Source organism: Physella acuta, unplaced genomic scaffold (genome assembly GCF_028476545.2).
Source record: "Physella acuta isolate Inbredline_101_S28 unplaced genomic scaffold, ASM2847654v3 ptg000129l, whole genome shotgun sequence".
Taxonomy (NCBI): domain Eukaryota; kingdom Metazoa; phylum Mollusca; class Gastropoda; family Physidae; genus Physella; species Physella acuta.
The window spans coordinates 148,629-200,439 of NW_026731648.1; the positions used below are offsets into that span (position 1 = coordinate 148,629).

The following is a 51,811-nucleotide window of genomic DNA, read 5'->3' on the forward strand; positions in this document are numbered from 1 at the left end:
TTTTTAGTTGATTTTTATGAGTCATTGTTTTAGAGCGGAGTCGGCGTGGTTGAGTTGGTAAAGCTCATGGTTGCTAAACCGAAAAAGTCTTGAGTTCGAACCCTCTGGCAGATGAGGCTCGTTAGCTGGGGACATCCACTCTTCTAGGAGAGACAACTCCAAAATTAAACAACTGCTGCCTTTTAGTTTGTTCTTGGTTGGACAAAGGCTATGGAAGCAAATCCAAAAAGAAAAGCAGGCTGAAATCGGAGTCAATGGCGCATAACCAGTTGACAAGTATCCTTAATTGGGATGGAGGCATGGTCGAGTTGGTAAAAGCTCATGGTTGATAAATTCAAAAAGTCAAGAGTTCAGATAAGGCTCTATCCCTTCCAACACTAAAAATTAAGAACGAAGAAGAAGAGCAGAGTTGATGGTCAATACATTTCTCTGGTGTAACATATGGTTGTTAAAAATTCTTGTTATGAACGATGGAACAAGACACTAGGTGACAATATATCAACTTTATTTACATCTGTATTATCAAAATGAAATGCAAAATAGAAGTTATAAAAATTCTACGAACTACATGGTGAACAAGATAAAATGGTTTGATAGAAATGACAAGGAATTGGATGATGTAACTTCTGAGTTCTTGTGTTGGTTGGTCTGCTGCCATACAGTTAATGAAGGTACGTCAGCAACGGTTCTTGAAAATATCACCACTACAGGAGTATTTGATATCAATATAAACTGTCACATACTGAATCTACAACTCTAGTGTTCACATTTTTCTGCCTGTCATGATTGGTAATATCTTACCAGTTTGTCACCAGTGGTAACATCTTTCCTGTCTCATGGCATGTCGCAGAGGCGGAGCGACCCTTCCCGGCGCCCTCGAACTTTTCATTTGCACCCCCCCCCCCCTCAAACTTTCGATTTGCACCCCCCTCGAACTTTCAATTTGGCGCCCCCCCCCTAAGGTCGGCGCCCGGGGACATGTCACCGCCGCCCCCCCCCCCTCGCTACGCCTCTGGCATGTCGCCAATGGTAAACTGAATTTGTGTAGGTATTCAGGGTTTGTTCCATAAATCAATATGGAGGTTTTTTGGTTTTAAACTACATGCACAGAGCCAGTGTGGGTACTGAGCATTTTAGGATAATTATAGGATTGTTTGGAGCCGTCAAAACTAATAAATAGGTCAGACTCGCAACACAATTAAAAATACAATTTCGTTTAATTGTAATCTCGGCTATATTTTAATATAATTGTTCGCGAGACATCTATTAGTTTTAATTCAGGTTGTTGTATAAAAAATTTAATAAGTTAAAATATTTTATACACTTTATACATAGAGATGCTGCTTATACTTCCAATTCCACCGCGTTTACACTTGCGACATGTATACTAAATATGTCTAGAAAAAAAATCGCAGCAAGTAAGTAGACTATACAAATACATGTTCCGTGGGGAAAAAATGTTTTCATATAACATTAGCTCGCTGCTTGTAAACGACGTAAGGGAATTGTTTGATTTGAATCAAAGTCACGCACAGTTCACTTTCAACGTTTAGATTCGCGAGATTTGGCACACAACTTTGAAAGCTGCATTCAAAGTTTTTTCACCAAGCAGCAGTCTGGCTATCACGTGATTAGCTGCACATCGGAAGCGATGTATAAAATTTTGTTACATTTACTGAACTCAAAGAATTCATTGCGTAGACCCACACGAAAATCTCGACGAAATCACCAACCCCCTCTCACACACTATCTGCCGCGCACATTTTGTGCGCATGTCTTTCTTGTCTTCATAGATGCCGTCCGGCCTCTTCAAGCATTCGTTGGTCAGTTCCCCACAGGGGGCGGGCAAGCTTGACCTGTCCGCGTCATTGACGTCACACCTCTGTTTTTCGGTGTTGTAAATCCCCCGCGAGCAGACGTGAAACCCTGTCATCGTTTGGTTCTCACACGAAAAATAGTGCGTGCATCTTCCGAAGACGTCGAGAAAATTTCCGTCTTGTTTTCCCTTGCAGAGCTGCATATCGCCCTCGTTATCCCCGCACGGAAACGGGACTTCCCGCACCGGCTGGCAACTGGACGAGAAAGGGTTAAACTTGAGCCCGTGCTGACAGCTATGAAAACCACGGAACAGCTGCCCCTGGCACGTGTAGTACAAGTCACAGCGGCCCAGCTCGTCGGGGTAGAGCCCGTCCCTCCTGCCGTTACAGCCTGGTTTCCAGCCGCCATGTTTGCTGGGTATGCTCATCGGCGTCTCGCACGCCCGCGTTATGGGGGAAAACACGGCGCTTGAATCGCAGAGTCCCTGAAGTCAGAATATGTTTGTTTGGTTATAATGTTATAAATTTAGATGATTAAAGCAACAACACATTACTGTTAGAAGTACCATGACAGAGCTGTGAACACCTACACTTGCAAGAAATTTTATAGCTATTTGTGTAGTTGACTAAGTTTAAAATGACAAGGAATATGATGTTTTAGGTTTTGGTAAAGAATTAAAAGAAATGATATAAATTATTAAACTGATAATAACAGTAATAATAGTATGGGCATGTCACATGAGCCAACAGTCTAGCAAAAACAGTAACGGTAGGCTCGTTGCCAGGAGGGAGAAGAAGGGGAAGGCAAATAAGACATTTCGATGGAAGATGTCAAGGAAATGGACTTGTTTATCCACAGGACAGTGTTTCTTCCAGACTTTTTTCTCCGGGGGGGGGGGGGGGGGGGGGGGGGTCGGACACTGGTACAAGTATGTTTTCTTTATAAATGGAAATTATATCGAAGAGATGCCTGGAAGAAACTCTGGTTTCTTCTTCTTGTGGGATTAATAAGATCAGCGGAAGACCAAGAAAGATGGTAGAAAATTATAAGAAAATCAATTCATAATTTTTCCTTTGTGGTACCTGGGGGGGGGGGGGGGAGTAAAGGGCTGCAGTTACAACTCTCCAGAGGTTAAGGGGCGATTGATAAAAAAAAAGTCAACAAACCTGGAAGACAGTTCTCTCCCTGTGACACTCAACAAAAAACGGCTCCCACTCCATCCCCTGCCATGGGTTGAGCCCCTCACTGAGACCTCGGCAGCTGGCGTACCTAACCCAGCAGGGTACACAGTGGGACGACTCGTGGCATTTGTTGGATCGGTAGTCACCTGCAACACACAGGGGGGGGGGGGACGTGACATGACATTCTTGTTATGTGTGTATAAAAGATGTCAAATTGTAGTTTATCTGTTTAAAAAAAAAAAGATTTTCCATTACATTATGTAAAGTGGAAGATCTATTTATTGATAGACATTCTTTAAGAATCACACAGCTAAGAAACCAGCGAGCACCTCTGGTAATGACCTTTAAATATTTCTCCTATCAAACATGTACTTGATCCTAACGATCCCATGGTTATCTTAACTGATTGATGAATGCCGAATAGCTATAAGTGTTAGTACTGGTAAGACTCAAATCTATTCTTAGTAACTATGATCAAAGAATGCCGCTTCACTAAGGCTCGAAGTTAAAACCCCAAAAGAGTTGTGTATATGGAACTAACTTTACATGGAGATTGAGGCTGGGACTTCAGTCCCGGTACAAAGTTTAACAAACATAAGATGGCCGTACACTGAACCAACAGACTCGGGGTGTGCGGACCGCATTAGGGGACACCAACCAAGCGGATGACACCCAAAACGAAAAACAAGATGTTTTTTTTTAATATTGAGAAGATCTAATTTTCTGTTATTTTACAATGTATTGAATATATAAATATATTTACGTATAGAGTAACAACCTCCATTATTTGTGTGCGCATGAGAGAATAACACCTAAATAATTAGTTCTAGTCTATCTTATATAAAGAACAGTGACACCCTGAGTTACCGCACGGGGTGTCACCCTACATAAAGACAACACTGCATGGGACCAAACTTACATGGAGATTTGGGTTCGAATCGACCTTGACATTGGACGTCGTTGAAGTCTTCACACTGCAGGGTCGTCTCCGAGAAGAGCTGAGGGTAGGGGCACTCCAAGATGTACCCGTTAAAGTAGGTCAACATGGCGGCGTCCGGCGTGATGGAGCAGTTGATGTACCAGGCGCAGTTGTCGGGATGGGGAGAGACGAGCTTGCTCTGGTTGCTGCACAACTCTATGGCGTCTGGGGGCAGGCAGGATGGAAACAACAAAGTTAGTGGTAGTGTTCATGATAGAACAAAGTTAGTGGTAGTGTTCTGGATATAACAAAATTAACGGTAGTGTTCTTGATAGAACTAGATCCATAGAATGTAAGGTTTGGAAGGGAAGGTTTACTTTTACTTTACTTTGGGGTATTTGTACGAATTAATTGTTAATGATTCTGAACTTACGGGGAGTAGTTTAATACTAAAAGTAAAGATTCCTCTTTAGATCTAGCGATCCATTGGGCAGATGAATTACAGTTCACCTGTTTCTGTGACCGCGACATATAAAGGGATAGTGTGGTCAGAACTATACCCGGCCGCCTTTACTTTCCCTAACGTGGGTGGACTCAGGGACGATCTACTGACTTGAATCCAGATTCGAACTAGAGACTTACGGGTTAGCAACAGTAGCCGCTCTAAAAATCTTAGCTCTAGAAAAACCAAAAACCAAAACAACGACACGATACAACGACACAAAACAACGACATAAAACACTGACAACTCACCAAACGACAGGAGTGAGGTTTGGCTCCAATGCGCCATCTCCTCACCATCCTCACTCCACTGACCACGCCCAAACTTGACCGACCTGTTCAGCTTGTTGGTCGTCTGCTCCTTCTTCCTGGTCGTGTGGGTGTACACTAGGTTCGACGGTGTCGACACCTTGGTCAGACTAGACCCGAACTGCCTAAACTTCGCCGCCCGTTTCGACATTATGTGTTCCATTGGCTGAACTCGAATTATACGGTACGACGGCGTCGCTGGTGGAGGTAAGTTGTCCAGATTTTTTGTCACCCGGCCAATGTGACCACGGTAGATGTATTCCATGTCTTGTATATCGCCAGGTGTGATGGGTGATTCTAATGTATTAGGACTCGATGGTTTTTTGTGTGACGGTGCTAGAGTTATTCCACAATGCGGGTCTAGACAAGGTTGTTCGACGTTTTGTCTTGGAACGAGTTGTGGCAAGGGGAGGGTGGGGTGAGGGACAGGTCCTGTGTCGGTGCTGGTTCGAGCCGAGCTGACCAGAAGATTGACGTGGAGTGACAGCACACCAAGAAGTAGTTGCCTGGTCAACTGTTTGGTAAGTCCAGTTCTGTTTCCCATTGTACAGGACACGTACATAAAACCAACGTGGGTTAAAATTTATAGGAATAATAAAGTCAGTGAAAAAATAAATTGATTTTGTGGTTTTTTAAAACTCCGATAAGGCAATGAATAACTTGCTAAAACGTTGAAGAAAATAATGTTGGTCGTTTCGAATTACTTACAGACAATAAAATCTGGTTCAAGATGTCAAAGAAAATAGCGTTGAAATTCTTTTTAAACTTTGTACAGGCAATGAGAATAAACTTGCTTCCAACTTTGATGAATAAAAATGTATATGTATAAACGTATTCCAGGATCGAAGAAAATGAGGAACAATAGATGGATTAGACGAGTGACTGCTCAACGAAGCGAACTCTCCCGTTTCTACACAAAGAATGATGAGACTTCCCTGACTTGAAGGAGTTTTGTAACTTTTCTGGTCTGACCCCGCCCCGTCACCCTCAACTCAAACACAAACTTTAAAACTGCGACCTTTAACCCTTGCTTTTAACCAACGCGATTTTTTATCCTTATTTTTTTTTTCTTAAATCATGCGATCGCACTCCTCCCCTTTTCAATGGGCAACTGTAAACCAACAAACACCAAGACGGAATGTTTGTGTATTCAGCCTCGCTATGTCCAGCAAGTTTGCTCGTCCAGCCAGCACGCCACTTCTTCGCTCGTGCACATTCTGCAACAGAAAGCCAAACATCCTAACTAAGAGACACACAAAACCGTTACGAAATTCATGTTCCTCAAGTCACGTGCCGCGCGCTAACTTCGGCAGAAAACAAATTTATTTAGGCTATTTATAGCTGTTTGTATTCCCGATCTGGCCGAGCGAACTATTCTGTGTGAAAGCCAATGTCCAGTTCTGCTTGTGCCAGGTCAGCAGACGATAAAAATGTTGGTTGTTTTCATCGCCATTAAATTAAATTAATTAATTAAATACTTGAGGTCAACAGGAACGTTGACTGTAGATTAACCACTGCCGTCGATAAACTTGGCCAGAGAAAAAGGCAATCTGGCAAATGGTCTGTTCTAATTATAATCATAGCATACATAACTAGACAGACATAACTAGACAGACTGTTACACTATAGTTAAACCAAAATAGAATGTGATGATTACAGCTTTTTGTTACATTTTATAGAGAAAATATATATTCAACAACTATCTAATCCTAACCCAGGGGTCGGCAACCTTTTGAGACAGAAGAGCCAAAAGTGACAATTTACAAAATTTCCAAGTTTTTAAAGAGCCGCCAACAATTTTATATTATTATTATTAGTATTATGTTCTTTAATTAGGATTTAGTATAAATATTATATATATATATATATATATATATATATATATATATATATATATATATATATATATATATATATATATATATATATATATATATATATATGTGTGTGTGCAAAAAAAAATAATTTCGCAAGAGCGGGGCCCCAGTGGGGTGGGGGGGGGGGGTAGAGGTGCGATTGTTCTCCATATACGGTAAAAAAAAAAATTCTTATGGGCGGCGCCCGAGTTAGTGCATTTTTTGTCAATACACGTTTTGGCGCCCAGAGTTCCAGAGCGGCTATGTTAGTACTTGGCATCCGTTAATCGGGCGTTCTGCATTGCCAAGTCGAAAGGGTTACTACTATATTCAGCGGCAAAACTGCAACAGACGCAACCGCCGGCACCTCGTCCATTGCGCGACCCGAAGAGCCCCGGGCTCACCTGCGAGCACTATAGCGCCTACTATCTTTTTTTTTTAAAGTCTGTACACTATAGACACGATGAGCAACAATACGTTCATTTTAAACAAGCGCCTACCTTAGTTTTAAGGAGCACACTACAAAACGACATTCCGACATTCGATAAATAAACCGAGCTAGGGGCCGTACGCGGCGCCCCGGCGGTAGTGTTATCGGGTTCACGGGAGCGCCACTTACCGTCGGTAGTGATTAACGGTGATATTACGGTGAGTGATTAACTTACACTCAAGGCTTTCATACAGCACGCCATGGTGGTGGGCGGTAGTGTAGGAAACCAGTGCCCCGATAAATATGATCCAAACACAGGAATTGTTTACATTTAAATAACTCACGTTTTAGGAAACAAGGAAGTAGTTCTACATTGAAATATCGAGTAATTAAATGTAGTAATAGAATAGCGAGTGTTTAATGTTTATATTTATTATTATATCGTTCATTACTGAGTGTTGCAGACTAATACATTTATGAGTTTTAAAAATAAAATAAAATAATTATTTATGTTTGTGCATCGAGCTGAAGAGCCGCATCTTGACACCTAAAGAGCCGCATGCGGCTCGCGAGCCGCAGGTTGCCGACCCCTGTCCTAACCCCACCTCCGAAATTGTTAAACATCTTTTTTTTTAGCGACAATAAATAATTCAAAGCGATAATTGACGGATTCGGAACATTGGTTATCAGTGTGCCTTTTATTTATATAAAATAAAATGATTAAAAAATACAGTTTTTGAAATATACAATAAACCACTCAATCCTAAACTTATTAAATAATAATTGTTTTTATGAAAAACAAAGTATTTTTATTAATTTAATAAAGAAATCTGTTACAAATATTGATAATATATTGTTTATCTGTTTGATAAATTTTAAGTAGATCTATTAAATATATACTACCTCCATTATTGCATCCCTTGCAGAAGGGAAGTAAACAATGCATTTTATAAGCGAATTATGCTGACTAAATAAAAACGGTTTATAAAAACACGCTTTTATTTATGCACTAAAAAAAATCTCATGAAATTATTTACTTTTAGCGACGAATGTTTTTACTAAAGAAAGCAAATTTGTTTATGGTGTTTTTTTTTTATTCAAAACATTTAAAAATGTATCCTAAATATTTTAAAAGATTTATTTTATTATATAATTGTTCATAAGCCCAGTTATATCTAGAGCCGTGACTACCATTTCCAAACTTTTAAAATACTATTTAACGACCCGCGCTTTTCTTTACAATAGGCATGAAAAGTCTATGTAATCATACTAATTTTTTTTTTTTAAATATGGCATGCGATACAATTATATACATTTGTAAAAATTAAAGCTATTTAAAAACAATCGATTACACTCATTTACATAATTTTTATTTTGAAAATTAGCCGTTCAAACGCCGTTAAGAATTATTTTATCAACTCAAATATTTTCATAAACTGCCCTCAACCTCTCCTTGAAGTCAACCGGAATGGCCAGGGAGAGTAAAAAAAAATGAAAGTCAGAACAATTGTTTTCCATACTGAAAATACTGAAAATACACAATAGCGGTCTATGGTGTATAGCGTAGTATTGTATTTATATTAAATAATATAACATATAATGTAAAATAAAAATCAATTGCGGTTTGACACCGTTCATCCGATCGCCACGAATCTTTTGGAATTTGATTAGAACACTCCAGGGAAGGAGTCAGATCTAGCGGCCCTAGGGGGATTTTACGACGGCAGAAAGTTTATTTTTGTCATCGTCCAGGGTTGTTCTACGATGTGGCGGAGCGGCATAGGGGGTCGTCGAGCAAAATTAATTTTCTACATTTATCGCTCATTAAGTTAGAATTTTACTCGCGGTTACTTTTTAGTCCTCATCGAGGGCTTTGAGTCTGACCGTCAGTTTTCCCACACGGCGTAGCAATTTATCGAAAAACATGCAAAAAATTAGCCACATGTACAGAGAGTGAGTACCCTAAAATCTTTTTCAAAGTACTCTTTGTTTTTCACATAAATTACAAAGATTGTATAAAAAAATAAAACAGGTCAGTTTTGACCTTTTTATCGAATTCTTCCAGATATGAAATTAACAGATCAGTACGGTGGTGGTGGTGGTGAGGGGAGGGGGGGGGGGGTTGTTAACTTCATTCAGTACTGTCCGGTCACTGTAGGTGTATTATCTTACCCAGCGTATATCCGGGTGTGACATTAATGCCGCTCTACACAATTTCCGCATGCCACGTCTGCAGTTTCTTCCAGACATCTTTTCGGCCACGAAGAAAGTCAAACCCCCCGCCCCCAAAACGAAGCAGAATGTATATAGAAAACATACTTTTACCAGTGTCCGCCCCCCGGAAAATGTTGTCTCCCCCCCCCCCCCCCCCCCCCGAAAATATCAAGTCCCCACGCCGGAGAACATAGTCTGGAAGAAACATTGCCCGTCTGGTAGTGAGGAGATGGGGGGGGGGGAATAACCAACTCAGAGTGAACATAGCGTCAGTTTATAGAAGGCTGTTCTGAATATACATATGCATGTTACATATATACCGATTCAGAAATAAATTTAAATAAGTTACAGTGGTATTATGACAGTCACATTTTTTACAGAGGGGTCCATGGGGGGGGGGGTTAGATACAGTTCTACACGCTATTGGGACGGAGTGGTCTAGCGGTAGAGTGCTGGACTGCTAACCCGTAAGTTTCGAGTTCGAATCCGGGTTCAAGGCAGTAGAACGTCCTTGAGTCCACCCAACTCTGATGGGTAGGCCCTACCTAACTCACGTTAGGGAAAGTAAAGGCGGCTGGGCATAGTGCTGACCACACTATCTCTTCATATGCCGAGGTCACAGAAACAAGTGAACTGTACTTCACTTGCCCAATAGACCGTCCGGTTTGAAAGGGAAACTTTTTTCTACACGCTATATGTTAGTAGGGTTATCACACATTTTACTAAAAACAAGTAAACTCAAAACACTGAATTTAAAACGTACTTTTATAAGATCAAATACAGTATGCAAGTTATTTAAATTGTTGAATGTGTTTTCCCCAGTCAAAATCAGCAATTTAGTTTATCCCATGGTATGGGGTCAGGCTCCCTGTCCTTTGATATAAATAGCCGTTGGCCAAAGCGAGGCTCCCGTATCACACGTGGTACAGTACACCTAGGTCCTAAAACATAGCACCAGACTTGGGCAACACACACACTCCCGTACGTGTACACACACCCCACAATTCTGCCCGTGCTGTTACACACCCCTCACTCTTGTACGTGTACACACACCCTCACGTTTGTTTGTTTTACACCCCCACACCTCAGTCTGTGTTACACACACTCCTCACTTCTGTACGTGTACACACACCCCTCACGTCTGTGTGTTTTACACACACCCCACACTTTTGTCCGTCTGCTCGAAGAACCATTTTTTGTTCAACGTCTCCTCCACCCTCTCCATGAACGCGCTGTAGGCTTGTCTGTGACGTCGGCGATGACGCTGAAAATATTCATACAATCACGTGGTTAACGACACAGTAGCTCTTACGTGAAAACTGTCACACAACATCAAATTCCGTGAAAACTGTCGCATAATATCAAATATCAACGGCTTGAAAATATTCATACAATCACATGTTTAACGACACAGTAGCTTTTACGTGAAAACTGCAGCATAATATCATTATCAAATATCAACGGCTTAAAACAAATGTATTTTACCAAGCATGCGATAACATGTGGAAAGGTGTTATCCGTAAATGACAGGCTATTTTAAAACACACCATTTATCGCAAATTTCGTTAAAAATCATCCCTTCCATTAAAATAACTTAACAAAGTTCTATCCCCATTGTGATGACGCAAGATTACGTCAGACATGTTTAGCAGATATAGGTTAGCAGAAACAGACTATAGGCCTAGTTGGTTGGTTAGAGAGGCCAATGGGCGCACAGGGCTGACCGGTCACGTGGGACGGTCAGCTGACCACTGAGGCGTGGGGCAGTAGAGCGATAGGCCAGGAGTTGTTAGGTAGCGGTCAGAGACGGCCGAGAATGTAGATAGTTCGGAGATCATGATTAGCTAGCGAAGGGAGAAGGTGTTAGGTTGTAGAATGTAGAGAACAGTTAGTGTTAGGATTGGTCATGGGAGTGCGTAGTAGTAGGTAGCATGTGGTATGAACAGTCAGTAGTAGAAGTAAATAGTACAGTGTAGATCAGTTAGGTAGAAACTTGAACATATATATCATTTTAATAAAGAACAATTATAGTTGAACTTGAACTGTGTGTTATTGGATTCATTCGTTCCGCCATCATAAAATCCACCCTCACAATTGGTGGAGCGCGGGTCGAGTGAGGGAAAGAACGTATATCAGCTATTCATGACGGAGTATGACTGGTGTATTGCTTTCTCTAACTCATCACAACAGCGGGTTTCTTCAGCCGGAGCGAGTTTGGATTACCAACACAAGGGAACAGTCAACGTGTCCAAAAAGATAAGTGCCTTCCAAAATTTTTTTTTTTTAAACGTTTGGGTTTAGAGCCGTGCTGGATAGCCTTTACCAGCGGTTTTTCTGCCTTATACACTCTATTGTTACGCACTGTTGCCTTAGTTTTGTTTACTTTCCTCAACACACACACACACACATACACAACCATGGAGGCAGAGTTTCAATGCTATACACGGTGCATACCATTAGACAAAACAGGAGAAGAAGTTGAAACATTTGTAGAGAATAAGTTAAGAAACAAGATAGTCAAGATAGTAAGACATGTCAAGAACAAAAGCATAGTTAGCGATAGAATTAGTGAAACGGAAAGTACAGCACATAGATAACACGCAACTGCCCAAGAACATCAACCCCATGACCAGGAATTTGACCCGGACCGTCCCCATACATGATTTTGAACAACGGACAAAAGTGAAGTCAAGTCAAGTCGAGTTTTTTTTTTTTTTTTTTTGTTAATCTAAGTCGTCGAGGAAATCGACGTGAAGTCGTACAGTCAGAAGTCAGAGTAGTCAAATCTGATGTCAATCGTGTTATTGAAGTCAGTGAAGTATAAGTCAGAACTGAAGTCAAAGAAGTCATTTGAAGTCAGTTAAGTCAGTCAATAAGTTGATGAAGTCATAGTTGAGGTCATAGTGACGTAGTTGAAGTCATGTTGCAGTCAAAGAAAAGTCTTTGATGTTATATTAAAGTCGTTGAGGTCATAGTGAAGAAGTGAAATCGTCGAAGTTATAGTGAAGTCTTTGAAATCAAAATGATGTCGTTGAAATCTTTGAAGTCAAGGTTAAAGTCCTTGAAGTCGTAGTAAAGTCTTTGAGGTCAAATTGAAGCCTTTGAAGTCATATTGAAGTTGTTGAAGTCAAAGTGAAGTCTTTGAAGTCATATTGAAGTTGTTGAAGTCAAAGTGAAGTCTTTGAAGTCATTTTGAAGTCGTTGAGGTCAAAGAAAAAGTCTTTGAAGTCAAAGTGAAGTCGTTGAAGTCTTTGAGGTCAAAGTGAAGTCGTCTAAGTCGAAGTTTAAGTCAGTCAGTGATGCCGTTAAAGTCGAATCAAAGTCAGTCGGTGAAATCAGTTATTTAAGTCGTTGAAGTCGAAGTTAGGTCAGTTTAAGTCAGTCGAAGTCAGTCAGGTTGCTGAAGTCCTAACAGTGGCGGAACTAGAAAAAAAGGGCTCCCCCGCAAAGAAAAAATTAGGGCCCCCTATATATATATATATATATATATATATATATATATATATATATATATATATATATATATATATATATATATATATATATATATATAATATCTATATCCTGAGTAATTTAGTCTACTTCATTGCAATATAAAACCATTCTGGGAGAACAATCCAGACAAATTTGGTCCAAACTCATCTTAAGCTAGAAATCATCAAAAACACTTCTAAACATGCTGGTCAAAAATATATAAAGACGTAAGCTTGATTCGTGAATGGTTTCTCGCGTTATGTTTATTCTTTTCATTTTTGGCTTTTATAATATCAATTTTGAAAACATTGATTTTTATGGCTATACCATTGTTTATTACGTCTTATTTAAATAATAATTCAGAGAATTTAATTGCTTTTTAATATACATAGCACAAAACTATTTAAATGAGCTTTGTGGGCATCCCTATTTTAAAGAAGGGCAGTAAGTCATGGAAGTAGTGTGAATGTTTGCCTACCTTTCAAACTATAGCTCTTGTAGATTATAAAATATTTTTCTACGCAACAATCTCTGCTATAGTAGACCTTTTTTTTTTTTTTTTTTTTTTACAAAACCACTTTTAAGATGCATGAAAAACATAATTTTTGAAAAACAAATTCATTGTTTTTGGTCGGAACTGGGCCCCTAAACGTCCTGGGCCCCCCCGCATTGCGGGGTCTGGCGGTATGGTAGTTCCGCCCCTGAGTCCTAAGTGAAGTCAGTTGTCAAAGTGAAGTCAGTCAAATTACTGAAGTCTAAAGTGAAGTCAGTCGTTAATTTGAAGTCAGTCGAGTTACTGAAGTCATAAGTGAAGTCAGTCATTAAGTCAAGCCAGCCAGTTTTTTGTCAAAAGTCAGATAGTGAGAGCTGCTCCACTATATGATTACGAGTTCAAACGTTATTTGAAACGGCACGATTATTTATATACACTCACATGTCTATTCTTTTTGTGAAGCTATTTCTAAGCTCTAGTAGTGTTTACGTCTATTGAGTTTATTAGGCTGTACAGATTGTTGTTAGATTAGAGTGTACTGATTTTTATTTGGTTATGTTGTAATGTTATTTTTATATGTTGTTATGCTGCCAGACAAATGTTCAGCACGTATAAATTTGGGATTGAGGTTTTTTTAATGGAAGGTACCTCTGTCTGAATACTTGTCTGCGCGGGCACTAAAATGTTCACGTAAAGCCATTGCTCATGGTCTTGTAATACAATTTTCAGACCCACTACGTTTATTCAGAATGAGACGAGATGAAGCAGACACTTCAAAGAGTGCCGCCACCTGAAGCCCTGATTACGTTGAATTACCTGGACAGCGGACAGACCTGCTGAACAGAGAATTGCCCTGGTCAAGACAGCGGACGCATCGCCACCGCTTCGCCCCACCTTGGGGTTGAATAACAGACCGCCAGCTACGTGCACCTACGTCGGCACATACAAAGGGTAGAAGACCCGTCGTCCAGGTTCCCAGCGTCGGAATGTTACGTCATTGTTCGCCACGCATCAGACAGCTCCAGTTCATCGTATAACCACTCTACGTGGACGTCTCAACCAGCGTTGAGATGAGATTGTTGCGTCATCACATTGACCAACGAAAGTTACGCCTACACCCGCCTCACGGGAACTTACGTAGACCAACGCCACAACCCACCCACCACAGATGAACGCCAATAATTACATAACACTTACACACACACACACTTACACTGCTCGTTGAGCCCGTTCAACCAGTTACACATCGCTACTAAGATTAGCTCAAGGCCAGTACACGACAACCTAGCCAGAACTGAGTTTCACATGATTGAATTCACACATACCATGAAACATAGACATACATTATCAAGCAGAGACACCACAGACGTCAGGATACCGTACAAGAACTAGAACAATGACATTCCTTTCCAAGAACACAGACAGAAGATTTTATGTTTTTGTAAACTGTGCTGTCCCATTTTGTATTTGATTGATATGATTGATGTTAGGGATAGAATATAGTAGTAAGATAGATAGTTGTTGATGTATTAGATTAGTAGTAGACGCTGAAAAATATAATTTGTCAGCTACAGAAAGGGAGGGAGATATGTGATGACGCAAGATTACGTCAGACATGTTTAGCAGATATAGGTTAGCAGAAACAGACTATAGGCCTAGTTGGTTGGTTAGAGAGGCCAATGGGCGCACAGGGCTGACCGGTCACGTGGGACGGTCAGCTGACCACTGAGGCGTGGGGCAGTAGAGCGATAGGCCAGGAGTTGTTAGGTAGCGGTCAGAGACGGCCGAGAATGTAGATAGTTCGGAGATCATGATTAGCTAGCGAAGGGAGAAGGTGTTAGGTTGTAGAATGTAGAGAACAGTTAGTGTTAGGATTGGTCATGGGAGTGCGTAGTAGTAGGTAGCATGTGGTATGAACAGTCAGTAGTAGAAGTAAATAGTACAGTGTAGATCAGTTAGGTAGAAACTTGAACATATATATCATTTTAATAAAGAACAATTATAGTTGAACTTGAACTGTGTGTTATTGGATTCATTCGTGCCGCCTTTCTTAAAACCCCCACCCTCACACCCATTAAATTAACTAACATTTGAACGAAAATAATAGTTTTTCGTTATTTTTGTTTTAAATAATAAATACTGTCAAATCTTTAGCCCTTTATTTACCTACCCTACATCGCACAGCTTCGTGACTGTCTAAGCCCCTCCCAACCATTAGATATGTAAAGTCATTTATAGACAACAACCTATCAATGCAGGTGTCTTAAATTGATACTAACAATATTTAACTCACAGAGAATGCCATATCTATCAATGCAGGTGTCTTAAATTGATATTATCAATATTTAACTCACCGATAATGCCACATATATCAATGCAGGTGTCTTAAATTGATACTATCAATATTTAACTCACCGATAAAGCCACATCTATCAATGCAGGTATCTTAAATTGATGCTATCAATATTTAACTCACCGATAATGCCAAACCTATCAATGCAGGTGTCTTAAATTGATACTATCAGTGCAGGTGTCTTAAATTGATACTATCAATATTTAACTCACCGGTAATGCCACATCTATCAATGCAGGTGTCTTAAATTGATACTATCAGTGCAGGTGTCTTAAATTAATACTATCAATATTTAACTCACCGATAATGCCAAACCTATCAATGCACGTGTCTTAAATTGATACTATCAATATTTAACTCACCGGTAATGCCACATCTATCAATGCAGGTGTCTTAAATTGATACTATCAGTGCAGGTGTCTTAAATTAATACTATCAATATTTAACTCACCGGTAATGCCACATCTATCAATGCAGGTGTCTTAAATTGATACTATCAGTGCAGGTGTCTTAAATTGATACTATCAATATTTAACTCACCGATAAAGCTACATCTACCAATGCAGGTGTCTTAAATTGATACTATCAATATTTAACTCACCGAAAAAGCCACATCTATCAATGCAGGTGTCTTAAATTGATACTATCAATGCAGGTGTCTTAAATTGATACTATCAATGCAGGTGTCTTAAATTGATACTATCAATGCAGGTGTCTTAAATTGAAATTATCAATATTTAACTCACCGAAAAAGCCACATCTATCAATGCAGGTGTCTTAAATTGATACCATCAATATTTAACTCACCGAGAATGCCGCGCTCTTCTGTGGCCAGTTGTCTCTGTCCAGTATCAGACGAGCATCCCATTTTTTCTTGGCTGACTGTGGTGGCGCCATCTGCCTGCCTTCTGCAAGGTCACGCTCTGGCGGTTCTCGGGGTAACCCATGTACTATAGAAGCAGACGACAACACAGTTAGGTTTTGTTACTTTCTACAAAATAAAAAAAATAATCAAACTTCCCATGTAGGCTACTAATTCAAGTTTTTATTTTAGCAATGTTATTATAAGTGTTTATTTTTGCCACTTAGATTTTATGTGTCTAAATTTACTTGTTATCGCTGATTAATTACTTAGAGATTATGCGATCATCTGATGTGGATATATTTTCAGTGTAGCAAACTATTTTAAAATAAAAGTGCGAAAAACTACTGTGATTCAACTATTTAAAATTAGGGTATGACAACGTTCTATTTAAAAGAAAAAAATGGACATTTGAGTACGTTGAAATGTGATGTAATTGTATGATGATAATGAGTAAAGCATGAGGTCCTTAGAATAAAACCTTTTCTGTTTTAACTATCTAAAACGTAAGCCTGTAAACCTACTGAAATCTAACTAACTAAAATGTAATGTAAACCTACCGTGATCTAACTATCTAAGACAGTGGTTCCCAACCTTTTTCGAGTGGCGACCCCCTTTCATAAAACGTAAGTGACCCGCGACCGCCATATAATTAACAAGTCGAAATTAGTAATAAATAATAACCACTAAATTAATATTTTCTAGTAGACTTTCAATATGAATTATTCTTGATAACTGTTTTAATACGATGAGCAAAATTACATGCTATTAACAAGCATTAACTAGCATTAACAATTAAATTTTGCAAATTTAGGAATTCATCTTGTTATTCATCGGCAATGCTGGTAACATCAAGAAAGCAGAGAATGGGTGACAATGCTCGGGGAAAATAACGCCGCAGTTCGTTGTCAAGAGATTCAAGATGCCCATAATCCTTTGAAAATTTTATCTATCACACAACACTGCAGAGTTTCTCAAACATGGCAGTATTTCAAATATTTATTTTTCCTCGCCAATTTTGCAGCTTTGATAAAAATGCCAAGAGATTATCATGAAAAGAGATAATATTCGTTCCTTTATCAGGTTAAGCTTATGTTGATGTTCGAATATATCTGCTAGGTATGATACTCTCTCTAACCACACCATGTCGTTAAAGTATATCAAAAGGTCTTGTTTCCTTGCACTTCCAAGAACATCTTGATTTCATCTTTCAATTCAAAAACACGATTGACATTTCCTATTGACAGTCAGCGTACTGAAACATGACGCACCATCCGTACAAGCCCCACAGCCGTTTTCCCATTTTAATCCTCCAGTTTCAAAAAACGTATTTATTTTCTCCATGATATCTTCACAAAACATCAACTCTTATTTGCTAACATCTGAATGAATATATTTCACAAAGACAAGCAACTGCGAACATTAACTCACGTCAGTCGATTCGTCAACTTGAAAATCAAACAATGGTGAAAGCTTGATTTCATTTTAAATTTGTCTTTTAACATAAGCCGCTGCATAGTATTATTAGAGATATTTGTTGCATCTTTACTGCACTGGAATCCCCAAGAATTAATTTTACCATCTTCAGCATACATGGTTTGATGAGATTTTCTCCTTTGTGTGAGAGGTTTTTTGCTTGGCAATTTCTAATACTACTTCATATGATGCTTGCACTAATGCTGTGTTTTCTTGGTGAAAACGTTCTGTTCGATCAAGTCTCTGACGTTTGCAACTACATATCTTGTATGGTGTGTTCCGAATGACTCGTCTCAAATTGACGTTTGGAAGTTTTCATAGACTCCTGACTAAGAACAACTTTGCACAGTACAAATTGTTTATTCTCTGTTCCATTTCCAGTGATGTTAGTAATATTTTTCTAAATATTTATGTTTTTTATTCATTGCTAGAGTTTAAGTCTACCAGTTGGCGACCCCCCAGAAAGCCCTTCGCGACCCCCAAGGGGGTCACGACCCCCAGGTTGGGAACCCATGATCTAAGACATAAGTGTGAAAACCTACTGTGATTCAAGCGCTGTGATTTAAAGTTCAGACCGTAAGGATCTCTTTCGTAGTCGGTCACAAACTCGTCCAGACCTAGAGACTTGATGGGTGGGTACTGGGGTCCCAGTAAATTAAAACTTTCATTAGCTCAGAATATATTAAACAAATTAATTTTAAACATGTTTAGATGTATTTTAGGCTTTAAGTTACCAAGCTTAAACAGTTCCGAGTTTTTAAACTAAAATAAACCTTGATTCTTTTAAAAACTCTCAAGCAAGGATATGTAGGCCTATATATATTTAAAGTCCAATGAACTCTATTTTATGCTGAATGCATGTAAGTTTTAATCGTAAGACTTTCAAATAGGCCTACATAGGTATTTATTTACCTGTCTAAAATCGTGTGGTTTAAGACACTTCATGGCTTGTATTTACCTGTCTAAAAAGGTTTGGGACACTCGTATGTCCCAGGTTTGTATTATAAAGTTCCCTTTTCAAACCTGACGTTCTGTCTATAGGGCAAGTGAAGTAGAGTTCACTTGTTTCTGTGCCCTCGGCATATGAAGAGATAGTGTGGTCAGCACTATGCCCAGCCTCCTTTACTTACCCTAACGTGAGTTAGGTACCCATCAGAGTTGGGTGGACTCAGCGACGGTCTACTGATTTGAACCCGCATTTGAACTCGAGACTTACGGGTTAGCAGTCCAGTTCTCTAGACCACCCCGTCCCATAGGTTTGTATTTACCTGTCTAAAATCGTGAGGTTTAGGACACTCGTATGTCCCTGGCTTGTATTTACCTGTCTAAAATCGTGAGGTTTAGGACACTGCATGGCTTGTATTTACCTGTCTAAAATCGTGAGGTTTAGGACACTCGTATGTCCCTGGCTTGTATTTACCTGTCTAAAATCGTGAGGTTTAGGACACTACATAGCTTGTATTTACCTGTCTAAAATCGTGAGGTTTAAGACACTGCATGGCTTGTATTTACCTGTCTAAAATCGTGAGGTTTAAGGCACTACCTGGCTTGTATTTACCTGTCTAAAATCGTGAGGCCTAGGACACTCGTATGTCCCTGGCTTGTATTTACCTGTCTAAAATCGTGAGGTTTAGGACACTCGTATGTCCCTGGCTTGTACATCCCCTGCTGAACAAACTTTTTCTTGGCTGTAAAAGGGCGATCAATCCGAAATCTTGTAACTATTTGCGGTTCTTTCTCTTGATGTTCCAGTATCCTCGGCAGTCGTTTATCTCCCCTTAAACAAACAGCAGTAATTGTGAATGGGCAATATACATCTAAAATGTATTCAGTCTCTAATTTTTGCTGATTTTTTTTTTACCCACGCCTTAATGCCACGTATCATCACAAAAAGTCAGACCTCTCCCCTCAAAGGACTTGACACTCCAGCCTACCCCCCCCCCCGCCCCCTTTCTTTATAAAAAAAAAACAACATCAGATGATGTATAGAGTTATTTTTCAAAAACTTCGCTATATATAAAGATTGACACGATTGTAGAAACGGACAATACCAGAATTCTTACAATAAACCTATCCGGCATCTACAAATCCAAAACATGCGGCATGACGCTAATATAACATCCAGTACATGTTATAGATTGTTATATAGATCTATGAACTGACCAATCTCGTCTCATGACGCCATTAAAGCATACAAGACACATCCATTAAAATATTATTTCAAGAAACCAACATATCTCGTTATACTTAAGCTAGTAAAACAAACACACCAAATACTGTAAAACATTTCTATCAATAAACCAACCCATCTCGCCTGATAATGCTATTCAACCAAACACAAAACACCCATTAAAATGCGATATCAAGAAACCAACTTATATCGTTATAGCTAGTAAAATAAACACCACATAGTGTTACAAATTTTTTTTATCAACAAACCAACTGATTTCGCTGGATGACGCTATTAACACAATCACAATACATCCATTAAAATTATATATCAATAATTCAATTTATCTCGCTCGGGCAGATGAGGCTCGTTAGCTGGGGACAGCCACTCTTCTAGGAGAGACAACTCCAAAATTAAACAACTGCTGCCTTGTAGTTTGTTCTTGGTTGGACAAAGGCTATGGAAGCAAATCCAAAAAGAAAAGCAGGCTGAAATCGGAGTCAATGGCCTCAATGGCGCATAACCAGTTGACACGTAACGCTTAATTGTGTTGGAGGCGTGGTCGAGTCGGCAAAAAGCTCATGGTTGATAAATTCGAACAAAGTCTCGAGTTCAAACCCACTGGCAGATAAATCTCGATCTCCTTCAACACTAAAAATTAAGAACGAAGAAGAAGAAGAAGAAGAAGAATTTATCTCGCAATACTGGTTCAGTAAAACAAACACACCAAATAGTGTAAGAATGTTCTATCAACAAACCTACCTGTCTCGTTTGATGACCTCCCTTTGTCCAGGTATGGTGCCGTAGATCCACGGTCTCATGGCATCCACCGTGTTACGCTTGGGTGGCTGTGGATCATAGACCAGGTAACGAAAGTCTGGCGGCGGTCGCTTCCAGATATCCGGTTCCACTTTCTCCGCCTGAGCCCTGAATATTTGAAATCAATTACACACAAACCATATCACGATAAAAAAAATTACACTGAAACCATATCACGATGAAAAATTTACACTGAAACCATATCACGATACAAAATTTACACTGAAACCATATCACGATAAAACATTACACACAAACCATATCACGATAAAAAATGTACACTGAAACCATATCACGATAAAACATTACACACAAACCATATCACGATAAAAAATGTACACTGAAACCATATCACGATAAAACATCACACTGAAACCATATCACGATAAAACATTACACACAAACCATATCACGATAAAACATCACACTGAAACCATATCACGATAAAACATTACACACAAACCATATCACGATAAAACATCACACTGAAACCATATCACGATAAAACATTACACACAAACCATATCACGATAAAACATTACACACAAACCATATCACGATAAAACATTACACACAAACCATATCACGATAAAACATTACACACAAACCATATCACGATAAAACATTACACACAAACCATATCACGATAAAACATTACACACAAACCATATCACGATAACAAAATTACACTGAAACCACATAACGATAAAACATTACACACAAACCATATCACGATAAAACATTACACTGAAACCATATCACGATAAAAATTTTAAAGTCGTGTCAGTTTCAATAGCCTAGTTGTTTTAGAAAGTACAGCAAGCGGTTTGTAAAATCTGGCTATTTGATCATGTCTTTAGAGTGTAAACATTTGCCGAAACGTTTAGTATATTACATTAAATATGAAAGCTTATGGAGTAAAGTCAAAACACTAATGAGTTTATTTGCCAGGGTATAACTTGAGTCAGACTATTTACAGAGTAAGGTATCTATACCTTACGCCCCCCCCCCCCTCATCTATAACAGTTAAGTCAGAACATTTATATGAGAATAAATCTATACATTAACCCACCACACAAACACATATACATAGAAGCACACACACGAAAACAGTTAAGTCAGAACATTTACAGAACGACGTCTCTACACCTTGACCCCCCTACACACACACCTATAACAGTTGTTGAGACAGAATATTTATATAAAGTCGGAACAATACACCAACGTATAATACAATTGTGACAGACCATTTAAAATACAACTGATCTACACCTTAACACTTACACTAACACCCACATCAACACCCACATCAACACCCACACCAACACCCAAGCCAACACCCACACCAACACCAGCACCCATACCAACACCCACACCCACACCAACACCTACACCCACATCAACACCCATACCAACACCCACACCCACAACAACAGCCCCACCCACACCAACACCAACACCCACACCAACACCCACACCCATACCAACAACCCCACCCACACCAACACCCACACCCACACTAACCCCCCCCCCCCCCCCACTCCTCTGGTAACTAAAGCATTTAGCTCACTTGAATGTCTGGCTCCGTGTCTGTAGCAGGCCATCCTCAGCATCAAACGACGTCTTGTTATCAAAGTAAAACTGACCGTCTAGGTTGAGAGAGCCGGCTGCCAGTGGCTCAAGGCGCGAGGAGCTGGTGCGGCTCACAACACGGCTCATCTGAGTACACCAGGTTCATTATGGGGAGGATAGAAATAACGGTCTCAGATCAGAATGACTATGGTGTAGATAGAGTAGAGTTCATCTATTTCTCTGACCATAGAGTGGTCAGCACTATGCTGAGAGGCCTTTTTTTTGGGTCTTGTACCCACCAAATATGAGTTGAACCAGGCACCACTATGAGCCCCACCCCCCAACCCGCCTTAGAAAAAAAAACAACCTAGATACTATTGGGTGAGTGATCTACCGCTCCACCTCTAGATTACGCCGTGCCAATAACTTTACTTATTGTAAAACATAGCCTGTTGAAATATATATATATATATATATATATATATATATATATATATATATATATATATATATATATATATATATATATATATATATATATATATATATATATATATATATATATATATATATATATATATATATATATATATATATATATATATATATATATATATATATATATATATATATACATATATATGTGTGTGTGTTAATTTAATATATGTTATATTATATAATTATAAAATATTATATATACATATATATATAGACCTATATATCAATAATTATATATGTGTGAATACGTGTATTAAATACAATTATATTTATATAATATTATATATATATATATATATATATATATATATATATATATATATATATATATATATATACATATATACATATATACATATACACATATATATATATATATATATATATATATATATATATATATATATATATATATATATATAAATATATATATATATATATATATATATATATATATATATATATATATATATATATATATATATATATATATATACATATATATATATATGTATATTATATATATGTATATATATATGTATATATATATATATATATATATATATATATATATATATATACATATATATATATATATGTATATATATATATGTATATATATATGTATATATATATATATATATATATATATATATATATATATATATATATATATATACATATTTATATATATACATACACACCTTGTTTGTATACTAACCCTATAGACTAGAAGTATAATATCCTAGGTCCCCTAGCACCAAACTACACACTACACAGACACAGCGTCACCCATACGGCCTAACTTATCTGAATAACAAAAGACCAATCCGGCTCTGCGTCTTGGCTTTTCCTTTGATCGGAGTTGAGGTTCTTGATTCAATTTGAAGAAATATTTCAATACCACTTGGACAGGATAATCGATGATATCGCTAACTACACAAGCCACACTGATCCAAATCACTTCACGTGGATATAGTCGTTAGATCAGTAATTAGAATTCTATCAAAAGCATATCGAAGCTTACAGTTAGGTAGAGAAAAAAAAACCCAGATTACATAATGGCTTTCTCCTGTCAGCATTGGCTAGAAGACGGGCTGTATTACTGACATGCTATTAAAGGCTCAAACAATATTTAGTTCATGGAAGGCCAGGCCAATTTAAGATCGTAAGGGAAATGGCTTTCGTGTAAATTAGTAAGGGAGATAACTTCAAGTGCCTACCTAAATAAAAGGGCAGTAACTTGGCAAGTTAACAGACTAGTATAAAAATGTCTTCGATTAGTACTTTTATAATATTTATGAAATCGGGAAACATAAAATGCTGTTATAAAATGCTGCTATAAAATAGTTGTAAACAGCTTTTGTTATCGCAATCAGTATTAGTCAACATAAGCACACAAACAAACAAACACACAGGGCAAAAACACGTACATACACACACGTACAAAGGCGTAAAATGAAACACATTCTCACACAATGGCTAATATTCAAACACGAAAAAAAAAAAACACGAAATAACAAAACAAAACATTAGATATCTTTAAATAGATCTGGTAGGTCACACAAAAAAGAACAACATACGGTACCTAATATTCAATTTTTGCCTTATCTAACTCTGACATAACCCGATATGCCAAATTGTTAGAAGGTAATCGCCTTTTCATTGCATCCCCCCCCCCCCCCCCCCATAACCCTTAGAGTCACAGAACGAAATAAAGTCAGGTTTTTATTGATTCCAGTAAATCACTCAAGCACAGAAACAATGTCATGGTTTAGTGGACCGTGACCTTACCCCCCTGGGTCCCAGCACCCCCCCACCCTCCCGGGCACTTGTTTATGCCAAACAACAGATTAAACCTCTTGAACTGCCAACAGGTTAGGCCGGTACGCCCCTCTTGTCGTTTATTCCCGCCGGGGCCATTAAATCAATAATCGTATCAATCAGATAGTACAGGACACCGAACGTGTTGCATTCGATAATGCAGTTTAAAAAAAAATCTTTTAAATAGCCCACGACTTAGCAACAAGAACTTATGTTTTATACGTGTGTTAGAGCTCGTTTTTATTTACATACAAAGTTGCTTGATATTGAAATAAACAAGCAACAAATTCTACATTAAAGATATACAATAGCATTTTTGTATTATAATTTTCTTGGTACATGTAACCGGATTTTTTAAATAGAAATTTCAGTTGATTAAGTACCGAAAACTACAATATAAAATACATGTAATAAAAATTTCAAAAAGAGAATGAATGTTTTACAAACTGAAACTGCCAGTTGGTACGAGTGAATGCCACATGCAGGCCGTATTCTATTGCCAGTTGTTTGTGGTGGTAATGATGGTGGTGGTGAGTGTGTGTGGTGTGTGTGTGGGGGGGGGGGGGTGGGAGAGGGGTATTTCCACATATTAGACGCGAGCGTGGCGTAACTGGAAAAACATCCACTGGCAGTCAGTATATTAAACACAGGTTAACTTAACATTGGTATCTGTATCTGTGATAGATAGGTTGACAGTTTGACACAAAATAGAGTTGGTCTATTCATACCTGTATTTATATTTGATTGAAATACGAGTGTTAGTCTGTTTACACTTGTCATTGATAGTTGACAAAACAGAATTCGACCTTGGTATCAGTAACCAAATGTCGTCAGACATACACAAACACATACAAACACATACACACACACACACCCACACACCCACACACACCCACAAATAACCCCATCCCACTAAAAAACATTTCTTAAAAAATAATTTAAAAAAAAAACCTCTGGAATTTTACTAACACCGCCGGTAACTTAAAACACCTAAATATTTTATTTAACCGAAAAAATGTGTTTATTTAATGTTCCAGCTCTAAACCAACTTTTCTCTATTTCCCTAACGTGTCTGTCTGATGCTAAAATACTGTCAATTGTTTAAAGGGAAATAACTGCTGTTGATATTTTTCAGTTCTCTGACTTGATTTATGCTACAACCATCGGTCATTAGGCAGGTTTTTAACCATGTTGTAGACAGCGTTAAGGTAAAAAATATCTGAGTGATGTGTACAGATATTTTACAAATTGGTTTTTGTTAATTTCTCTAGTAAAAGACATACAGAATTGTATAGCAGAATTGTAGTGCAGAAATCTATAGTAGAAATGTATAGAAAAATGTACGAAAGAAACGTATAGTAATATGTATAGTAGAAATATATTGTACAAATGTATCTTCGTTGTACACTACTCTGTTGTGGATGCTGATGTACATTAAAATATGTCAGGTCAATATTTTATGTACAGACGTATCACAATGATATAGCCTGAATTTTATGGCAGAAATTTAAAAAAATGAGGGTCAAGGTCAGTTTCATGTGTGGATAAAAGCGGTTATGGTAACTTAAAGATACAACATCCACTTGGATAAAAGCGTTACGTATGACTTTAAGATACAACATTTGTGTTGATAAAAGCGGTTATGGTAAATGTAAAGATAAAACATCCATTTGGATAAAAGCGTTACGTATGACTTTAAGATACAACATTTGTGTTGATAAAAGCGGTTATGGTAAATGTAAAGATAAAACATCCATTTGGATAAAAGCGTTACGTATGACTTTAAGATACAACATTTGTGTTGATAAAATCGGTTATGGTAAATGTAAAGATAAAACATCCATTTGGATAAAAGCGTTAAGTATAACTTTAAGATACAACATCCAGAAATTAAGTACCTTAAACTAATATAGAGACGACAAACAAGACATATCTGAAGCTAGTGGCTTAAACATGTGGATACAATATTTTGATGAATGGATCTACGTAAGTTTGTCTGATGTTGAAAGGGGTGGGCGTGGTAGAGTTGGTAAAGTCGAGTTCTTGGTTGGACAAAAGCTATGGAAGCAAATCCAAAAACAAAAGCAGGCTGAAATCGGAGTCAATGGCCTGAATGGAGCATAATCAGTTGACATGTATACTTAATTGTGTTGGAGGGGGATCTCTCCCAACACTAAAATTATGAATGAAGAAGAAGGAGAAGATGAAACTAGTGACTTAAATATCTGTGTACACTATATTGATGAATGGATTTACGTAAGTTTGTCTGATGTTAAAAGGGACTTAATCTAATTGACACAACACTACGAGAAACACAGGTGTAATGTAATTGTAATGTTATGTGTTGGAGCGGGGTTAAAATCACACTGTTTAACTTTATTTGCGTATTAGTGTGTTTGTCTTCCTCAATTTGAAATACAATTTATTTTATTTTCTTTATTATTCCACACACGCTACAAATTGATTTTTTTTTTAAAATTGACAATTTATGCAAATCATTAAAAACAACAACGCATTTTCGTTTAAATTTAAAGAATGAAACGAAACAAAAAAAAGAGAGCCACATTTTAAACAAACCGCTAGATCACGTGACGAGCTAATAGAAACTCGTGCAACAGCTTGACCTCCAGCTCGCTGTGCAGACGATGTGTCTAAATTACGTAAGTGTGAAGAAACAACCAAGACAGTCTATAACGATCACCTAGTTTACCTGTTGTTGTTTTTTTCCAACTCGAGGTCTATGACCTGTTATACTTAATATTGATTATTTTTAGGTAAACCAATACGTCCGATCGATTAGTTTAAGCTCGTTAACATAGTTTTTTTTAATCCAAAAATAAATTTTAAAGACGGTTTGCGTGTGGTTGGTTGTGACGGGGAGGAGTGAAGACAGTGTCCACTAGCGCACGTGCATCGGGTTAGTTACATGTGCACCTTTGTGGAGCGGTGAGTAGCACGTGATTGGGTAAATGGTTGGACAGGGGGGGGGGGTGATAACTGCCTCGTGTTTCAAGAATATGTAAACAATACTTTTTTTTTATAACTACGTATTGTTTACCTAGGAAGCCGGACGTTTTCTTGAACGGACACATGCCCGAATGCGACAAACGCCCAAATGGACACTTGCCCCAATGAACTAAGAGAGACTCCTGACCTCTGACATACCCAGAATACCAGATACTACTGACCCATGACGTCATTCAAACAGGAGGTCACTTGAAACTTCCTGTCTTTGCGTGCTCACCGACTTGCAGGTGTATTAGATGACATTTACACCTTAAAATGACATTCAGACATTCATGACATTTTGAACCATAACCGTAACGTAAAAAAAAAAACAACACTTTTAATTTTAACCATCTCCGATATACACATATTTTTAACCCTAACCATCGGCGACTGATACATTTTCTTTAGTACCGTCTGTTAATTTCAACCAGGTCTCTCTGCTGATTCACATGCGAAGCTTAGATCAAAATGGATGTGTTTTCTTAGAGTTTTTTTCTGCTGTCAAACTATGTCTGTAAACTTTTCTTTCTTTTTGTAGATTCTACCAATGTGTTTTTGTGTTTTGTAAGTAAACTCTACTGATTTTTTTTCTTTATTTTATACGTATTTTGTTTTGTAGATTTTTTTAAATTAATAAATTCTACACATCTCTATCTTTTGTTTTGTAGATTATTTGTCTTTTTATTTTGTAGATTCTTAATTTTTTATCTTATTTTCCGTGACGACTCAATACATTATTTTGAATACATAGATCTAGATACCACTAAATTGTTTTAATTTCTTCACACTAGCAAAATCTATTAATTAAATTTCTTTAAAAAAAAAAACAATGATAGTTTTGTTTATTGAATAAATTGTAATTGTTTACCCCTAGCCTTTGTTGGTTTGAAGACTCCATTTTAAACTATCTTGAAAGGAAAAGAAAGATATCATGTTCAAAACTTCTCATATTGATCGAACACATTTTGAGTAATAGGCTGTAGACTTCGTTATTTTTCTAAAACAAGCTCAAAATGCTAATGGACCTTTATCTTTATAAAAACTCGGTCAAACCTGCTTAGCACTTTTTTTTTAACTCTTTACCATTTTAGCAGCCCAAAATATTTTGTAACAGATTTTGTGTTAATAGAATTTTTATAACATGTATTTATTGTTTTTTAATATTTTGTTATTGTGTTCAGTTTTTAAAATCCGATTATGTTGTTATAGATTTACTTTCGTTTAACATCGCATGACGTTAATTTTTTTATTTATACAACGTCACAGAATAATTTAACCATGACCTATTTTCCCACAACGGCCTAATTACAAGTCACTTCGCCCCGACCGAGAAATTATTTATCGCCTTTAAAAAAAAATGGGGGGTGGGGGAAGGGAGGGAATATTCGATTTCGAGCTGCAAGCCAAACTGGTCAATAGGAGTCATTGAACCTGATGTAACGGGACATTGTAGCCAGGTGTGCTGTAACATCACAAGCCTAAAAATTCACGAGCGGCCACAAGAAGATAATAATAAAGTGTGCGTGAGCATAAATCGCGTCATATTAGTGTGAGGTTTGATCTAGAAAATATGTACTTGGATTCATGCACTGTTGTGTGTATTGTGTGTTCTGATTTAAAAGTGCTTGCGTAAATTCTAATCTAAGTAAGATTATTGGTTTCTCGTATGGAATACAAAGTGAATCGTAATGTGTTATATGATTAATAGTTACATTAATTATTTATGACTTTCAATTCATATTATTGAATCTAAGTGTTAAATTGCAACAGAAATGTATACTTATTACTTAAATAGAATAAATAAATAAACACTGTAGAAGCGACAATTTGTTGGCAAATGTGGCCAGACAAGCAATAGCGGAGTGAACCTAATGTAGGCAGATGTGTAAAGATGGATGTGTTGATAGCCAATGTGAAGTAAAAAAAAATAACTTAAAAAAAATACTATAATAAAATAAACATTGCCACTGAATTGAGTTTAATATTAGATTTCTTGTAAGAATTGTAAAGATAAACATTTGATAATAAACAGCGATTGAGTAATACTGCTAAATAGGAGGGTTATTATTTATAATACTGTAAACCAGGGGTTCCCAACCTTTTTTTTACTCTAGAGCACATTCTAAAATATCGGTAGGGTGGCGGGCACCACCTATTTTAAATCGACAAATTCCTTCCAGAGGCGTAGCGACCCTTCCCGTCACCCGGGGACAAAACTTTTGATTTGCACCCCCCCCCCCCCTCAAACTTTCATTTTGCACCCCCCCCCTCAAACTTTCGATTTGCACCCCCACCTCAAACTTTTGATTTGCACCCCCCCCCCCCCTCAAACTTTCGATTTCCATCACCTTCAACCTTTGAATAATGTTTATGAAAAAAACTCTGTCTCTGTCGAATAGTGAGAGGCGGGCACATACGAATCGTTCGGCGGGCGCCATGGCGCCCGCGAGCACAGGGTTGGGAACCCCTGCTGTAAACTATACAGTTATATTATTGTACGTCGCTTTAGAACTGCCTAAGTAGGAGGGTAGATTATATAATTATATAATTGTACATTGTTTTAAAGCACAAAGCAGACCACGCAATTTTTTGGCGAGAATCGGTTACCGTGCTACTAAGTATGGTGATAGCCGGTTTCCGTATCACTAGATATAGATAGTGACAGCCGGTTCCCATGCCACTAAATATTGTGGCAGCCGGTTTCCGTGTTACTAAATATTGCGAGTGCCGGTTCCCGTTACAGCTACCCCTAGGTTTCTTTCAGAAGTGTGTCAAACACATCAGACATACACACCCAATTTGTGGTCATTGAATGCTCAGTCGCGTCGCTAGGTCGGGTGTCACCCGGTACTGTAACTACCAGTGACATCCCCACTCCACAATTGTGCATTTTCAATTTGGTATCACCCCACTGCCCCTACTGTTTTCTTATTTTAGCTCGATAAAAAATTATTTTGACAGTAAATTTGAAGATTTTTTGTTTTTTGTGCCACCCCCTAAATAGTGTCACCCAGTGCGGTGCGCACCCACCACCCCCCACTCATTACGATACCCCTGTGTACATTATATATCCACATTATATCTAATCAATCTCACTGAGTGATAATCTCGGATTTATTGCCAGTTTGACTTTAATCTGTAAACAGTGACATTTTCTAACACTATTGATTTATTTATTGTTTTCCATAGATTTAACTCAGTTGTAAACAGTAACATTTTCTAACACCATGTTAATTCATTGTTTTCCATAGATTTAAGTCAGTTGAGATAAACTTCGAGGTAAATTAGTTGAATGAGGTCAATCGATCGTTTAAATTGTGACGTCTAGAGTGCTATTGTCTTAATGATTTTAATTACTGGACCTTACGCAATCGCACGAATAAAAAACAACTCATTATAGTATCATATCTTAGTTAATAAGGATTAAAACACACAATTTAAGGGTAACTATAGGTAACTAAGGCGGATGGTGGTGGTCAGGGCATGGGAGGGAGGGGTTAGCAGCCAGCACGCGAGCACAACCTGACACATAACATTACTGGTGGTATAATAACACGGGGCGCATTATACCAATGGACGCATAACAGTACTGGAGGCACAGAACGTATAATACCACTGGACGCATTATACCATGGGACGCTTAATACCACAAGAACCAGAACATTATTGAACTCTTTAAATTAATGGACGTACACTATGACTGGACGCATAACATAACTGGACGCACACTATGACTGGACGCATAACATAACTGGACGCATAACATAACTGGACGCATAACATAACTGGACGCATAACATAACTGGACGCATAACATGACGATAAGCGTTTCGACGGACAGTCATTCTTTGTATACATATCTTAACGACTGGTATTAACATCGTGGGGAGATATTAGAGTAGAGTCGCCTGAAACACTCTAAATGCGAATTTTGTAATGTTTGAGGTTACGTGTAAGGTTAAGGGGTATAGCTACGACTATATTTATTATCAATGTGCAGTAACTACGTGTAGATCAAGCTTAAATCCGATTAAAATGCCGATTCTGGATAAAAATCCGTTTTCAATGACATTTTTCGTTAAATTTGAAGTTGAGGTGGTGATTTTAGTTTGCTTTGGTTTAGAGAAGAGACAACACTATCAACCTAGCGCCCGTTGTATCTCTTCCACAACTCTTCATTTATCTCGTTAAAAAATAATATACATCTAATTGTGTCATAGTTCATGTCACTCTACACTACACTGTCATCGTATCTTAGCTTACGTATCAAGTTTGAAACAAATCGGCTGTGAATAGATTGTACAGATGCATTTTTTAGCATATGTAGCACTCAACGTTACTGGAGAAGTAAATGATTGAGTAATATTTTTTTAAAATTGAGTAATAATTTTTTTTTTGCTTGCCTCAGACATGTAATTTACAGCAACAGTTGTGTGTTCGCTTTAGTATTACATTTTTTTTTTTTTTTTTTTTTTTTTTTTTTTTTTTTTTTTTTTTTTTTAGAAATTTATACATCGAGATAAATCTGAGATAAATTGTTAATGAAGACAATGCTGTTTGTGTAGTTGCAACAATGATTACGATTAGTATTACAGTTTTATGCTTCTTTGAAACACAACGGGAAACACCTTAATAATAAATCAAATTACAAAAGTTTTTTATAAGTTTCTAATTGTACTAATCAAAAAGGTTTTTTGGTTTGAAAATAATATATTGTGTATTTTTTTAAAAATAGTAATTTTTAACATAACTTTAAACAAAAAGTTTAAAATTACTTTTTTAAAAGTATAATATCATAATTTACATTTTGTTGAATTAATTTAGAATTTCCTAGTGTCTTAAATTGCTTTAGGGATTATTGTCAGGGGCTGCCCCCCTTTATAAATTTAAATTAATAAATGGGAAGTAATTTACACAAATTGCTATTTAATTCTAATTTTAGAAAAAGCTGTAACGGGTTATTTTCACCCCCCTTATTCAGCACCATTGTTCATAAAGTTGCTGTGCATGTTCCAATATGTGCCTGATAAACATAATGTTATTTTGGTATTGTTAATCTTTTTTTTTTCCTTCTTCTGAGAAAACTTTTGTTAACATTTCTGAAAATCCTTTCAATGTTACCTTAACAAGTTTGGCGTTGTCGAGTTGGTATAGCTCATGGTTGCTGAACCGAAAAATCCTGAGTTCGAACTACCGGGCAGATGAGGCTCAATAGCTGGGGACATCTAGGCCAGAGTTTCTTCCAGGCATCTCTTCGGGAAGGCTCTGACCCCCCCCCCCCCCACTCCCCCCAAAGAAAATCTTCCCCTCCCCCCCCCCAAACGAGATGGAATTTATATAGTAAACATATATTTTTACTAATGTCCGCCCCCCCCCCCAGATAATGTAGACCGCTCCCTTGAAAATATCAAGTGCCCCGCCCCCCCCCCGGAGAAAAAAGTCTGGAAGAAACACTGATCTAGGCGAAACAACTCCGAAATCAAACAACTGCTGCCTTGTAGTTTGTTCTAGGTTGGACAAAGGCTATGGAAACAAATCCAAAAAGTAAAGCAGGCTGAATCAACGGTATATAAGGCGCAGAACAAGTTGAGAAGTATTACCTAATTATGTACCAAGAGCGAGGCAAGCCTCCTTAATGCCTGTCTCTCTGTTTGTATAATGCTGATTTAAGCTATCTGGATTGTAAAGTTTATGTTTTGTAAAGTAAATGTTGCTATTTATCTTAAAATAATTTTTAAAAACTCTTATCAGAAGTTTTTAAAATTCAATTTCTCTCTGTTTTAAACTTTTCTCAATGAAAGTAATTCTCTCAACGATGTTATGATCCGAGAGGTCATAGAATTAGACCAGTGAAATATTTCAGACAAAAATTTCACAGAACCATGAACTTCCGGTCAACAACATGGCTGTCCCGTGGCCTGCTGACCCTGTTGTACATGACCCTTCAACCAGTCTCTTCTACAAACCAAACTGAACAGACAGCGACATCTAGCGAGGTTCAAAGTTCAACAAACGTTTCCTCAGTAAATATCGCGCAGTTCCAGCAGTTTAAAAACAACGACAGTGATTCGCATGATTCTGCTCAAGATGAGACTCCCGTGCTACTAATGGACCACGTCCAGAACGTAGATCAGGATTTTGGTTGTCCATCTGCCTGCACGTGCTCTAGAAATTCTAGTGCTCACGTGACTATTGAGTGCACGAAACTCGACACGTTGCAGACCGTACCTGGCATGGACAAGGTCAAGGCTGCTGAAGTTGTTCGGATGTAAGTAGCTTACCTTTCTCTTAGTTAGATACGGTTTTATTTTCTACCACGCGAGCGATAGTTTCTCGTAGATAGCCAAAGTAGTCACTGACACACAACGAAACTCAAACTTACACGGACACACCAAGACACACATCCTTGTCACTGACACACCATTACACACAATTCCATCACCGACACATTATTAAAAACAGAATAGATCTAAATTTCTTGATGTGAACTGCTCATGTTTATTAATTTATTATCAACTTACACAAACCTGATGTTAAAGAGCTTCTGTGGCCAAAATGTTTTAGAAAGATCGAACCAACAGATCGATGATTTATTTAATAGAATTTCAACTGTCATATCATACATCTTATTGTAAAGTAAAGTTTCCCTTTCAAACGTAAAGTAGAGTTAACTTGTTTCTGTGATCTCGGCATATGAAGAGATAGTATGGTCAGCACTAAGCCCAGCCGCCTTTACGTTCCCTAACCACAGTTAGGTACCCATCAGAGCTGGATGGACTCAGGGACTGTCTACTGACTTGAACCCGGATTCGTACTCGAGACTTACGGGCTAGACCACTCCGTCCCTACATCTTATTGTAAGTTACCTACAATTTAGCATTTTATTTTTACCATGTTTATTTTCATAAGTAATTAAAGGAAGAAACAAAAACACGAGGTCTATTTAAAAAAAGAAAACGTAAGTTAAAGTAAGTTGACGAAGTAATATCATACAATTAGCTAACATTTAAATAGTAATGTTTTTTTTTCGCCAAAGAGTACCGACAATTAGTAATGTTATTTATAAAACAACCCACACACTTTCTTATCTTAAGTGTCATGCATCCAGATATTTGAACGACGCCATTATAGCAAGCATCGATTTTCTACCTCAAAATAAATACACTTGTCCTTGTATTTAAAAATAAGCCCATTTGTTAACATCATTTCTCAAATTTTGCTTAAAAAAAAACAACGACAGAACTGTTTGTCGTTTGGCCTTGGTGAAGACAAATGGTTTGTGCATCGATTTCAATTCTTTGTTAAGTCAGTCAGTTATGCCCCGGAGCAGTTTGCTGTAAAACTTGAACCTATTTCAAGCCGATCTCTGTGATATTTATCTCCTTGAATGGAGAGTTCTAAGCTCTGACGTCATTCTGTTTTCGAGTCGAAAGGCTAAAACTAGAACTGGCAAGAAACTCAATATTGCTATCTCCGACATCTGTGGGAGATTGAAGGACTGACTTTTGTACTACATGAGTCACCTCAGCTCTAATTGGTGATTGACATCGCGTCAGTAAGTCGCACCTGAGTTCACTCAGCTCCGACTAGTACCTGGCACGGGTTATGGTAGCAGAGTATTGTGCTGACCACACAATCCCCTCACAAACTGAGCTCAGAGAAACGGATGAGCTACAATTCATTAGCAGCAGTGGCGTCGCTAGGTCGGGTGTCACCCGGTGCGGTCCACACCCCCCCCCCCCCCCGCCTCACGACGCTTCTGATTAGCAGCACTGACTAAGTTAGTGAAAAATTGTTTTTTTTTTACTTTGTTAGCTTAATTATAAGTCCCTGCCGTGTGCTATTTTTACAATGTCAATACAAAATTTAATTCGATTTAATTTCCGAATTATTTTTTTTTTCATGTAATAAAACTGTTAGGTGTCAGAGTAAACGCGCCTATCAAGACAGACTTCTGTAAATTTTAGCAGACGTGTTAGACCAAAGGTTTTTAACGTTTTTGGAGGGACCGAACCCTACCAGTTTTAATTTATGTTCATTCATCGAACCCTTCGTAATAGTTGTATCGTCAGCACTGACAAAATCCAATCATGAATCATATGAGTCGAGTGTGTGTCTTGACCTCCGCCGAACCCCTGAGACTGACTCACCGAACCCCTGGTGCTCAATCCAGGGGGTTAAGAACCACTGTGGTAGAAGAAAGAATTTCATTGAGACAAAATGTAATTTCACGCTGAGAGTTGAAGATTCTCGATGGTAATCTGCGAACCATAACACGTTAATTAACGCTGAGGAAGATTCTCGATGGTAATCTGCGAACCATAACACGTTAATTCACGCCGAGAGTTGAAGATTCTCGATGGTAATCTGCGAACCATAACACGTTAATTCTCACCGAGAGTTGAAGATTCTCGGTGGTAATCTGCGAACCATAACACGTTATTTCACGCTGAGGAAGATTCTCGATGTTAATCTGCGAACCATAAAACGTTATTTCACGCTGAGGAAGATTCTCGATGGTAATCTGCGAACCATATAACGTTATTTCACGCTGAGGAAGATTCTCGATGGTAATCTGCGAACCATAAAACGTTATTTCACGCTGAGGAAGATTCTCGGTGGTAATCTGCGAACCATAAAACGTTATTTCACGCTGAGGAAGATTCTCGATGGTAATCTGCGAACCATAAAACGTTATTTCACGCTGAGGAAGATTCTCGGTGGTAATCTGCGAACCATAAAACGTTATTTCACGCTGAGGAAGATTCTCGGTGGTAATCTGCGAACCATAACATGTTATTCCACGCTGTGGAAGATTCTCGATGGTAATCTGCGAACCATAAAACGTTATTTCACGCTGAGAGTTGAAGATTCTCGGTGTTAATCTGCGAACCATAACACGTTATTTCACGCTGAGGAAGATTCTCGATGGTAATCTGCGACCCATAAAACGTTATTTCACGCTGAGGAAGATTCTCGGTGGTAATCTGCGAACCATAACACTTTTTTTTTACAACAGCTGTGGGTGCTGTATACATTTTAAATTAATTGTTACCAACTTACCGCTTGTTTCTGTGATACAACGTTGAGAATTATCATCAGCTGAATTCACTCTAAAATGTTGCCTGTAGTTTATTGTGTTGAAAAGTTTATGTATAAAAGTAAAGTAAAGCTCACTTTTCAGACCTAAAGATCCATAGGGCAGATGAAGTAGAGTTCATATGTTTCTTGACCGCTGCATGTGAAGGGATGGTGTGGTCAGCACTATGCCCAGCCACCTTTACTTTCCCCTACGTGAGTGAGGTACCCACTAAAGCTGGGTGGGCTCACGGACCGAGATCCGAACTCGAGACATTCGGGCTAGTAGCCGAACGCTCTACCATTCGATCACGCTTTAGCATTAATTTTATTTATGTTCAGGCATTTCTTTTTTTAGGATGTTCAGATAATTTTATATAAGTTTTTGTTAGGACGCTGAGGTCGATTTTTAGAATGTTTAGGTAGAGGTAGATTGTTCTCGAGAATACCCGGGGTAGTTTTTTGTTTTGTTTGCATGAGCCGCAAAAAAAAAAAAAAAAAAAAAAAAACCCGACATCTATTCCGGTTAAATGTCAGTCAAGTGGACCAATGGACATGCATTCGTGTTTCCAGTTAATCCGATGACGCTAATGCATGGCGTCTGAATGGACGTGCGATAACAGGCTACATCCATTTAGATCGGAAACAGAGGCGTTGGTGTCAAGGTCGGGCGTTGACCCTTGTTGACCTAGAATAGTTTGTTGATCACAGATCAGAGAGGCATTAAGTTTTTGTATGGCTCTAAAGTCTAAAGCAACATTTAAATAAGATGCTATCTGATTTCTGTTGAATATTGGGTTGATTTTCTGTTGATTTTCCAATGTCATTCCGTTAGTTTCTATTGCAGTTATTTGGCCAGTAAAATAGTCTAAATAAAATAAATGTCTATATACAATCCAGAAATTTTAAAAAGCTGTAACGTTGATCATATGCTGCCTTTGATAAATTATATCTGATCGTTTGTCAGAGTCAGATCTGGTAATAGTTTTGTCTTATGGTCGGGAACATTTTGTTCCAGAGTTTTGTCTTATGGCTGTGGACAATTTGTTCCAGAGTTTTGTCTTATGGCTGTGGACAATTTGTTCCAGGGGTTTGTCTAAGTTTGGTGTCAGCTTTATGGTCTGGAGTTTGCCCTGGGTGGGGGGGGCAGTCTTTATTTCATGGGCCAGACTTGGCTTAGTTGGGTTCATCTGACGGTCAGTGGTTGAACTTAGGGTTGGACTGATGTCAGGGTTGGACTGATGGTCAGGGTTGAATCAGGGTTGGACTAATGGTCAGGGTTGGACTAATGGTCAGGGTTGGACTGATGTTTATGGTTGGACTTATGTCAGTGGTCAGCCATAGAGTGCAGACATCTAAGTCAAACACATGCTTATGCAATACGTCACTTCTCTAACCTAACCTAACCAACACCTGCTTATGCAATACGTCACTTCTCTAACCTAAACGAACCAACACCTGCTTATGCAATACGCCACCTCTGAACTAACCTGACCACCAGCTGTCAACGAGTCGCCATTTTCTCTCTGACGCTCATCAGCGACGTTGATTAACTTGGATCAATTAAGCCGGAAGCTTGGCATAAATTTCAGCTGTAGCAGACGGCGGTTACCAATGACACCATCAGTCTCATCGCATGTCAATGACGGCTATCTGCAACAGTTTGTCACTTTGACACAGCGATAGAACTGGATAGCCTGTTTAGTGTAAACCTAGGTCAGAGCGACCTGCCCTAGGCGACACTACTATTTTAGTATGACTGAAACAGTTATTTATAGCAATATACGCGCCAAAACAGAGGCATCGTTACAGCAATATACGCGCCCGTGTTAGCCGAGATTTCTCGTTTTAAATAAGATATTGTGCAATAAAATTGATCAATATAATCACTATGGAAAGAGCTCAGTTTTCATTTTAGAAAGATATCGCTTTTAAAATTTGCAACCTTGAGGGTGGTGGTGGTTGGCTGAGGAGTGGCCTCATTTTAGTGGGGGGGGGGGGGGGGGGGGGGGGAGTCACTATGTAACTGTAGAGGGAGATAAAAATCGTTTAAAATAATCATGATGTCATCAGCCGAAAAGAGTTCGGATTCGAACTCGAGACTTAACGGGTTAGCAGTCCAGCTATCTACCGCTAGACCACTCCATCTACCCTTTACGAAAGTTATAATCGTAATATGAATTTTTGAACAGAGTGTAAGTAAAGGCAATAATCGGGGGTAATACAGTTGAATATTGCTTCATTTTATTATAGGTTAAAGTTTAATATTACCCTGAATACATTTGGTTTGACGTTTGTTTAAAACAAAGTTAAGCCGACTTAGTGGCCTTTATTTTTGTTGTCATTTTATTTTCAACTCATTCCGTTGTGAATTTATATTTAACGAGCCGACCCGCTGCGTATCATACGCCGCTATTTAGTTGTTTTTTTTTACTTTTCAGTAATTTATAATTTGTGAATTCGACAGTACCAATGCTGCCATTGAAAATATTTGCTTAAAAACACTACCCCCCCCCCCCCCACGTGAAAGCAGCCTCCTCTTAGTTACCTCCTCTAAGTTTAAAATCGTTTCAAACTAAATTATCTGCCCCTAATAGCCGTCACCAAACCCGTCTCTATGATTGTAAAATGTAAACAGAGTGAACACCGCTCACCAGATCATGTGGGGGTGGGGTGGGGGTGATAGTGATAGAGAGAAAGAGAGGGGACTGCAAGGAGGCGCTTGCAGCTTGTTTTCTAACTGATCCCAGAAGAGAATTATATATATAGATGGTTGCCTTAGTGTACTTTTTTTTTTATCAGTAATAATAATTTATTTGGTAGATTTGACACAGCATCAAAGACATGAACAATTTTTTTTTGAAAGAATATTAAGTATATAATATATCAAATAAAAGCAAAACAAAAGTTGAAATTAGGAAATTATAGTAAGGAAAAGGTTAAGAATCACTCATACATTTTAAGACATGTATACGTTTATTAACTACTATGTCTTAATTTTTCTTCGTTTAATTTTTTTTTTATTATTATTATTATTTTTTTTTGTTCTGTGTTAACATTTAGATTCTATATTGTCTTAGGAATCTTCGTTTAATGAACAATTTTTTTTTATTTTGTTATTTATTTATTTATTTATTTAAAAAAAATTTTTTTTTTTTTTAAAACGAAAAACCTGTTCGTTTAATTTTTTTTTTTTTTTTTTTTTTTTAATGAAATTCATGGACTAAATGAAGGCATACTAAATCAATTGCTTATTCAAATTGTTACTGAGCACTATTAAAAATTATTTTCCAGAATATAAGCAAATCAAAATTACAATTTTTTTTACGGCATGTAGGTTTAAATTCTAAATTTGCAACATAATAGTATGTCAAAGTTATTATATTCTTTTGAATACATTATCTCTCTAATTTATTTTTAAATGTGTAATATCCATTGTGTCTATAACACAGTGAGCTGAATAACATATTTACGGCAAATTTTCTTCAAACAGCGTCATTGAAAATCAGCCTCGACTTATTTCCCTTGGACGAGACGAGTTACAGAACTTCACTAATCTAAAGCGTTTGTAAGTATTTTCTACACAAACCTGCCCCTACCCCCAACACACTCACACAGTATTTTTACTTGTATATTATTTTTTAATATTCTAAAATAACTAAAAACTAATTTAAATAGTGGCTATTTTTGTATTATAAAATGATATATCTAGTACCCTGTTTTGGTTATAAAAGGAGGAAAAGGATAAGGGGTAGAGTTTTCTGATTGTCGAATTTATTGATTTTACTCACACAGTCACATCGGAAATCACACGCACACACACTCACACAGAAACTGAAAAATACATTTTTACCCGCAATTCACTCTTACAAAAGCAACCAGACCCACACATATAATCACACATACACATAACTCACAAACATACTTCATCTTCATCTTTTCTCGTTCGTGTCCAAGACACTTGAGTAGATGAAGTAGAGTTCATCTGTTTCAATGACCTCGGCATACAAAGCGATAGTGTTGTCAGCACTAAGCCCCGTCAACTTTGTTTCTGGGACGTCTTCAATGCTCGGGATCCGAACTCGAGAATGTCGGGTTACCAGTCTAGAGCTGTACCGCTAGACCACCCGATCCCCTTACAGACGTACTTGCAAAAATACATTTGATGAAGCTCGCGCACACGCACGTGCCCCGACCCTAAGTAATCACCCCCAATCAGCACCTCCAACCCGCAACACTTAGATCACCTTAATATACCCATCCTAAACACCCCACCCAAAATATATAACCACATTAACTAATTCATAAACACTCACCTCCAGTATTTCTTCTAGACTTTTTTTCTACGGGAGGGGGGGGGGGGGGAGGACGACGGGAGGGGGGGGGGGAAGAGGCACTTGATATTTTGCGGGGGGACGGGACACTAGTAAAAGTATATTTACAATAGAAATCTCGTTCGAGGGGGGGGGGGCGACGGTAGACTTACTTCGGGGGGGGGGGGGGGAGAGATTCCTGGAAGAAACTCTGCCCACCTCAAACTAATCACTCAACGCCACACTAAACACTAACCCCTTTCCCTAAGTACTCAGCCATACCTTATACACTAACCCAACCTCCCTCCCCCCCGCCACAAACATCCATCCACAAACACACCCACCCACTCACGACACAGACCAGCATACAGACGATACATTTTTACCAACACAAAAAGCTGGCTCCACTTTGCATTGTCATTAACCTTTACGCAAGATTCACTTTCCATTTAAAATCTTTTGTTGTCATAGGGTAATTAAACGGACAGGTTTAAAAGAAATCAAAGACGACGCATTTCGTGATCTTAAAGCACTGCAAGAATTGTAAGTCATACACGCACATTGTAACTTAGTGTGATCGAACTGGTCACATTCTAACTTGGTGTAATTGAATTAGTCGCATTCTAATATGGTGTAATCAAACTGGTCACATTCTAACTTGGTGTAATCAAACTGGTCACATTCTAACTTGGTGTAATCAAACTGGTTACATTCTACGCCTTTTGTTCTACATTCATAATTGGAGGAGTAAAATAAGAATATAGAGAAACTTTATCTATAGTATGTATATATATATATATATATATATATATATATATATATATATATATATATATATATATATATATATATATATATATATATATATATATATATATATATATATATATATATATATTGAAAATATCAACTTTTCCATTCAGGCATCTAAGTGATAACGTTTTGCAGCGGTTCCCAAAACAATGGATCCAGGGTCTGGTCCTGAAAGATCTGTAAGCAACCCTTTTTGTAGTGTGTTTGACGTAAGAATGTTGTCCTGTTGTCCACTGTTCCCTTAACGAACATACGTCCCGAATGTTGTTGCATAGCTTCGATCAATAGCTAGACTAAATGTATTCTCGACGTTTGCACGTATGTTGAATCTGGTATATGATACAGATATCACAAAGGTTTCGGCATTTTATATTTATAAAAGTGGCCTCAACCGTCTTCTTGCTCTTCTTGATTCGAAAAATAGAGGAAAAAAATAACGCTTAAGAACTATGAGAACATGAACGATTTTCAGACTTTACAAATTTTATTCTAAATGTTCGACATTTCCCCCCCCCCCTCACTTTATATCGTAACGATTGACTCTATCTCTGAGCAACTTTTGATCACACAGTCCCTGATACCTCCCTCCATACAGCGTAAATGCTTTGAAGGTGTCTTTCTATTTTAATATAGTTTAGTTGTAGTCCGCACGATCTCTAACTAAAAGTATTGCGTTTTGTTTCTTTGGAAGTTCCTAAGTCCATACCTACCATGCTTATATAGATCTAGATCTAGGGAGAATAAGATAGCTCGGCATAGTAATGGTTATATAATCCTCTAAATAGGAAAATACAGAGCCTGTCGTTTTCTTCGTCTAGTGTCAGTTCTAATAATATGATTACCCCCCCCCCCACCCCCCAATTCTATTCCAGAAATTTAGACGGCAACATACTAGCAGACTGCCAGTGTGGGGATGCATGGTTGTGGGACTCCAACTTCACACGGCACCAAAACCTGAGCTGTGACGTCAATGATCCATCCAGCACTGATCGGTTCAGCTGTGTCGCGGCCCAGTACCAGGTGCCCACCGTCAGGAGGCCCTGTGGTAGGTCCTGATTAGTTCATCAATTGTATTGATAGGCCATCGATCTACGGGCTGGGTTCAGTGTCTCTTTCAGGCATCTCGTCTACCGCTCTCTCCCCCTCCCACCCCCTGAACGAAATAGACATGATATAGAAGATATATAGTTCTACCCTCTCCCAGAAAATTTAATTTGGTGCGAAGTTTCGAAAACTCACAAGAAAAACGTATCACGACCAGTATCATTAGTAAAAATATAAAAACTTTAATAAATCAATCAAAATATTTAGTTGTGTACCAACAAATTATATGTTTTAGAGCAAGGGGTAAAGCGCACGTCTGCTAACTTAAAAGTCTCGAGGTCGAATCCTAGGTTTTAGTCTGTAGGATATTCCTGAGTCCACTCAGCTTCGATACATACCTGACTCACGAAAGTAAAGGCGTCTGCGCATAATACTGAACACACTATCTTCATGTGAAAGATGAAGTAGACTTCATCGGACTCTTGAGCCGCCAGGTTCGATAGTGTCACTTTAATTACATAAGAATATACCTCACGATGTCCTCTACCTACCCTCTCTCTAAACCCCCCCCCCCTCTTGATCTACAGCTGCACCACGTGTCAACGCAACAGTTACAGCCACGGAGCACAGAATAGAATACGTCATATCCGGCATGCCCGTGCCTCGTATACACTGGTTACAAAATGGCCAGTATATCGACAACGGACCTGGCATCTACTGCAAAAAACTACTGACCAAGTCAGGACTAGTTCTCGTGGTCTTACAAGTTGAAGATGAAATGCGAGAGTTAGGGAACCTGACGCTGGTGGCAACCAATAGCGAGGGCTCACAGGCGGAAACTGTCATGGTCGTTGGTGGATTTTTTGGTTCGTTTTTTTTTTATTAGTTAATAAAGAAATTGATTATTGAATTAAAAAAAAGAATAGTTTTAGCAAATAGATATTTGGGGTGGTCAAAGAAAACACTTTTAAATTGTTTTTCTTTTTTACTATTTCCCTCTTCAACTGTAAACAATGTTTAAAAAAAATCTTCTGACTAATATTCGTTCTGGCCAATTATTTATCTCTATCAATGTTATTGTTTTTGTCGCAGGAAAGGAGGGGGGGGGGGGGTTGAGGGGTGGAGGGAGGGAGGAATGCCCACGGTTGTTTCGTGATGTTGAGTGAATCTAACCTAGGGTATGTTAAAGAGTGAAATTATGTTCTACAATTGGAAGCTGTTAAAATGATCCTCTCTACGTGATGTGCCTCCCCTATTGTTTGAGTAAAGAGTAACACGGAACTGACTTAACAAGATGTCTGCCTTTTGTCGTACAGATCAAGGTCAAGGTCAAGGAGGTCACAACGACAGCGCCGGCCTGAAGGAAATCAACATATCGCAAGTATGGCTATATACATCTTTACATCTTTTTTTTAATGTATCAGAGTGACACTGTTTTGTCTGGTAACTAAGGGACACAACTGCTGTGTTATTGCCTGTAAAAATTTCCAGGCTACGAATGATATACTTGCAACAGAGCTTACTCTAACACCTGTATAAACATTAACATGCACAAAGATTGTTAAAACCATCCCCCCATTCGTCGTCTCCACCGTCACCAGATTTCTACCATTCATCCCATCCCAATCTAACACCATCCACCCATTCATCCCATCCCCATCTAACACCATCCACCCATTCATCCCATCCCAATCTAACACCACCCACCCATTTATCCCCTCCCAATCTAACACCACCCACCCATTCACCCCATCCCAATCTAACACCACCCACCCATTCATCCCATCCCAATCTAACACCACCCACCCATTCATCCCATCCCAATCTAACACCATCCACCCATTCATCCCCTCCCAATCTAACACCATCCACCCATTCATCTCATCCCAATCTAACACCACCCACCCATTCATCTCATCCCAATCTAACACCACCCACCCATTCATCTCATCCCAATCTAACACCATCCACCCAATCCCAATCTAACACCACCCACCCATTCATCCCAATCTAACACCATCCACCCATTCGTTGTCTCCACTTCACAAGCGTAGCGATGGTGGGGGGGGGGGGGCAGGGGGGGTACATATGTCCTCGGGCGCCGACCTTAGGGGGCGCCAAAATGGGTTTTAAAAACAAATTAAAATGTAATTTTTGCTGTATTTTTGCATTATAAATAGTTTGAGGGGGGGGGTGCGAATCGAAAGTTTTAGGGGGGGGGGGTGCAAATCGAAAATTTGCTTCCGATGGGGCGCCAAATTGGAAGTATGTCCCCGGGCGCCGGGAAGGGTCGCAACGCTTCTGCTCCACTTTCACCAGATCTCTACCATTCATCCCATCCCAATATAACACCATCCACCCATTTGTCGTCTCCACCCTCACCAGATCTCTACCATTCATCCCATCACCAGATCTCTACCATTCATCCCATCCCAATATAACACCATCCACCCATTTGTCGTCTCCACCCTCACCAGATCTCTACCATTCATCCCATCACCAGATCTCTACCATTCATCCCATCACCAGATCTCTACCATTCATCCCATCTCAACCTTCACTACCTAGCACATGCCATTAACTCCCTCCTCGTCTCCACCTTATCCAGATCTCCTCTGAGCTCGTCGTCTCCTTCGTGGTCGGCATCTCTGCCACTGTGGTCACCTTCATGCTGGTCCTCTGTCTGTACCGCACCTGGAGGTCAAAGTTCAACCTCATCACCCGAAGAAAACACCACCTGCCGCCGCCCACGGGGAAAGGCTTGGACAGCCAGGAGAGGGTGCCCATGAAAGGGCTACAGTTTGTGGATAACCCGAACTATAAGCAGACCATCAACTACTATCACTGTAAGTTGAAATTTTTGTTTGTGCTGAGGGGGGGGGGGGGAGGGCAAATCATGAAGTTGCTTGACAGATCTGGGTGGTCAAACTATAGAGGTGTCATTGCAGGAATGTAAAAGTCTAGGGGTGTAAGTTTCGATAGGGTATAAATCAAAGTATAGGGGTGAAAGTTTCGTATAGGGGTGTCAAAGTCAAGGGGTGTAAGTTTCGTTAAGGGGTGTAAGTTTTGTCTAGGGGTGTAACTTTCGTCTATGGGTGTAAGTTTCGTCTAGGGGTGTCAGTCAAAGTCTAGGGGTGTAAATTTCGTCTACGGGTGTCAGTCAAAGACTGTTCAAGCGTTAGGGAAATACAAATTCTAAAATACTTACCAGTCCACCAAGATTCCGATTTTCGGCGGTCCATTCTACCTCTGTCTAAATCTAATCATTCTATTGAGATCATGTTTTAAAATTTCATGCAAGTCTATTGAACTTAAGTACAAAACCCCTAGCGTTTATAATAGTATATATAGTGAGCTCTGAACTTTGTAAGTCCTCGGTACAACGATTCGAATTTTCAACAGCTTTCAAAAACCTGGAACTCCAAAGTCTTAAACTCGTGAAAGGAATCGGCGAGGGAGCCTTCGGTAGGGTATTCCTGGGCACGTGCACTAGCGCCACCAATGAGGAAACAGTTACGCTGGTGGCGGTGAAAACCCTCAAGGGAGAGAACTGCTACAAGCTGCAGGAGGATCTGGAAAGGGAAGCGGAAGTGCTGTCGACTATGGAGCACAAAAACATCATCACCTTTTACGGGGTGTGTCGCGACAACGGCCGTTTGCTGCTGATCTTTGAGTACATGGAGAACGGAGATTTGAATAATTATTTGAGGTGGGTTGGAGTCTATTTTAGAAGCGAGAAATTTAAACAATCTGCGAATAAATACATTAATCTTATCTGTTAAAATAAAATCATACTATTTTTTTTCTTTGGAATTAATTGTAAATAAACTCATTAAAATTTAAACCTTGAGGGATGGCGTGGCCGAGTGGTAGAGCGTTCGACTGTTGGCCGGAATTTCTTGAGTTTGGATTTCAGTTCGGACTTATGACTGAAAAACGTCATTGAGTCCACCCAGCTCTGATGGGTACCAGACTGAGTGAAAGTAAAGACGGCTGAGCATTGTGCTGACCACAACATCCCTTCATTTTACCGAGGTCAAGAAACACGCGAACTCTACTTGATCTGCCCTATTTTTCCTTTGGTCTTGAAGGGGAACTTAAAGTCTAACTCTTTCGTCTAATTTCCATGTCTTTACATAATAATTATCAGTCCACTTTCTTTCAACGAAAGTTATTATCTAGTATTTACACATTTAATAACTTAAACAAAAACGAAAGTTATTATCTAGTATTTACACATTTAATAACTTAAACAAAAACGAAAGTTATTATCTAGTATTTACACATTTAATAACATACAACATAACATAACATTAGTTTGTTTGGACGTTTTTTAATACCACAACGTAATTTTTGTGTTTGATAGGACCCACGGTCCAGACAGATTCATCTTCTTCAAAGACTGCCAACCCGACAGCCAGGAGCAATTAAATCAAGACGAACTAATGTCTATAGTCATACAGGTAGACCGCTAAATACATGTTACCTGATATTCAACTTAACACATTAATGCACGTCTAAAGGTAAAAAAGCTAATTAACGACTAAACCATAATTTGTACTAATCTAACTGAGTGAAGCAACTAAGTAAAAACAAAACCATAATATGATTTCATTTGTAAGCTTATTCAATGCTAAATTTAAAAAAAAATTCAATGGTAGTCGATAACTAAGTCACGTTTTCCCCGATCAGATCGCCAACGGGATGGAATATTTGGCCTCTCAGCACATAGTTCACAGGGACCTGGCCACCCGAAATTGCCTGGTTGGAAAAAATTTGGTTGTAAAAATAAGTGACTTCGGCATGTCGCGAGATGTTTACACAACCGACTACTACAAGGTCTGCAATTCTTATTTACTTTTAACTGTGGGTTACACAGAGTTACACTATTTAAAAATTGTTTTCGGTTTTGATGATGTAAGTTTAATTTTGCCCCATATGTTATATAGACTTATTTTATTTAAAAAAGTGATAAAGATTATAATCTTTTTCTTTGTCGCTCTTGTCCTGACATTAGGGTCATCCATTCATTACCTCGAGCAATTTGGCTACATTTGTGTGTGTGTGTGTGTGTGTGTGTATGTGTGTTTGTGAATGTGTGTGTGTGAGTGTATGTGCCTGTATGTGTGAGTGTATATGTGTGTATGTGTGTGTATATGTGTGTGTGTGTGAGTGCTATAAATCCCAAATGTTGACGAGGTAACTATGGTTTCATGACATTGAGAGTTTTGAATTAGGGGTTCGATTTGGGTGGGGGGGGGGGGGGGAGAAGGTGTAAGTTATAACCTTCCCGACACAAACCTGCTCACGCCACTAATTCCATTGATATTATCCAATATTTTCACGATTCTTATACAACTTCCCTATGGTATGGTTTAGAAACGGTTTAAACCTATTATAGTGACCTGTTGCAGTGACCTGTTACACTAACCTTTTATACTGACCTGTTCTGCCCCGTTACCTGTTCTACTGGCCTGTCCTACTGACCTGTTCTACTGACCTGTCCTGCTGACCTGTTCAACTGACCTGTTCTACTGACCTGTCCTACGACCTGTCCTACGACCTGTCCCATTGACCAGTCCCACTGACCTGTTACATGATCCATGACTGTGACTCCCCGCTACATCTTGTCTGTTCAGGTCAACGGCTCGGCCATGGTGCCGGTCAGATGGATGTCACCAGAGACCTTCATGTACCGGTCCTTCACCCTCGAGTCTGACGTTTGGAGCTTTGGTGTCGTCATCTGGGAGATCTTCACCTACGGCAAACAGCCGTGGTATGAGTACAGTAACGTCGAGGTAAATTGTTACCTGCAGTGGCTAAACTTTAACGTGGAAGCGTATAGACCTACCGTAGGTAGCCATATAGTAGTTGAAGTTAGATTTACTACTACAGCTGGGTATTTATGAGTGGTTCGAAGTATGGTTTGGTGGTTCTAAGTTAGTAGGTAAATTCTATGAGTTTGGTCTCAATGGTTGGTTTTGTGTGTTTATAAAAGTTGTATTTGGCCTGTTAAATTAAAAATCTGGTTTTAACTAAAGTTGCCAGATTGAATTAAAGAGTTTGATACACAACACCACAGTACCCTAATAATGTAGCTAATCAGTGTTTCTTTCAGAGATTTTTCTCTGAAAGGGGGGGGGGGGGTGGACGGACTTGCTTGGTGGACTAAATTTTCCGGGGGGGGGGGGGACACACTGGTAAAAGTGTAAGAACGGTTTAATTGAATTTCTTTTCTAGTTCGTTCCCGAAAGGCTGCCTGGAAGAAACACTGGGTGGACGTGCTCTTAAGGGCAATGCGCCTCGCCCCTCCCCCCCCTTTCCACAGGGAAGATGCTTTAAAGAAACACTAGAACAAATATAGTTTCTTTCCAGGACTACTGAAAAAATACTTTTAGATGTATTGTCGGACATAATGTTGAGTTTGTTAATTTTTCTTTTAAGATCGCTTTCTCTTCTTTCATAAAGGTGATAGATCAGATTAAGAACAGCCGAATTCTAGAACAGCCTTCATGTTGTCCGCATGGGGTGTACAGCATCATGATGGGCTGCTGGAAGACCAACCCACAGGAGCGACTGACAATGGCCGACATTTGTAAACTCCTGCAAAAAGAGCGGGACACCAGCTATCTAGAGATTATTGCCTGAAGGGGACCATGGAGCTTCAGCACGGCAGCATGCATGAGACACGCCTTCTACGTACTGTTCATCTGCCAGATTGCATTTTGTCACACCATTTAAACTGATCAGAATGACTTTCATGTCACATCATGTGCTACGTTTCACATGTGTCAGTCAATCATTGTAACATTATATTCCTTTTTGCATTTTCTTGTCAAAATGTATGTGCACAGAGTTTCTTCCAGGCATCTCTTTGGTAAATTTTTTTACCGCCCCCCCCCCCCGAACGAAATGAAATTTATATAATTTATATAGAAAATATATACTTTTAACAGTGTCCGCCCCCCCCCCCGAAGAAAGTCTACCGCCCCCCCCCCCCCCCCGAAAATTTCAAGTGCCCCCTCGGAGAAAAAAGTCTGGAAGAAACACTGTATGTGCATTTAAATATACACACACATCAGAGGCGTAGCGAGGATGGGGGGGGGGGGGCGGAGGGGCGGACCGCACCGGGTGACACCATTTAGGGGGGTGACACCAAGGCAAAAAAAAAATAGTGAAATATATGGAGAAAGATTTTTGAGGGGGGTGAAAATCGAAAGTTTGAAGGGGGGTGCAAATCGAAAGTTTGAGGGGGGGGGGGGGTGCAAATCAAAAGTTTGAGGGGGGGAGGGTGCAAATCGAAAGTTTGAGGGGGGAGGGGTGCAAATCGAAAATTGAAAGTTTGTCCCCAGGAAAAGTCGCTACGCCTCTGACCGGGTGACACCAGACCTCGCTACGCCACTGACACACATATATATATATATATATATATATATATATATATATATATATATATATATATATATATATATATATATATATATATATATATATATATATATATATACATATATACACAGTAGCATTATACATATGGCCTTATATTTTCATTTACATCATTTATATGTATACATTTAGGCCATTAGCCCAAATATAGAGAAAGCCAGTATGTATATAGAAATATGTTTATTAATATGTAGCCTGTATATATTCGCTTGTAAAAAAACATTTCTGAATTTCAGGGAGTCAAATCAAACGTAAATCAAATGTGGGATATCTGGAAACCTTTTAATGTATATATTATTACATGTTAATTCTAATGTATGTTTATAAAAAATAAAACACATACACTTTTTATTGAAAGATTTTGAAAGGAGTAGGTTGATAACAGAGTTTCTTTCAGGCACCTCTTCAATTCTACCCCCCCCCCCCCCAAACGAAATGAAATTTATATAATTTATATAGAAAATATATACTTTTAACAGTGTCCGCCCCCCCCCCCCAAAAAAAAGTCTACCGCCCTTCCCCCCCGAAAATTTCAAGTGCCCCCCCCCCCCGGAGAAAAAAGTCTGGAAGAAACACTGGTTGATAAAATATATTTTCTGCTTAACGAAGCAATTGATAAATTAATTAGTTCTGCCAAGGTTTTAAAAAAAATTCTGCAATGAACACTCATAGTAGATAGGAACATCTCAATTGAATGATGAGGGGTCGGCGTGGTCGAGTCGCTAAAGCTCATGGTTGCTAAACCGAAAAGGCACGAGTTCGAACCCTCGGGCAGATGAGGCTCGTTAGCTGGGGACAGCCACTCTTCTAGGAGAAACAACTCCAAAATCGAATAACGGCTGCCTTGTAGTTTGTTCTTGGTTGGACAAAGGCTATGGAAGCAAAGCCAAAAAGAAAAGCAGGCTGAAATCGGAGTCAATGGCCTCAATGGCGCAAAACCAGTTGACACGTAATCCTTAATTGTGATGGAAGCATAAATGTGATGGTTGATAAATTCGAAATAAAGACTCGATCCCTCCCAACACTAAAAATTAAGCACGAAGAAGAGTTGAGTGATAATTTGGTATTGGAGCAACTACAATAAAAAATTCTCCCAGCCTACCTTGTTCCTCAGTTGATGTATTTGTTTGCATGTTTGAGATAGGCCGGACGTAATGGTAATAAGTAATGGTTACTGGTGATGATACGTCTATACTGTCCTAAGCGGGCCAACACTACTTGCTCTTTTTTCATGCTTCTCTCTATAAAATAATAAAATTAAAATATTTCATTAGCTTCACGTCTGTTGGTTTTTTTTTTTTATGAATGTGTTGTCAGACAATTAACTTAGGTCAATATA

The 51,811-nt window shown here is 38.6% G+C and overlaps 2 protein-coding genes across 3 annotated transcripts; one reads left to right on the forward strand and one right to left on the reverse strand.

Moving 5' to 3' along the window:
- Window positions 1-9,985: 9,985 nt before the first annotated feature.
- On the reverse strand, window positions 9,986-23,840 carry LOC131935044 (uncharacterized). 2 transcript variants are annotated; one of them, XM_059291321.1, is made up of 7 exons: window positions 23,667-23,840; window positions 22,446-22,594; window positions 20,819-20,983; window positions 19,498-19,663; window positions 18,429-18,525; window positions 16,356-16,498; window positions 9,986-10,492 (listed from the first exon to the last, which is right to left on the reverse strand). In XM_059291321.1, the coding sequence occupies exons 2-7, from the start codon at window positions 22,592-22,594 to the stop codon at window positions 10,379-10,381; spliced, it is 834 nt and encodes a 277-aa protein (XP_059147304.1). In that variant the 5' UTR covers window positions 23,667-23,840; the 3' UTR covers window positions 9,986-10,378. The 2 variants fall into 2 exon arrangements, with proteins under 2 accessions (XP_059147304.1, XP_059147305.1); XM_059291322.1 differs by lacking the exon at window positions 23,667-23,840 and adding an exon at window positions 22,815-22,833.
- Window positions 23,841-29,205: 5,365 nt separating this feature from the next.
- Window positions 29,206-49,924, forward strand: LOC131935048 (putative neurotrophin receptor LTRK 1). Its single transcript, XM_059291330.1, has 14 exons — window positions 29,206-29,297; window positions 33,580-34,046; window positions 40,350-40,424; window positions 41,641-41,712; window positions 42,093-42,161; window positions 42,855-43,027; window positions 43,614-43,892; window positions 44,343-44,407; window positions 45,635-45,872; window positions 46,429-46,735; window positions 47,393-47,489; window positions 47,719-47,865; window positions 48,666-48,824; window positions 49,495-49,924. Exons 2-14 carry the CDS (start codon window positions 33,661-33,663, stop codon window positions 49,672-49,674), a joined length of 2,247 nt encoding a protein of 748 aa, XP_059147313.1. The 5' UTR covers window positions 29,206-29,297; window positions 33,580-33,660; the 3' UTR covers window positions 49,675-49,924.
- The last annotated feature ends 1,887 nt before the right edge of the window (window positions 49,925-51,811 follow it).

Excerpts from the sequence above, each read along its gene's own strand:
- LOC131935044 (XM_059291321.1), bottom strand. The coding sequence starts at position 22,594 with ATGAGCCGTGTTGTGAGCCGCACCAGCTCCTCGCGCCTTGAGCCACTG. Across the intron at positions 19,664-20,818 it reads GAGGTCATCAAACGAGACAG|GGGAGATAAACGACTGCCGA; the intron begins GTAGGTTTGTTG and ends TGTTTGTTTAAG. Across the intron at positions 10,493-16,355 it reads AGAAGAGCGCGGCATTCTCG|CGTCATCGCCGACGTCACAG; the intron begins GTGAGTTAAATA and ends GAATATTTTCAG.
- LOC131935048 (XM_059291330.1), top strand. The coding sequence starts at position 33,661 with ATGAACTTCCGGTCAACAACATGGCTGTCCCGTGGCCTGCTGACCCTG. Across the intron at positions 42,162-42,854 it reads GGTCTGGTCCTGAAAGATCT|AAATTTAGACGGCAACATAC; the intron begins GTAAGCAACCCT and ends ATTCTATTCCAG. Across the intron at positions 43,028-43,613 it reads CACCGTCAGGAGGCCCTGTG|CTGCACCACGTGTCAACGCA; the intron begins GTAGGTCCTGAT and ends CTTGATCTACAG.